This window comes from Crocodylus porosus, unplaced genomic scaffold, assembly GCF_001723895.1.
Source record: "Crocodylus porosus isolate Cpor-Errol unplaced genomic scaffold, CroPor_comp1, whole genome shotgun sequence".
Classification (NCBI taxonomy): Eukaryota; Metazoa; Chordata; order Crocodylia; family Crocodylidae; genus Crocodylus; species Crocodylus porosus.
In genome coordinates, this window is record NW_017728925.1 from 9758633 (window position 1) to 9822303 (window position 63671).

General features: G+C 54.3%; 5 protein-coding genes and 1 long non-coding RNA gene across 7 annotated transcripts; 2 read left to right on the forward strand and 4 right to left on the reverse strand.

Moving 5' to 3' along the window:
* Window position 1: 1 nt before the first annotated feature.
* TOR2A (torsin family 2 member A) lies at window positions 2–3739 on the forward strand (the record flags this gene model as incomplete). The annotated part of the gene is made up of 4 exons (XM_019541103.1): window positions 2–196; window positions 774–949; window positions 1275–1402; window positions 1993–3739. Coding segments are annotated over 4 exons (744 nt in total), but the record flags the coding sequence as incomplete, so codon positions are not given.
* A 954-nt stretch (window positions 3740–4693) lies between these two features.
* On the reverse strand, window positions 4694–10466 carry TTC16 (tetratricopeptide repeat domain 16). The gene is made up of 11 exons (XM_019540688.1): window positions 10074–10466; window positions 9643–9733; window positions 9191–9334; window positions 8710–8810; window positions 8478–8607; window positions 7905–8119; window positions 7455–7696; window positions 6367–6508; window positions 6113–6278; window positions 5283–5425; window positions 4694–4998 (listed from the first exon to the last, which is right to left on the reverse strand). Exons 1-11 carry the CDS (start codon window positions 10208–10210, stop codon window positions 4812–4814), a joined length of 1698 nt encoding a protein of 565 aa, XP_019396233.1. The 5' UTR covers window positions 10211–10466; the 3' UTR covers window positions 4694–4811.
* A 170-nt stretch (window positions 10467–10636) lies between these two features.
* Window positions 10637–16186, forward strand: PTRH1 (peptidyl-tRNA hydrolase 1 homolog). Of its 2 annotated transcripts, XM_019540690.1 has the most exons (5): window positions 10641–10818; window positions 12778–12997; window positions 13891–13990; window positions 14679–14724; window positions 15401–16186. In XM_019540690.1, the coding sequence occupies exons 1-5, from the start codon at window positions 10771–10773 to the stop codon at window positions 15635–15637; spliced, it is 651 nt and encodes a 216-aa protein (XP_019396235.1). In that variant the 5' UTR covers window positions 10641–10770; the 3' UTR covers window positions 15638–16186. The 2 variants fall into 2 exon arrangements, with proteins under 2 accessions (XP_019396236.1, XP_019396235.1); XM_019540691.1 differs by lacking the exon at window positions 13891–13990 and having other exon boundaries at window positions 10637–10818.
* Window positions 16118–23137, reverse strand: CFAP157 (cilia and flagella associated protein 157). Its single transcript, XM_019540689.1, has 9 exons — window positions 22977–23137; window positions 22526–22797; window positions 21326–21479; window positions 20518–20785; window positions 19579–19709; window positions 18592–18742; window positions 17774–17949; window positions 17086–17266; window positions 16118–16386 (listed from the first exon to the last, which is right to left on the reverse strand). The coding sequence occupies exons 1-9, from the start codon at window positions 23111–23113 to the stop codon at window positions 16306–16308; spliced, it is 1551 nt and encodes a 516-aa protein (XP_019396234.1). The 5' UTR covers window positions 23114–23137; the 3' UTR covers window positions 16118–16305.
* Window positions 23138–24780: 1643 nt separating this feature from the next.
* CERCAM (cerebral endothelial cell adhesion molecule) lies at window positions 24781–39947 on the reverse strand. Its single transcript, XM_019540692.1, has 13 exons — window positions 39658–39947; window positions 36138–36248; window positions 35108–35225; window positions 34412–34546; window positions 33172–33376; window positions 32679–32798; window positions 32372–32448; window positions 31617–31723; window positions 30837–30969; window positions 30211–30338; window positions 29293–29496; window positions 27361–27607; window positions 24781–25520 (listed from the first exon to the last, which is right to left on the reverse strand). Exons 1-12 carry the CDS (start codon window positions 39894–39896, stop codon window positions 27370–27372), a joined length of 1815 nt encoding a protein of 604 aa, XP_019396237.1. The 5' UTR covers window positions 39897–39947; the 3' UTR covers window positions 24781–25520; window positions 27361–27369.
* Window positions 39948–40883: 936 nt separating this feature from the next.
* On the reverse strand, window positions 40884–53642 carry LOC109314157. The gene is made up of 3 exons (XR_002102229.1): window positions 52321–53642; window positions 43272–43476; window positions 40884–41006 (listed from the first exon to the last, which is right to left on the reverse strand). It is a non-coding gene; the product is annotated as an uncharacterized LOC109314157 (long non-coding RNA).
* Window positions 53643–63671: the final 10029 nt, after the last annotated feature.

Consider the following 63671-nt stretch of genomic DNA (forward strand, 5'->3'; position numbering starts at 1 on the left):
CCGCTTCGCGCGGGACCCGGCGCCCGCCAAGCCGCTCGTGCTGTCGCTGCACGGGGGCAGCGGCACCGGCAAGACCCTGCTCACCGCCGCGCTGCTCCGCGCCCTCTTCGCCGACGGCGCCCGCAGCGCCTACGTGCACCGCTTCGCGCCCGCGCTGCACTTCCCGCACGGCCCCGAGCGCCTGCCGCGACACCAGGTACCTCCGCTTGTCGCCCCTAAAGCACGGCCCGTCTCGCGTGTGCGCGGGACCCTGCATCTAGTGTCGCCTCCCGCTCCTGGGTGAGGAGAACCCGGGCCCCCCCAGCCGCCTCCCGGTGAGCTGCTGGCCTCTCCCCTCCGGAGTTGGGGGAGACTTTGGCAGCCCCGTTGTCTCCACACAGCTCCCTCCTGGAGAAGCGCTTCAGAGAGAACATACGTTAAACTGGAGAACGGTGTAAACCGTGGCACGGCCCCCAGCCCTGGCTTTCGCAGTCTTGTCACCCCCCAACCCCTCCAGAGCTGAAAGGGCAGCTCCCTGCCACTCCACGAAGGACAAGAGGGCGGTGGGATAGGTTTGCTGCTGGAGTCGGAGTATTAAACCTCTCCTGATTTTCAGTTTGGTGCACCCTTGGTGTCTCTTCCCTAAATGGTTTGTAATGAGATGATTAAAGCTTCTGACATTGTAGACCCAAGCTGCGGAATCCGGGTATACTTTGCTCTGTGGTAACTCAAGCTCCACCACAAGCCCTTGGCACTCACAGGCCTTTTTTAAAAAAGAAAAAAATCTTCCACAGGAAAATCTAAGGAACTGGATCCAGGGGAACTTGACAAGCTGCGGGCGCTCAGTGTTCCTCTTCGACGAGATGGATAAGATGTACCCGGGGCTCATCGACGTGATCAAGCCGTTCCTGGGGCCCTCATGGGTTGTGTTTGGAACCAACTACCGCAAAGCCATCTTCATTTTCATCAGGTAGGAGAGCCCAGTCTGACCAGGCGAGGGAGAATTTGAATGCTGTGCCATTGCTCCGGTGACATGAGGGCACCTTCCTCCCTGTCTGAATGATGCAGCCCAAGGTTTTACCTCCTGTCAGGCCTGAGCTCACCTGAGTAACCCAAGGTGCAAGGTCTAATGGGGCTTTGCTTTTGCCACTGTCTGGTAACTTCTCACACGCTAGGCAGGCTGCTCCCAGATGCTGTCACTCACAGCATGGCCTCTGCAGTGCCGCACCGCTCCGGGGATTATGGGAATCTCTCTCTTAACTTCTTGCCTTGCTCTTCTGGCTGCTGTCACTCAGCAATGCAGGAGAGGAGCAGATCAATCAGATGGCGCTGGAACTGTGGCGTGCCCGCAAGGACCCAGAGGAGATCAACCTGCCGGAGCTGGAATCTGCCATTTCCAAAGCCGTGTTTGAAAATCCAGAGAGTGAGTTAGCTTTTCAGTGCACGCTGGCACCAGCGGGGGGGCGCTAGACCACATCTTGAGTCATCTGATCTTTGGCTTCTGAGATGTGTGGGCCTGGTAGAAATTATCAGGGAGATGGAAATGAGAGCTGAGTAGGCCAGTCTGGCACATGGAAGGAGCGCTCTACTGAGAGCCAGCAGCTCCCTTGGAAGAAGTTCAGCAGGAGGCAGGCAGTGCCCAGGAGAAGTTTAATTGAGAGCCTGATCCTGAGAGGCACTGAGCACCTGAAGCTCACTGTGGTTGCACTGCTTGGTGCTTGTCCCTCAGGACTGGGCCTCAGAGAGGTGGGAAGGAGGAGGAGCCTGAAGTGTCAGCGCTTGGGATGGGAACTGCAGGACTTGGAGAGCATGGAGTTGTTCTGGGGAAAGATGTGGCTCTGCTTCCTCTTAAGCTGAATCCAGAACAGATGCATCTGTCTGTAGTCAGGGCACCACAGGCATGTAGAAATTCCTCCGGGTTGGTGGGGGCCTCTCCTTGCCCATAGGGCAGCACTCCATGGGCAGAGATGCTCTTGGGTCAGAGCCCTTTGGCCTCTCCCTCTTCCCCTGCAGATGGGTTCTGGAAGTCCGAAATCATCCAGGAGCAACTCATTGATGTCTTCGTGCCTTTCTTCCCACTGAGGCGGCACCACGTGAAGCAGTGCGTGGTGAACGAGCTGGCCCAGCTGGGCTTGGAGGAATCACCGGCAGTGGTGCAGGAAGTGTCCGACAGCATCTCCTACTTCCCCAAGGAAGAGCAGGTCTTCTCATCCACTGGCTGCAAAACTGTGGCCTCGCGCATCAACTTCTTCCTCTAATGCAAGGCCTATCCTGCCAAGGGAGTGTGCAGCAGCTCCAGGTCATTGGCTGGCAGGAAGTCTGTTTGCCCCTTGGCTCCAACTCCCCGGAGGTAACCTGGAGCAGCTTCTGGGCCCAGTAACATGAGGATGGGCCCAGAGAGCAGACAGCACAACTGATGCAAGCACTACCAGCTGTGCGCATCCCTCTTCCAGCAGCCCCGCAGAGCCAGATGTGGGGCGCAAAAGGCAAGTGACTTGACCTACAGCACTTTATCAGCTGATTCTTTGCCCTGGAAGGCAATGACAGACTGGCCAGGCATGCTCATGATGTACTCAAAGGGATGCGCTGCAAGAACTAGGAAGGAGCTTCCATGGCTGCCACCTTTCTTCCACAGCTAGGATCAGGCAGCCTGCCCTCCCAGTCAATCCTAGCCCAGCTGTGCTGGGCTGCAGGGAAAGGAGTCCTGCCCTCCTGTGGTTTTTAATGGGATTTTTAACCCTTATTTTAACCTGAGCCTCAGTCGTGATTCCCTGGACAGTGGGCGCTGGTGTCAAAACCCTGTAGCGCTGCTCTTGTGCACGTCAGGTCTCCGTCATATCTTCGGTTTCTAGAGCACATGTTTGAGCTGGGTGTTCTCAGGTTCTCTCTCACTGTGAACGCACTGCTGGGTCTCAGTCACAGTCTCCTCAGCTGTACCAGGTAGGGGCCACAGAGGGAAGAACATGCGACTTGGGGAGTGTCCCCTCCCAGGACATAGAATCTCTCTGTGCAGGCACTGGGCCGGTAGCCACCCTGGGAAGCATCAAGGGCTGTACAGGCAAGTGTCTCCCCCTCGCAGAGCAGCAGTTCCTACCTCTCAGACAGAGCGAGCATCCACTCCTGGTTATAAAGTCCCCCCAGGAACGTTACTGTGCTTCAGTCCATGACTAGGGCGAGTCTTTACCCCGTCCCCTCCACGTTGTGCAGAGCTGATGAACTTACTGCACATCCAGGCAAGCAGGGTCTCTGGTATCCAGGCCCCTGCCGGCTGCCTGCTGGCCCTGGCAGAGCTGCAGCCACTCAGCGTAGCAGTGCCAGTGCTGCCAGGCATGGAAGGGACAGCAAACAGTAGCTCCCTTCTCAGCACTGCCCAGGACAGTGCCACTGACCCTTACCTGATGCCCACTGGCCTTTGCTCCCCACTGGGAAGTGGTAAACTGGACTTCAGAAAAAGGGGAAACTGCTCAGGCTAGGAGCTGGGGCTGACAGGTCTGTGGGTGGGTGAATGTGCAAGGTGGGAGTTGAGTGCCAGGCCTGCACCCATAGACCCAAGGTGTCTTCAACATTGTAGTGCAGCAGCACTCCAGTTTCACTGGTATTTGGCTCCCTTGAGCAGAGGCAGGAGCCAGCACTGTGAGCCTCTAATGGGATCCCACCCAAGCTGCAGTTGGACCAAGATCCTGGTTTACAGTTACACATTCTGCCTCTTCCAGAAATGTTCGCTGGTCTTCATTTAAAATAAATCTTGTCAAGAAACTGGCCTGGCTTCACTGTCACTCCTTTAGACTGGAGCTGGCAGGGCAGACAGGAAATATTAAGCAGCCATGTAATGGGCTGGAACAGCTGCCTGCCACGGCAGAATGAGGTTGGACAGGAGCAGGGAGAGATGCCCAGTGTCTGCTTGGATAACAGGAAAGGGGTTTGGGAGGCCAACAGATTCCAGTGAGAGGGGCATCGCTGTTCTACTTGACCACAACCATCCGGGGTAGGACCTAGTAAAGCCACAGCTGCCCCCTCTGCCACTTGCATCCTTTTGTTTAAAATCCACGAAACTGCCTGGACAGCGCTCAGGGGATAGGAGAGAGCAGGGCAGGCAGGTTGCAGCAGCATGGCCCTCCCTTCCCCCTGCAATCAGAAGGCCCCAGCAGAACTTCCTCCTGCGGGGGGGAGCACTTTGCTGCTGTCACTTCTCTCCAGCTCAGCCTTGCAGTTCAAGGTGAAACTAACAGGCTCCTTGTTAAGCATGTTGCCCCTTCCTTTTCTTGGTGTAGGCTTTAGCAGCATCTTCCCCCACCCCTGTCAACCCATAAAGCCAGGCAAGGTGCTGGGCTGGGGTGGACAGGCAGGTGCAGCTGCGCATGGAGGAGCTGATGCTGGTGCCCTCAGACTTGCTCCCAGTGCAAGCACAGGACTAAAATCAAGTTGCCTACTGAAGGCAGGCCCCTCAAGTGGGGCATGGGCCAGGGTGCACTTCGGCCCCTTCCAGGTCCGTGAACTGGATGCTGGCCCCCATGGGCAGGGCACTTTGTCCACGCTCACCTCTGGCAGGGGAGCAGGGCCCGTTTCCCAGGGCAGTGCTTTGCAGACAGTGATGCCTAGAGAAGGGGCTTGGCTGAGGCGAGTCCCAGCCTCCTGAGCAGACTGGACCTGCACCCAGCACAGGGAAGTGTCCTTTCCATTTCCCTGAGATACATAAAGAGACAGGAGCCACCTCTTAGTCACACAGTCTATTCTGTGCAGGGGTAGGCTGAGTACCCCTCTGCTGGCTGCGGCCCCTGGGTTGCTGTATGCCATGAGACCTTGGCACTCACTTCCTGCTTCTCCCCCTTCCCTTACCAAGTGGGGGCACTTACTCTGCTCGCGCTGCTTCCAGAAGCAAACCTCATCCTGTACAACTCATGCTCGGTTGTACAGGAGCTGAGGCTGTTCTCTGCATGCCACAGGATGCTACCAGGCTGCTCTGCCACTTCGCTCCCAGTGCTTGGTTCTTTCAGCTCATCCTCCAGGTCTACCAGGGAACTGAGAGAGGACACACAAAGCCAGTTACTCACTGCAGAGCCCTGGCAAATGGAATGCATGGATGCCCCCACACAGTGAGGGGAAGGCAACAGCCCCACTGTGTCACTGGGACCTTAGCACCTTCCCTCCAGGACTAGACATCTGCTCGTAGTGAGATTGAGGGGTTTCTGCCCTCAACTCCCAGGTTCTCCAGCCCCAATACTGTCAACAGCCATCAGCAGCAATTCCAGCAGCCCCCACACCATGCCCAGTCCCCCAGTGCCCGCCCACTGCCTGCTTCATACCAGGGGGCCTTAGCAGGGTCCTGGTCCGCTGGGCAGGCCTGAAGCTTTGCCTCCAACAGGGCTCTGGCAAGGTCCCCGACCTTACTGCTCAAGATGCTCTGGACAGACTTTCCTGGGAAGAGGCTGGTGATAAGAAGCATGGCCTGCAGCAGGGAAAGAGCAGAGGTGAATGGCACAACAGCAGGCACTGACGGGCACAGCTCTGCCTCTCCCATGCTCAAGGCAGACCTCAGGATACAGCCAGGCTGCTCCCAGCGTGGCCGCCCTTGCTGTGGGGACTGGAAGGAACTGCTCAGGCCCAATGACATCCCACTCAAGTGCAGAGTCTGTTTCTCATTTACTCCATCAAGATCTGTCAGGGAAAAGGAACCTGCCCTCCCTGCAGAGCATGGTCAGCTGGGTTGGAGTGACACTGATGGGGACTGAGGCGGTGGGTGAGGGGTCTCACCCTTCCACTCTGGGCTGGGTTCATTTTCCCAACAGCCACCCCTTGCCACAGGGGCCCCAGCAGACAAAGCTGCCCATAGCAGGACAGGGCTTTGCAGCTTTACATTCAGTAGCAGAAAACCTCTTTCACCAGTGTTTATTTCAACAAACTGCTGCAAGGCTACAGTCCTAGTTACAAGTATTGTGGTAATGCCTGAGGGACCCTGAGCACAGCAAAGAACCCCCCACCCCTCTACATGCTGTACAAACATGGAAGAGAAAGACAGCCCAGCCCCACTTAGCACCTAAATGGAAGAATGCAGAGAAGGGGCAAGTCAGGTGCAAACATCTCCCCTGCCTGGCCATGACTGCCCCAGCCAGCAGGCTTAGGCTTAGGGTGGTACCTCCTCATCTGCAGGGTCCAACAACAGTGCCATGGCAACATCCTCCTTGGCACCCATCACCTCCTGCAGGCCCAAGCGGCTCTTGGCCCGGTGCAGAAAGTACTGCGGCAGACGAGGGTCACAGTCAATGGCATTGGAGAAGTACGACTCGGCCTGCTGGTACCGCCTGTGGGGCAGAGTTGGCTTTGCAGAGCCACTACACTGCAGGGATGGGGGCGGGGAGGGGAAGAGAAGGTGAAGCCACAGCTACACACCTCCTCCTGAGTTCCCGCATCCCCAGCTTGTCCAACAGCATGGAAATGCGGCGCTGCAGGCTCACGTCCCATGGGCTCAGCTCCAGTGCCTGCTGGTAGTCAGCCAAGGCATAGGAGAGCTCCCCCAGCTGGAAGAGGCAGTCTGCAGAGGAGCAGGACAGCTTCTGAGCAAAGGACAGGGTGGTGTCCAAGCATCTTGGCTCCGTCTAGTTCCTGCAGAGGCTGAGAGAGGCTGAGGACTGCTGCTGCCCAGCTGCTCAGTCTGGGGAGCTCCAAACCAATAGGAAACACATTAAGGCCATACTGGATCACACCTCCCAGCCCAACCCACTGGACAAATGTGTGCTTCAGCCAGCTCTGGCAGCTGGCCAGCAGCACCCAGCATGGCTGAGCAGGCTGAGAGGATGGGATGAAACCAGCCGCAGAGGGTTCAGGGAGGCAAAACACAGCTTCCAACCAGGAATGAGCCTGGATGACCCCACAACAGGGCTGAACAGGCTTGGGGTTATCCCCAGCCGCATGGTGTTAACCCGAGTCCGTCAGCAATGGGTCATTCGCAGCTGCCACTACTTCGCAGTTATGGAGCCCTTCCTGCTTCCGAAGCACCTCACAAACACTGCCTCGTCTTCCTGGCCCCTCTACCAGGGCCATCACGTTTAAAGCCAAAGACACGGGCATAGGGGAGCAAAGCAATGGACTGACTACATCACCCTTGGGGAAGCAGTGACAAGGGCAGGGACGGAACCCAGAAGTCCTGACTCCCAGTCCCTGCAGAAGCCTGCACCGCCCCTCCCTTACACAGAACCTAGAGGGAAAAGCTGTCTGCCACCCACATGAACATCCAGCTAACAAGGGCCTCCAAGATCGTTTCCCTGGACTGCTCTGCTCCAGGCCACCTCCACACCACCTCCTGTGTGTACACCATGCCCAAACTGTATCATTGCACCACTCTGCCCAGGCCTGACCACACTCTCCCACCCCAAAGGGATGTTTCCAGGTTGCAGCACATTTCGAAATGAGCCGAGCTGCCTCTGAGGCCCTCCCACAGCCCAGGCCAGCCCAACCCAGCCCAGGAGCAGCCCTGTTACCTCCTCTGTTGACATAGAGCCCCTTTTCATTCTTATCTGCCTTCAGAGCCTTGTTCAGAAGCAGCAGTGCCTCTTCAAAACAGCCCCTGGTGTAGCAGTGAACTGCAAAGTCATTGTAGGTGAGCAGGAGCTGGTGCTGCACCTCCAGGCTGGCTGCTCCCCCCACCTCAACCAGTTCCACAGCCCTTATGTAATCATCAATGGCCGCATTGAAATCCTTGAGCCTTCTATAGAGAGTCCCTCTGGCACAAGAGTCCCACGGCGTGGAAGGAAGGAGAGACAGACAGACAAGGGCAGGGAGGGGCATTAGAGCCAAACAGCAGGGGGCCAACAGTCAGGCTCCCTCTGCCTTCCATGGGTCCCATATCCCCGATGCCACAGGGGACCCAACTCAGCTGTCTCAAACTGCCCTGGCTATCTAGCAGCAGCAAGCAGTAATGGGAGCTCTACCTGAATGTGTAGTACTCAGCCTCCAGGGGGCTGTTCTCCAGGGCAAAGTTGATTTTGAGGATGGCTTCCCTCAGATCCCCCATTAGGGCCTTATTCACAGCTTCAGCCTTGGCTTTCTGGCCTCGCTTCAATAGCTTCTGCATTAGCGCCTGAGCTCCCTCATGCTGTGGCTCCAGAGCCATGGCCTTCTGGATGTCCTGGTAGCACAGAGGAACCTGGAACACAGGGGACCAAGCTGCACTGAGGACTCATGTGGGCAGGGGCTCTCATGCATCCTTCAGTCTCATACCACTAACCACCTCTATGCCCTCGCCCAAAGCTCCAAGTTGTCTGATTAAACATGGAGCAGCAGAGCTCTTGCATATCCTTAGAAGCCAGTCCTTCAAACAGCCTTGTGTGGACACCGATGCCCCCACCACTGAGGCAGCCATCAATTCACCCAGCAAAGGGTTAATTTCAAAGCATGGCTCCATCCCCAGTCAGTAGAGCCATGGCTGGGCCACATGCTCAGAGCCTTTCTTCCACAAGGTCCTGCACACAGCACGGCCTAGACAGCCAAGATGCCTCCCCCACCTTGTTGAAGTGGTCATACAGCCTGGCTCTCAAGGTGTACAGGTCCGGGTTCTTGGGGTCTCGATCCAGGTCTCTGTTAACCAGGTGCAGACAATCAGAGAATCTATTCAGGGCACCAAGGCAAGCAATACTACAGCGAGAAAGAGAGGATAGGACTAGGAACCCATGGAAGAAGGCAGTCACTACCACAGCAGAAGATCACCTCTGCTCCCCCCTCCCACCCTGGCCTTACCATTTCCTGTGATACATCACATTGTTGGGCTGCAGCTCTGAGGCTTGAGTGAAGGACTCCAACGCATCCCAATAGACCTGCTGGTCAAACAGACACTGACCCTACAGGTGCAAAACAAACAGCTCAGAATCGGTCTGACCCTAGGCACCTGTACATTGCTCCCAGTTCCTGAGGGCAGGATCATGGCTGCCTGCACCTCTCCAGGCTAAAGGAGAGACACAGCTCATCCCTGGCAGAGGCACAAGCTCCACTGGCTTTCTTGTGCTGCAGATGACTAGGTTTCAACAGGTCACGGCAGATATCCAGGCAAGGTCTGTGGCTGAAGGGATATGAGCAACTGGCTCTCCTTAAAAAACAGGATTGCCTTGTCTTGCACTTCAAGGGGCATCTCCAGCTGTCCCCCAGGGCCACAAGAGCCCCTGTCCCCATGGAAGCACGGAAAGCATCAGGCCTGCCAAAAGGAGGCTCCTGGGTCTCTCACCTGCAGGCAGAGGATGAAGGCCATGCGGTCGAGGTACTCTTCCTTCAGCAAGGATAAGGAAAGAGCCTTCCGGAGGTTCAGCACCGTGGACTGGAAGTCGCAGAGCTGGAGAAAAGCTTCTGCTCTCTGCACGTAGAACTCCACCTACGAGCGTGGCCAGACAGCCGCCCTGAGCCTCCTGTAGAGCGCAGGAGCCCTCCATTTCACCAAGGGACAGGCCTCCTCCTTGATCCACTGACCCTTTACCTGGGCAGGTAAGGTCAGCCCCAAAACCCCAGCAGATCTGAATGAGGGCTGACATTCACCCCCTGCTCTGCCCTCTGTTAGACCACCTCAGAGCACCGCAGGCTTTGGCCTGAAGTGCCCCGTGGCCCCTGCCTCATCAGAAGCTCGCACCTTCACATGAATACTCCTGTTCTGCGTTCCCCCTGGCAAGGCCCTGCAGGCCTTACCTGCTGGGGGTCCAGGTTAATGGCTTTGGAGTAGGAGATGACAGCTTTCTCCCACTCGCCCTGGGAGAAGAACAGCATGCCTTGGCAAGAGCTGCAAAGAGAAGATGTGTCACCTGGGGCCAAAGCATATTCCTCCCAAGAGCTTGGACTGGGTTTCCCCACACAGGCCTGGGAGATGACACCCGCTTCCCCTGCCCAGGTCACTCCAATGATTAACTCGGTAGCTTGCTGCCCTCCCCCAAGCTCAGGGCTCTCACACCCCAGGGAGGGGAACAGGCAGGGTCATGATGACACAGCCTGGTTGCCACCAACATCCAGATGCACGGGGAGGGGAGAAGAGCCTCAAAGAGAAGAGCCTCAGGCATCCGGCACGAGGCAGGGAAGCCATCGCCCTGTGCCTGGGGAGGCAGGAGGGGCCAGGGGACACTCACTGCTCCCGCGCCCTGTCCCGCAGAATGGCTGCGCCCGGCTGTGCCTCACAGGGGGGCTCCACGTCCGGCAGTGCCTGGCCGAGCCCCAGGATGTGGAGCGGGAAGCTCTCGGGGGCGCCTGCCAGCGCCTCCTCCATAGGGCCGACCACGAGGGGCGGTCACTGCTAGTGCCCCGGACCCCGGCTCCTAAAGCCCCCAGTGCCCTCTGACTCTCGACCTCACTTGGTATCCTCTGACCCCGGGGCCTCAGCCCCTGTTTCCTCTGCACCCCCCACCCCGGTGCCAAGGCCTCCTGGTGTCTCCGCGCCGGAGGCGGCTCCCGCCTGACTGCATCGCGTTGCTAAGCGATAAGAGGTCGCAGGGATCGGGTTTCCCCGCCATCTTTGATGTGGGCATGGCCGGCGAACAAGCAGGTAACGACCAGCCACAGGTGCGTGAGGGGCGCAACCAAGACGGAGACGGGGACCCTAAAACTGCAAGCTTCAATGAGGGAACACTTCTGCCCACATAAAAAACGGCGGTCGCCCGGCCTCACCACCGCCCCTCATGCCCGCAACCAAAATGGCGGCGGCACCGTCGGGCGCCTGCCCTGCCATTGGCTGCAGGGCTGTGACGCACGAGCCGCCCCCGCCGGGGGTTTGTGCCCTGATTCGGACGTGCCGGGGCGGGGTAGGTGCGGAGCCGGCGGCGCCGCGCCATGAGCCAGCCCTGCGCCGTGCTACGCGCCGCCGCCAGCAGGGTCCTGGTAGGGTCGCCACCGGGACCGCTTCCGGGGCCATGGCGGGGAGGGAATCCCTTCCGGGTCGGGCCAAGAGAGGCAGCAGGTGGCGCGGGAGCTGCCGGCCGCGAGGAAGGGGTTGGGCGTAGGGCGGGGCCCGCAGGGGGCGCGGGCTTCGAGGAGGGATCACCCACCTCCAGCACATCTGCAGTCCAAACTCCTCATAAAGCAACCGTCAGCGCTGAGGAAACAAGACATCGCCCCCAAACCTGCCTCAGGGAAGACCAGCGGGGCAGGGCAGCCAGTGTCCTGCTGCTATAAAAGGTTGTTTATACACGCTGTGAAGCACGGCCCGCAAACACGGGGCTCAGGCCCGCTGCATTCGAGTTACCCTTGTACCTCTGCACTGCCTGAACCTTTCCTTAGCCATGGGATACGTCATGTTCCTCCTGCCACGCACAGGATGACACCACGCTTGGCCTTCCGACTGTGCGCCGCAACCTTCGTCTCTAAACTCATCGAATGCAGCAGTTGCAACCATCTTGTCGAGTCCCTCTCCCATTTCCAGCCTAGACAGGATTGTAAGGGGCTACATGGTCATTGAGTCCAGCGCCCTGCCCCTGCAGTCGGCTGCGTAAGAGAGGCTAAGTCCGTGGGATCAACGAGAACGTCCATCCGCCCCATTCAACACCAGCTGCAAAGCTGAGCTCCACTGATGACCTCTTCCCAGACGGGGCCCAGGACAGGTGTTCCATCCTCATCTTCCTTATAATCTTGCCCTTGTTCTCTTCTGCCTCTACGTCTCCCCAGTTATTTCAGCTACAGACAGACAATCGGTGTAGACAACTTGCAGATCTGCCTTTGTCTCTGATGCACCTAATAAGAATGGAGGGTCTCCTTTGCTGGGATGTCTCCAAAACAAACCTGACAGTAATAAGGCTAGTGATGGGCTGAACTGACCATTATTATCTCATTGTTTCCTTGCCTCCCCTGTCTGTCTTGGATCCTGTCGTCTCTTGTCCTACTTTTAGGTTGTAAGGTGGCTGAGGCACAGCCCTTTTATACCCTACTGGTACAGCGCTGAGCACAGCTAGGCCCTGATCCCATCTAGGACTCCTGAGGTGATGTAATACTCTACCATGCTGCCCTGTAAAAGCTCTGCTGAATCCACATATTGTGAATCACAGCAGGAACACTCCCCCTCTTCTATGCTGATTGGCATTATTTCTTGCTCTGCCACTTGCAGACAGGCTCTTTCTAATGGATGTTGTAGCCCTCACGTGTGGCTGAGGAATCCTGGGACAGACGTGGTTCTGAGTCATCCTGTGGCTTCTGAGTCATGGAGACAAGAGGTGCGGCCAGAACAAATAGAAGGCGGGGCACTGAAAAAAGCCCAGACACAGAGAAACAACCCCTGTCCCTAACACATGGCCCCCTAGCATAAGCGAACTGGACGTGTCACATTGCCAGGCCCCATGGGTTTCCTATCCTAGGAAGTAAAAGGAGCGGAGATGAGAGGAAGGCAAGTTTGCTCATCACAGCCCAGCAGGGCCGGGCCCCAGCTTCAGTGTGATCCAGTGGCTTGAATAGAATCGTAGAATCAATGAGTCGGAAGGGACCTAGACAGATCATCGAGTCCGACCCCCTGCCATGGGCAAGAAGGAGCACTGGGGGTGGGAGGGGTCACAGGACCCCAGCCAGGTGCTTATCCAGTCTCCTCTTGAAGATCTCCAGGGAAGGTGAGAGCACCACCTCTCTGGGAAGCCTATTCCAGGCTCTGGCCACCCTTACCATGAAGTAGTTCTTCCTAATATCCAACCTAAACCTATCCTCCCTCAGCTTGTGGCCATTGTTCCTGGTGACTCCAAGGGGAGCCCTGGTGAACAGACTTTCCCCAAGTCCCTGCTGGTGGCCCCTGATAAGGTTGTAAGGGTGGTAGGCAATGCCAGGAGTCCCAGGAACAGCTGCCATTTATCCTGTTTGCAGGTGGCTGGTCTGGGAAATCATGGGCTGCAAGGGACCCGCCACAATGTGGGAATGGCTGTGCTCACTCAGCTGGCACAGAAGCTCCACGTCACTGACCAGTGGCAAGCAGACAGACGGTGCTGTGCAGACGTAGCCATTGCCAACCTGGAGGAGCTGGACTTGGTGCTGTTGAAACCACGGAGACTCATGAATGTTAATGGATTCAGTATAGCCACTGCTGGTGAGTGGCTTGATGATTTCTCTGGGTGGGTGGCAGGAGGGGTCCACAGCCGTGGTCTTCAGGAGAACTTCAGGCTTCCCCTCTCACCTGCTTGGCAACAGGGACTCACTTACTGCCCCAAACAGCAAATCCTAAGTACCTGCCCTGGGTTTGACAGAGCAAGCCTAGCCCGGGGCAGTTCAAACACTTCCTCTTACATGGACAAGGCGGCTACTCAGGACTTCCTTGCTGCCCCGGCCCCTGGGGCAGAGTGACAATAGAAACAGAGCCTAGGTCTTCCTGATGCAAAAGCTCAATGCTCTGTGAGCTAAAGGAGAATCCTTGCTATTAGTACAATATAGGGTCTGTGACACAGAGTGGATTCAGCCCAATCAGAGACAGTGCACACATCAGCCAGCCCTTCTCATCTCCAGAAGCCACTGCAGATCACAGCGTTCTCGTACCACCTTGGGAGGTAGGTGAGGTCAGCTGAGTATGCCCCATGTGGGTTCTTGTGACAGGCTTTTGGGAAGGAGGATTCAAAGGCTCTGCACAGACACCAAAGATCTCAGCATGATTCTTGGAAGTAAGCAGGTTTCTCTGGTGTCCCAAGCAGCTCCCATCTTCCCCTGCTGCACCCAGTCATGCTTCAGTGGCACTGGCTGTCAGGTACTTGGGGCCTGGACATACTAGGCTCACTGTGCAGCTGTATCCTGTGGTCCAAACGCCAGGCAGCGCTAACATGAGCCTGTACACTCCAGCTGCCAGCATTTCTGCCAGTGCATTCCTGAGGCCAACAGGTCTCAAACCCCTGATAAACCCGTCCTACTGTCTGCCCCTTGCTGCATCTCTGCCAATGCTTGTGGCATCCTCAGGGAGAGGTATTTCCCCTCACTCTTTGTTTCTGTTTCAAGCTGAGACATACAACGTGGACATCAAAGACATCTACCTGGTTCATGATGACGTGGACAAGCCACTGGGGAAGATAGCAATGAAGCTGGGAGGCAGCGCAAGGTACAAAGAGGAAGCCCTGGCACAGTACAGTGATTGAAGATGGGCATTGGGGGCTGGGAAAGCGCCTTCCCCCTGGCTGGGCAGGTGAGAAAGGGACAGGGACAGAACTTTTGAGCTGCCACTGTTTAAGCAGAACTTACAGCCCCATCGGACACAGGCTTGCCTGCCGCCTCCAGCCAAACTGCTGGTTAATTGGAGACATCATGACGGCCTGGCACGAGCGAGTGACATTATGTCCTGCATCTGTGCAGTGGATCAAACCGAAAGATCCGTTAGTTCCCTCCCAGTTCCTTGCTCTAGGAGTAGCTCTGTCAGCAACTCCTTGTGTGCTGGGGACTATGTCTCTGGGTGGACTGAAAATAGCTGCTCTCTGGCAGCCAGCATCTTGCTCAAATGGAGTGACTGCTGGGCAAGACAGCCAGCTGCCCCTGTGCCCCACACACACCCACTGAGTCAGAACGGTGTGCAAAACATTTGGCACCAGGTATGTGCCCAGAGGGGAGGGTGCAGCACCAGGTTCACTAACCTGGTTCAGAGTCACCACTTAGTGAAACCAGGGTACTTTGTGCAGACGAGCCCAGGTCTAGGAGCAGGGTTCAGTTGTTCCCTTGGTGCCTCAGGCCTCGCTTGCAGTGCCATGTGGGTTCTCACCTTCCGCTGACCCTGCTTAATCTCTTACTGTCCTTAGGGGGCACAACGGAGTCCGCTCCTGCATCAGTGCCCTGCACTCAGATGTAAGTACACCTCTCCCTGCAAGACCTCACTTACACCTCCCAGCCGTGGCCCCTGGAGACAGGCCTCAGCCGCACCTCACTTCATGCCTTCCCTCTCCTCTCCATCCCTGCCCTGCCCCAGACTAGCAGCAGTCTCCCCTCCTTGTTTCTGCATCACCCATGAGCTGGGGAACATGGAGGCAATTAGCTAAGTGGAACCAGCTGGCCTGGCCAGGAGCCCAGGGCACTGGCTCAGCTGTACTGTAGAACCAGGCTCCTTCCAAGCGTATGTTTGTTGGAGCACAGCCTGGATCCAGCCACATCACAGGGTAATGGAGTGAGACGGGGTCCCCACCCTCCTTCTCTTGCTGATCTGTTGGGGCCCCCCTCTAGTGAAGCCCCCAAGATCCCCTTCCAATCCACAGAGCTGCTCGCCACTCCCAGAGTCCCCTTCTTTTGCTGGGCCCTGGCTCATAAGGCCCCTGACACTGAAGTTTTGGCCTAACATCAGACAAGCCTCCAGCATCTGTTTCTGCTTTGGGTCAGGAGCACGTGCTCCAGGCTCTGCCGGGTACATGGTGCTCCACTAGCTGCCACACTGTACAGTGGGAACAGCTCAGCCAAAGGCCCCGGTCCCAGCATGGGGGAGCGAGGAGCAGCCCCATCACCCTGCTCACAGATCTCGTCTCCCCCACAGCGCATGGTCCGGCTCCGGGTGGGCATCGGCCGCCCCGTGGGAGAAGCTATGGTGGATCACTTTGTTCTGGGCAGGTTCACCAGTGCTGAGCAAGAGGTCCTGCCACAGGTCCTGGAGCAGGCAGTCAGCCTGCTGTTGGAGCACATCCTGCAGGGCAGCAGGGGCACCACGGCAGCCCTGGCACCAGACAGGGGCCAGGGCTCTGCCACTCCCAGTGACAAGGGCGACCAGGGTTGAGCCTTTGATCACTAGGGCATTTTCATGAACATGGTGACAACAGAAAGCAGTGGTTCTGGGCTCTTTAAGGGGTTACTAGGCACCATGGCTTGCACGGGCTTGGGCAGTATCCTGGAACTAAGCAGAGAGCACTGACCCTACAAGCAGGGCTGTGTATAGCACTGTTCCAGTAACAGGATGTGGGGCGAGGACCATCAGGCAGGAGCTCTCCTTGCACACCCGAGTCAGCACTGGGCTCTTCTACCTGCACAGGCAGCTCTTACAGGGAGCCAGACTTTCCCTCTGTGCAGGGAGCAAGATCCCTTGACCCCAGCCAGGCTCTGTGCCTGACCCCAGCTGACGGTTCATGGGGCACCTGCCTCCTCACCCTGCTTAGGGCTGGCATGGCCTAGCTGCCCCTTTCCCTCTGCACAGAGCACATTACAGGCCCCCTGTTGAGCCAAGTGGGCCTCAGCTGCTCACATTTATCCTTCACTCTCATTCAACTGTTGACAGCATTTTCATAGAACAGTTTTGCACCAATTGGAAAATAAACCCATGAGCCCTCTACCCCCCCCATGTTTGTCCTCAATCCTGCTCCTTTGCTCAGGCCACCCTGCAGAATAGCAGTTGGCTGGCAGGAAAAGCGTCCGTCCCCGCAGGCTTCCTGTAGGCCCCAGCCTCGGCCGTCAGAAGGGTTTAACCACTACCTTGGGCAGCGTGGTTGGCTGCTTCCCCTGTGTCTCCTCTGGCCAGGAAGTCACAAGTTGCTGTGGAAAAAAAGTGAGAGCAGTTTAGACACAGCCCCCCTCTGCTGCCTCCCAGCAGGGGCAGGACAGGGCTCTTTGGGCCTGTAATGTACTTCCCCCCCACCCCCAGGCTCCTTAGCTCCAAGCTGAAGGGATCTGTTTGGATCAGGAGAGGGGATGGGTCAGTCTAGGGCGAGGGTTCTCAAACTGTGCGACTTAAAAGGGGGTCGCAAACTTCTCCAGCACTTCACGCTGCTTCCACATGCTGTGGATCCTTCCACTGGTGCTTCCATTTTCACCACTGCCTGCTTGTCAGTTCCCCCCCACCCCTGTCAAAATCGGCCACTGGGGACCCCGCTGCCCTCCTGCTAATCGACTAGCCAACAGGGACCCCACCCACTCAATCAGCCACTGGGGGACCCCCCACTCCTGCTCCTTGAATGGCTGCCTGCTCCTCGATCGGCTGCCAGAGGTACACTAACCAAAAAAGGTTGAAAACCCCTGGTTTTAATCAATAGCTTTAATTATGGGGTGGGTGTGTAAACATATATATTATTTTATGGGGTCACAGTATCACAAAGTTTGAGAACCCCTGGTCTAGGGGCTGTGTAGAGCCTGCCCAGCCCTCCCTCAAGACTCCGCTTCTAACCTCTGAGCAGAACCTTGCCTGGTCTCAGCCCTGCCCAGGCCCATACACTGCTGCCCTGAAGCTGGCCTCACCTCTGGGCTGCTGCTGTAGGCACGGAGGGTCCTGAAGTAGGTAGTCTCAGGCAGCAGGCCTAGCTGGCTCATGTTGGGCATGCTGTGGCACAGCTGCGGCACATGCCCCTGCCACATAATCGAGTGGTGAGACAGCACACGGGAAGCCTTCACATGGAGGGCTGAGGGCAGCTGGCTGGACCTGAGGAGGGAGAGGGGCTGGGTTACACCACGTGATAGGGGGGAAGGGAATGGCGGGGCAAGGCCTGCAAAGACATGATGGCCAAGGACCTGCTTTGGGAGGGAGCACAGGAGGATGGCAGGCCCTGGCGGGAGCCAGGAGATAACCTAAGGGCAGACAGGAAGCACCGGGTCAGGAATTGGGAAGCAAAGTGAGCCGGAGCCAACGCAAGCCAGGAAGACTCTCCTGGCTGCCCTGTGTCCCTGGTAAGAATGTGCGGCTGGGGTGGGGAGCTGCTGGCTGAGAGTTGTCTTCACATGCAGGGCAGAAAGAAGACAAAAAGAGCAGATGCTCTGCCTCCCTGCTCCACCTTGCAAGGCCATGACAGCTCCTGGTCCATGGACCTCCCCCTCCAGGGCACTGGACCTGGGAGCAACATGGAGTTGGCATGGACAAGGAAGAGAGCTTCTTCCTGCATTGCCCCTGCAGCCCAGCCCTCTTGGCACAGGCCCCCCCGACCCCAAATACCGCTCCAAGTGAAGCTCCCTGCTGGCCATTCTCAGTGGTGGGAACTCCTGCTCCGGGAGCCTCTGCTCCCCCTGAGCCACCTGCTGCACCAGGGCCAGCAGACTCTGCAGCTTCTCCTTGCGCCGCAGCTGGAATATGACATCAAACTCGCCTTCCTCCTCGTCAACTGGCTTCTCCTGTAGGCCACACAGATGGGGGAGGTTGATGGAGTTGCGGGGGGAACCAGCACAGAAGCACCTCACCTGTGGGCTACGGCGGCTCACCTCCCCAGAGGCCAAGGAAGCACCCGGCTCAGTCCTACCACTGCAGCACCTGTGAGCACCCCAGAGCTCCCCAGTGCCCTCTGTGGGAGACCAGGACCTTGGATGCTCCACGGCTCCCCAGTTCTCTGCGGAATTTGTGGGACAGCGAGCTGGCTCCATGGGGTCTGGGCCAGGCTCAGACACTTCCTGGCCCTATGCTGTTCTTCACCACAGGAGGGTTTTGCCCTTCAGAGCCTTAGTTTGGAACATGCTCTAAGCCCCTCTGAGCACACCAACCAAGCCCCAGACCCTGGGAGGATAGAGCGACATCATCTAGCCCTACAGGTGAAGAAGTGGAGGCACAGAGTGGAGCAGCAGCTTGCCTGGGGCCACACTGGGAGGCACTGGGAAAGCTGGGACAAAGCCAGGAGTGCCTGTGCCCAGCCCCTGTAGACACCACTGCCCCCTGCTTGTTCCCACATCTCTGACCTTGATGCGCCTGGTACAGGGAACACTGGGCTCTCCCTCCCTTCATGCCTGGCATCCTCATAAGCCTGGGGGCAGTGGGAGCCTCACCAGCAGCAGCTCTTTCAGGACATGCACCACCCGAGCCAGGACCCTTTTTGCCTTCTTCCTCTGCTTCTGCTCCTCTTCCAGGAGCCTGGCCTGACTCTGCCCTTCTGCCACCCTCCTCCTTGCCTCCTCTTCCAGCTCCTGCAACCTCTCTCTGGGGTGGAGACAAGAAGAGAATGCCAAGGTCTCAGGATGCTGATGCCTGCTTGGCCTGGAGTGTAGGTGCCCTGGTACCCATATGTCTAAGCTGGTTCACAGAGAAGATGCTGCAGGTGAAGCCTCTGGGAAGCAGGTTCTGCCTAGGCCAGCTTTGCCAGCTGGTGACCCATATGGTGGCTGCCAGCTTCCCCTTTCCACGCTAACTTGCAGTGCTGGGACACAGGGAGGAAGCAGCAGCCAGGTAATTACTGGGAGGGGTTCCCCAGTGTCCTGTAAATGCAGCAATGGGTTGCAGGGCCCAGCTGTGTGGTGGGCAGAGCCTCTGCTAGGCAGTGTGCTCTCAGCATCTGGTCGGCCAGAGCACTAGTCAGCACCACCCTGGCTCTAGCCATCTGGCCTGCCTAGCGCACATAGTGGCAAGGGCTTGCCAAGTCTGAGACTGGGCTGGCGCAGTTGTGGGGGATATCAAGGTCCTGGCTGGCTGCAGTCAGTCAGAACAGAAAGACCCCATTCTTTCCCTTCAAAGTGCTGGAATTTCCAACTCCCAGCCAGCCCCAGGCCAGGAAGTAAGAGGCAGCAACACAGTGCCCCTGCAGCCAGGTCTAAAGGAATAGCAGCGCTTTCTGAAGCCCCAGCACCAAGTCCTGTTGCACCTGGGGCTTTGTGAGGATCTTCCACGAGCATGGCCTGACCTTGCTCGGCCTGCCAGACCTGGAGGGTTATGAAACAAGGGCTCTTCCACTCGCCTGCATGGCCCAGGAGCAGTGCTGGAATAAGACCCGTCTCTGGGCCCTAATGCCTTGTCATCACCACTATTGGTGATGCCAGTACCTCAGTGCCTGAGTCTCCCCCCGCAGCTCCTTGTGGGCCACCTCCAGGTGGCACATGGCCTCCCTCTGCTTTGTGTACTCATTCAGCAGCAGCTTCTGCTCTTTGCATCTCCGGATGAGCATCCAAATCATCTGGAAGGAGCAAAGGGTAGAAGGGGGGGAGTATCAGAGGACAGGAAAGATGCGATCAGCTTTAGCCCACACACCTCAGCCCCTCCCCAAGCTTTCCTGGCCCATGCACAGTAGGGCTGTGCAAAACAGCACCGTTCCATTTTGCCTTCAGTTTTGATGGTTCAAAGGAATAGCGTTCTATTTCGAATTTCATTTTGATTCGAAACAGCTAGGCTGACTCTCTGCCCCCATGCCTGATCCCAGCGTGTGTGGTGGGGGGGAGTGAGCCCAGCTGGGCTGACTCCACCCCACCCCCATGCCTGTTCACCCCATCAGATCGCAGCGCTGGGGAGGGGAGCTGAGCCAAGGCTCAGTTTCCTTCCTCTGCACTGTTATCAGCTTCCGGCACAGGAGACAGGGAGAGCCAGGGCTGCGCTCCCGGCTGGTGCTCCCCTGTCTCTCACTGCTGGTATCGAAACGTTTCAAAACATTTTGACCAGCCTCGTTTTGTTTTGAGGCTGTTTCAAAGCCCTTCATTTCGATTCAATCTCATGGTTTCAAGCTCGAAATTAGTCAAAACAATGTTGAATCGAAAGAACCGGCGAAATTTTGCACAGCCCTAATGCTCAGCACCCTACAGCCAAGCAGTGAGCCTCTGCACCCACTGGCCAGGTTCACACCATGGTCTACCCAGGCCCCAGCACCCTGATAGTGCCCTGGAAAGCCCTCATATGGCCACTAGGTGCAGCACCCAGACCTGGCTTCAGCTGTCTGGGTCAGTGTCCCCTGTGCTGACCACCCCAAGACAGCAGAGGAGGGGGGCTCTGACCTTCTGGTGGCTGAGGCTGTTCTTGGCCATCTCCTTCTCATTGTGCTCCAGCATCTCCAGCTGCTTCTGCATCTCAACCTGAGCCTCCTTCAGCTGCTCATTCTCCTGGAGGAGGTCATAGCTGCGATCAGACAGCTTGGTCAGCTGGACACTGATGGCCACATTCTCCCGGATGGCGCGTTTGGTGGTCTCAGCCATCTGACTGTGGGACACCTTGCGAAACTCGGATGCCACCACATTGACGCGCTGCACCATCTCCTTCTTCAGCCTACAGCGTAAGAGGCACATACATGTGTGTGCAGGGAAGGGCATCACCCCCAGCAGGGGCCCACTGCCCTCACCAGCACCTCAGCCCCAAAAAAACAACCTACATGGCGGCTCCCACATGCTTCCTTTCACTGCCTGGGAAAGTATGCACAGCACCCGTGAGAGACCCTGGATGGGGGAGCGTGCACTCCATCCCAGGTGCTCCGGGGGAAAACTGCCCATGTCCTACCCACCCACTCAAACAAGTTCAACCACCTGTGTACAGGGACAGCTCTACTAGATGCCCATCACCACACAGCTGGAAACCCGCCACCTGCCAGCCCCCTGCCTCTCTCCATCCACACTGGTATTAGTCTCCCTCTCTGATTGCAGATTGGGGACCGAGGCTTGGGCAGGGCAAGTGAACTGCCTGCCAGTGGTGAGGCCAGGAGTAGAAGCCTCAGGTCGCCAGTCTAGGCTGTAACCACTGGCCCACACTCCTGCTTTCACTCTCATGGCTGCCTGCAGTGGGGAACTGTGGGTCAGGCTCTGCTGGGCTGACCTGTCCCTGTCCAGCACCATCTTTCTCTCCAGGTTGTAAGTGTACTCCTTGTGACCTTCCTCCTGCTTCTGCAGCTGCTCTTCCAGGGTCGCAAACTTGGCCATGAGCTCGTCCTTCTGGACCCTGAACTCCTCCAATGCGGCCAGCTTCCCACCTGCCAAAGAAATCACTAAGGGCCCCACCAGGTTTGCCTGGGCTTTCTGCCCCTAGAGAGAGGAGAGAGCAAGCCAGGAGCTTCAGCAAGCACAGGAGTCCCCTCCCGGGGTTCTCCCCAGCACCCGAGCAGTGCTGCTTGGCGGTCCAGTGGATTATGGAGCCAGCTGCCTTTCAAGCCAGGACTTAAGGATGTCTGCACGCCCCGGCCTGGGGCTGCAGCAATACAGGGACGCTTGCCCTCATACTGCTCCAGCAGCACCTGCTGTGGGTTCAGCACCAACAAACTCCAGCACTGTCAGCCCAGCTTTCACCAGAGTTGGAGCACAGACACGCACCCACCCCTGCAGCAGCAGCGAGGCTCCACCTGTCCACAGCACAGAGAGCTTCTCCCTCTGCCCCGCAACCCCACCAGTAACTACAGCTGGTCACAACAGTTTCCTTCATCAAGGGAGAGCTGGGTTCTCTGCTAATGAGCATTTGCCTGGAAGGCACCAGCTCTTCCAGAAACACTGAGACTTCACAGGAGAAAACAAAATCTCTCAGGCCCAGGCCAAACCAACATCGCTTCACAGCAGACTTTGGCTGAAAGGTTACAAAATGCTTCCAAGCTTTCGACTGGAAAAAAAAAGATAATAAAACCTGATGCTTTCAGCTGACGACATCAAGGCAGCAATAAAGGAATCAGGTTCATCCACGTTTTCCAACGGAGGAAAAAGAGATCCCCACCCACTGCAGGCGTAGCACATTTTAAATGCCTCAGTAGCCCAAACAGCCTGAACTGTGCAACCCCCAAAATGTCCATCCCCCAATACCTGCAACTGAAATCTGGCTCCAGCCCTGGGTCGCCCAAGCTGTCTCCCGGGCTACACCTTATGTCGCTCCTCGGTGGGGTTTAAATTTCAGTAGGAACTCAACGCTCCTGCACAGACCCTGGCAGGCAGCCAAGGGCCCTGGGTTTGAGGAGCAGTGGTGGTGGAGTCTGGTCCGGTCGGACCGCGGGGGCGAGCTGTGCAGGGGAAGGGGCGACCAGGGCTATGACCTTACTGAGCAGCATGTTCTCGGAGGTGAGCTGGTCCTTGGTCTCCTGGAACTCGTGCCGCACCTGGGCCAGCTGGGCTTCGAAAGCATCTTTCTCGGCATCCTTGGCCTGCTGGAGGCCCAGCAGCTGGTTGTGGAGCTCGGCAATCTCGTCCGCGCGCTGGTTCAGGGTCCTCTTGAGGAAGGCCACGATCTCCTTGTTGTCGGTGGCCATCTGCTGGTTCTCCATCCGCAGCAAGTCCTCGCCGGCCTGCAGCTCGTCCCATCGCTGCTGGTACCTGCCCGGGGAGGCAGCGCCGCCCTGATGTCAGACATCCCGTGCTGGGTCACCCCATCCTCCTGCTGCCCGGGCCTGCCGCCCCCAGCCCAGGCCAGCGGGACACCCACCGGCTCGCCCCAGCCCCAGCCCCAGCCGGAACCGCAGGGGAAGCCCCGGGTGCAGCCGCCCGCCCCGCACCGGGCCAGGCGCTCCTCCAGGTCCCGGATCTGCAGCAGGTAGAAGTCGCGGCCGGGCTCGGGCTCGGGCTGAGCCGCCTCCGCGCCCGCCCTGGCGCCGCCGCCCCGGCCCTTCTTCTTGGCGGCCGTCGGGGCCATCGCGGCACGGCCGGAGCCCGCGCGCGCTTTAAGAGCCGCGTTGCCAGGGAGCGCGTTCTGTACATAGCAACGGGCGGCGGAGCGTCTTAAAGGGCCAGGCGCCGCTGCGAACGCCCCTAGAGAGGTGCCCTGGACTTTGCTGCCCCCATCGCTCAGCTGCACGGCAGAGCCTGCGGCACCTCCTAGGCCCCTGAAAGCACCGGGCACCTGGTCTGCGGCAGTGGGGGGGGGCACACACTGCCCAGCCCTGTCCCTGGCACAGCCCAAGCCAGCTGTCACCTGCTCCCAGTCTCGTGGTGGGGAGAGCAGGGCCATACCTGCACGCCAGAAGCCTCCTCTAAGAAGGGCCGTGCAGAGCCCCGTGCTCCGCAGGACTGGGGTCACTGCAGAGGCGTTGCCCCCTCCAAGCCACCTTGGTGAACAGCTGGGACAGGGGAAGGTGGGCTAGTTAAAGCATCTGCTTCCCACCAGGGGAGCTGGCAGGGGTGTCGCAAGGATAAATACATGGCAAAGACAGAGTGCGCAGACACTGTGTAAGGTCCTAGTGCAGCCTGTGGGCTTAGGGCAACTCTGCAGGTGCATAGGCCAAGGGCACGCGCCTCGGATAAGAGATGGGGGCAGCACCGTTCAGACTTCAGATCCTGAGCTGTCTTCTGGGCACTGGGACGGGTGCTGCTAATATATCACGGGGTCAGTGAAGAAGCCTGCCCTGACAGTCTGCCCAGAGGGCAGGATTCTAGGCTCTGCCAGCAGAGGTGAGCTTGGGCTTATTTGGGCTGGCAGAAAGTCAATCTCCCCCCTTTCCTATGGTAGCAAGTGATGTCAAGAGATAATTTCTGAAAAGCTTTTCTGAAGTCAGGGGTCATAGCATGAGAAAAAACAGGGCTGGAAGGGGCGCAGGAGATCATGTCCTAGTCCAGCCCCTGCTCAAGCCAAGACCATCCCTGTCTAAATCCTCCCCACCAAATGTCTGTCTAGCCTGCTCTTAAAAACCTCCAGGGCTGGGGATCCCACAGCCTCCTTGGCCATCTGTCCCAACGCTGTTCCAGCTGCCTGCTCTTTGAGTCCTGTGTCTCCATTTACACCTGGGCAAAGTGGCAGTGAAATGTTGCTCAGTTAGACTGCTGCTTGTGCTTAACCTCTCCAAAGCCCTCGACAGACATGACACTAAATAACCCTCCTACTTCCCCACCTCTCGGGGGGTATCACCCTGCTACACAGATGGGGTGGCTGAAGTACACAGGGTGACATGACTTGCTGTTGTCACCCAGCCAGCCAGTGGCAGAGCTGGGACCCACCTACCTTTCAACCCTATTTGATCAACCAGGCCACACTTCATTTTCTAACACCGCTCAGTGCTGGAAATCCCAGTATCCTGGGTAAATGAAGAGAGGAAACCAGGCAGCTCTTTCCCTAGTGCAACAGTTATCCCAGAATAAAGCACTTTATGCCAGGATACACTGCACCCACATTAGGGTGGTTTTACCGGGTTAACATCAGTACAGTTAAGAGCACAGCCCAGCCTCCCCTGCCAGTCTTGTTTGTGCTGCTCTAAGCCTGGAGGTGTGGGGAAGTGCTGCTATTTCTGGCCAGAGCTGGAGTAGGTAGATGCATAACACACTAGAGAACACCAGGGACCAAGACAATGGCAACAAGACTCTGGCGAACAAGCTTAAATAGAGTCGGCTTTAATCCTCCTCCTGGTTCACTCACGTCCATCAAGAACGAGTGCAGGTGACAGATGAGCCTGGCAGAGCATCGTCCAAGGACAGCATAACCCTGAGCTACAGTCAGCTGAGACAGCTTCTGCCCTTCTGGCTTGTGCTCCATCCTCTTTGGAAATCTGTGCCCTCATAGGCATTTCCTTGGCACCCATCTCCTTAGCATCTCATCTCCTTTCCACCAAGCACCTATGATGACAGCTGTATCTGTCCAGGGTGAAGAGAAGGAGATGATTCTGCTGGAGCAGGAGAAGGACCTGATCACATACACCAATGTCCAAACAAGCACTACAAGAATAATACTACACAGCAGCTCTGATGGATGCCTGCAGCCAGGCAGCCTCCTGGGCATGGTTGGGCCCTACACAATTCAGACCCGCCCTGCTCATCCAGGCAGACTCCACAAGGAGGTAGGGAGTGAGAAGTAGTAGCCTGCAAAGGACTAGTCCAAAAGTATCACTGCTCAGCAGAGAGATCTCGCAGGCATCTGGAGAGCCCAGCATGGTCCTTGGTGCAAAGTCTTGCTGCAGCATGTCCCTGTGAATGGAGGCGATGCACCGAGGCCCATACCCGCTTTCGGTTGGTGACTGCAGCTGCACCTCTCAGCTGGGAACCAGTGGAGTCTGCTGCTGGGCAGAGTGGCCCACAATGCTCCCTTTGTCAGGCTCAAGGAACAGGAAGCCTCCCTGGGAAAGAAAGCGAGAGCCCTGTGTTATTGATGCAGGCAGGGGTAATCACTGCCTGCAAGGGACAGACAGCCCAGCTCCTGTTGCTAGTGCAGTGACACTCAACACTCGCTGGCCCGTGTCCCACAGGAAGCCGATTCCCCTTGTGCCCCTGCCAGATGGTTGGACGGTGGCTCTCCCTCCTGCTACCTCTGCAGATGCTGCTGACTAAATGAAGAGGGTGTTGTGACTGGCCCTGGGGACTGAGCTACCTTCTCCTCCCAAAAAGGTCCATCCAGTGCAGGCTGAGGCCTGGTGCTGGGACTGGCACAGAGGAGACTGGCTGTGATAGTGGAGAGGGGCTCTGTAATCCTAAATACATGGTCACCACCTGCAGCTGTTTTAAGCCAACCATTATTAAGAAGAAGGTGGGAGTGAAGGAAACAAGCTGCCTTCTCTCTGAGCTCTTCCCCCCAGAGGCAGCACATCCAGGCCAGAGGCTCCACCGTCCTGCACGTCATTTGGCTCACTGGAGATGCAGACCGGGTCACTTAACACATGTGGGTGTGAAACATTATCCCTTCTGTTTCTCTGGTGCCCTTCAACCCCAAGGCTCTCAGTCCAGACCCAGGAACTTGCGGCCACCTCTGGGGAGGAGTGTGCTGGCCAGCTCACAGCAGGCCCAGGAGAAAAGAGGGGACCTGCTGGCTTGTTAAAACCCCAACCCGCCTGCCTGACCTGCCAAATGTGCCCTGCCAAAATAAAGCCAGGCTATTTTTTTCTTGTTTTCAACTCCTGCCCTGTTGCTTTGCTGCCAGTCCGGGCCCTCGGTGCTAAGCTCCTGCCTAGAGACTTGTTTTCTTGCCAGCGCAAAAAATCCCAGACAGCAGGACTGTTTTGGAGCCTCTGAGAGAGGATTAACTCTAGCAATGCTGGGCCGGAGCAGAGAGAGCAGAGGCTGTTCCCAGGGCGGCTCCTCCTCCCAGCATCAAGTGCTGATTTCACACTCATAACACAGCACAGGGCATGTGGCGCAGCCCCCGCCATCTTAGCAGTGGGAAGAGCAGCCTGAGGCAGAAGGGTCCTTTGAGATGGAGGGGCTTTGCAGGCAACTGCTACTGAACCCTCTGTGCGCCAGAGGAAATAGCATCCCTGTTGTGCAGTCGGGAAAATCAAGGCACATAGCGTTAGTGTAACTTCCCCAAGTCCATGCAGCATAACAACAGCCACCAGGAACAGATCCCCCAGTCTGGATGCTCAGTCCCCTCCACCCCTACACACAGGGTGTATAAAACTCTTGATAATGTGACCGTTCCAGGGTTTGCCCCTGAGCCTGCACACACCCTTTCCCACAGCTGCAGCCAAAGGCAGCTTCTTGCTGCTTTACCTGTCCCATTGCTGGGGGTGACAAGGCATCAGAAACAAGGAGACAGGGCCCAGGCTCACCCTCTGGGTGCTCCTACACCTTTCTCTTCCTGCTGACAGCCTGACACAGCTACTGTCCCAAACAGATTGCAAAGGCCATGTAGTCAGGGACTTGGGGGCCCAAGTTACTCATCTCCCACCGAGTTCCTGCCTGCTTGTGGGATTTCCATCTGAACAAATAGGGGTGGCCATCCTGATCTAACCCAATGGAAGGGGTCGGGGCGTGAGGCTACACAAGGTGCCCTAAGATCCACGGGGAGGCAGGGACAGGAGGGAAAAGGTTTTAAAGGGAGATTCAGACATGTCACTACACCGGATTTCAGGACAACGCTGAAACCGGCATCAAAGGCAGCCGGGCCCATGCTGCATGGACCCACAGCACGTGTGTCCACATGTTCAAACCTGTGCTCCACAGCTGCTGCTGGACCACGCTTACCAGGCAATGTCAGAGCTCATCTCTGGCAGCTGAGCGGAACGAGTGGCCGGCATGGCCTCGGGAGTGCTTCAGTGTCTTCTGCGAGCCGCTCCAGTCCGTCTTCCGGGAGTCGTCGTCCCAGATGGTGGAGGTCTCCGTGTCGCTGAGCCACTGGGCATCCCCAGTGTAGTGAGTGGGCTGCACCAGCAGGGGATGCACTGAGTACACCACCAGGTCTCGCCTGGCAAAATGCTTCTTGTAATCCTGGCTGTACAAGGCAGAGTGGAAAAAATACCATTCTCAGTGGAACGCCGGGGGACTGGGGGTGTGCAGCATGGGGGGCAGCAGGACCCACCAATGCCGCGCACCACCTAGGGGGATGCTCAGACAAGGGGTGCCCCGGACCCAGTGCAGGGATGGAGCCAGTTTGTTTCCCGCTGGAGGCCTGAAGCCAAGAGCTCCAGGAGAGAAGGCGGGTCCAGGGGAGCGTGGAGGTGAGAGGAACGTGCCCGCAGCTCTGATGAAACGTCTCAGACCACAGCCAACGCGCTTTGCTTGGCTCAGGCAACATGTTTTTCCAAGTCCAGGCAAGAGGAGAGCCAGGCGTTTCCCAGGCTCCTCGTTAGAGTGCGGCAAACAAGGATTCCCACGATGAGCTCACCCGGCAGGCTGCTGGCACTCAGCGCAGAGCAGGAGGTGACACTGTGCAGGCAGCATCCAGCCTCCTCCTCCATGGGCTCCTCTGCTGGGAGCACCCAGGACCCTGCCCTGTCTCAGCACTCCAGCTCTCAGCACCCCTGACTGCCCAGAGCAGGGAGTGACTCTGGAGACTGTTCTCCACACCCAGGTCACCCCTATCGCATCTGTCTCCTGTGACCCAGACCATTGGCCCAGGGCCAAGGGGGTTGTGCTGAGGCTACTGAAGCTAGCATGGCACCTGGAGGGGCTCCTGGCTCACACCTTCCCATCAGTCTGTCTATCCATCTTCCCCTTCCACCCCTCCCTTTACTCTCTGCATCCCACCTCGCCTTCAGCCTTTCCCATTCCCTTCCACAGCCTCCTGCCACCTGATGGGGCTCTGGGAAGTCTACACTGGGGAAAAGGCCCTGCCAGCCACACAGCTGCAGGCCTGGGGCTGGAAAGCATGTGGGGCTGCAGAAGATGCAAATCACATGCACAGCCTGGGGTGGCTGGGAAAGCTCAGCTGCCTGGGCAGAGAAACAGTGGCTAATCTCTGTGGTTGGATCCTGCAGGGCACCCACAGCTCATCTCCCTGCAACAGGCAAGTCAACAGCCTCAACCTCACACCATGTGTGTGCAAAGGGGATCAGCACTGTCCTGGCTAGGCATAATGCACACAGACCCAGCCTCTGCTCAGGAATCCCTGTTCTCCCCATCTGATCACAGCCACGGAGCAACTTATCAACTGCACCATGAGAACAACCCAGACACTAGCAACCTGATCTTGGGGAGAGAAGACCCAGCTCGGTCCATAAAGAGCGCAGGGGAGGCCAGTGCTGCTGTTGGGTATATAAATGTATATAGATGCTCCTCCCACTAAAGACAAGGCTGAGACCACCCCCCGACACTCATTCCACACCAGCACCATGCTCAGCTGGCAACAAATCTCTATTCCTTCTCTCCCCGGAGCCTGCTGATGACTATTTTCCAGAGGCCAAAGCCCAGCCGTGTCTGTGGGGGATGAGCTAATGGTAACAGATGTTTTCCTTCAGCATGTGGAAGCTGGGGGGGTGGGGGGAAATGCATGTTCCTTCACTTCCAAGGAACCAAGGTCTGAGGACCCCAGTGCAGCGAAGCAGGCAAGGGGGGAAGATTGCAGGCCCTGGGCTAGAAACCCAATCCTACCACCTTCCAGAGGGGGCTGCATGAAGCAAGGCCCCAGCTCTGGACTGTTGCGGTCCATTCCCCCCAGGGCCACGAAGCCCCTCTTACTTTGGGTGCTTGTCGTACATGATGGGCAGGAACTCATCCACGGGCAGCATTTTGCCCAGGGGATTGGCATTGATCAGCTTCTGGGCTCCCTGCTGGGAGATGATGTAGGCCAGGGTCCAATAGGAATATGACGGCACCACCAGGTTTCTCACGTCCTCCACCGGCTCCTCATCCTCAGTCTGCACCTGCTTCCTGCCCAGGTAGCTACAAAGGCAGAGAGACCCCCCCCTTCAGCAAGAGGGAAGGAGCCGGGCCCTCAGCAACCCCAGGAGACATGTGTGCAGGTGGCTTGAGGGGCTGGGAGTGGGACTCAGACTCCCTGCAAGCTGCCAGCTCCCACCCAGTGACTAGAAGTTGCTCCCACCTGATGGCCATTGAATAGCGTATGTGACATAAATGTTTTGTGCTCTCACATCACCCAACACCCCACTGAAAGCAGCACTATAAGCCCCTGCATAGGCGGGGCCAAGGACCAGCAAGCACCACTGATGCCCCTCTCAGGGGTCCTGCCCAGAGCAGCACTGGCTCCCACTGTGCTGATTACCATGGAGTGATCAGCCGCTGCCACCACAAAGACAGTGCCCAGAGCTGCTGCTCTGTACCCCATCTCCCCCCAATTAAGCTACTGTCCTGCCAGCCCTGTGTGTGGCAGCTGGGAGACCATCACTGCCCCAAGCAGCAGTGCTTACGCAGCCCTTGAATCTGCGGTGCATGTGTTACAGATGGGAGTCCTTCCACCCTGGGACACTGCGCTGGGACACTCACTGCTGGAAATGCAACAGCAGCAGACATCAGAAGGAGCCCACAGGGGAAGGGGGCCAGGGAATCAGGGCAGGAGCCCCAGTAGGGTGGTGGCTTGGGCTGGGCCCCGTGTGCAGCTCTACTCCTGCCCCTTGCTGCAAGACCAGGTCAACATACATCAGGTCCCAGTCCAGCTTTGCCCACTCCAGCTCTCCCATAAGCCTCTGCAGCCGCTCCTTGAAGTAGCCCTCAAAGCGCACGTCGTCCTCAAACACCACCGCCGTCCCCAGCCCCCGTGCCACAATCTGTGGAGAGCAGGAGCAGCTATTGATACGGTCCTGCCGTCTTGGTTCCTTACTGCCCAGCCAGGCCACAGTTGACCCCAGCATGCACCCAGGCTGGGGGCAGATTGGGGAGCCTCTTCCAGCAAGAAGCTCATGGTGCAAGAGGCCTCCCAGAAGTGACACAATGAGAAAGCTCTGCTTTCCCTTAGGGCTGGCCCTGACAGCAGACTGCTCTGGCCAGGAGCAGGTTCCCAGGTTATCAAGTGGCTCAGGCAGCAGACAAGGACTCAGCATCTGACTGCCGGCTCCAGTTCTGCCACTGAGCTGCTAGGGGACCCCAGGCCAGTTGCCTCCTTTCTCTGTGCCTCAGTTTCCCCTCCTGCCTTCTCTTGCCCATGTAGACTGTAGACCTGCCAAGGCAAGGCCTGTTCCCAGTGGTGAGCAGCATCTAGCACTAATCGAATCCAACCCAGCTCCTTCCTGCCCCATTTACCACTTTACTCAGCCCTGGGGCCATACCTCCTTCCAGATGTAGTAATGGCTGAGGAAGCAGCCAACCTCCCCCTTTGTGAGCGTCCTGCCAGAGAACGGATCGTAGTATCCTGGGAGCAGGTCCACACCCAGCTTCTTAATGTCACTGCTGTTCAGGGCACTGGAGGAAAGAGACAAAGCAGGGAGCAGGCTGGAGGGGACAATATCACTGCAGCCTGGGAATCCCTCCTCCCCAACACTGAGCCTATATCTTCCACCTGCCCTTGCCCTAGTCAAGTCCCAGTATTTCTGCCTCCAGCACAGCCCTGTGCAGTAACCTCTAGGACCCATATGGGTTCTTTGGAACCTGGAATATCCCCCAGATGCCCTAAAAGCCCGCCACAAGATGAGCCAGGTCTGGTGGATGTGGAGCTCTCCACATAGCACAATCCACAGCAACAGGCAGAGCGTTGGGGGCTGTGTGGGGGTGTGAGGCTGGGCACTACACCAGGCCCTAGGTATAGCATCAGCATCAGCTGCTGACTGTTCTCACTGCCACTGCTCCTTGTCAGTCACCAGACCCTTGCTAATGAGAATAGATGATGCTGTGCCACCTTTCTGCTGTGCCTCTCATTTCCCTGCTGAATCTATTAATGAGCCCCCACCTCATTACTTCATCAAGGGGGATGAGATCCAGGAACAGAAACCAGTGTGTAGTCAGGGGCCCAGACTAGCTGCCCACCCCCTCAGCTCAGGGATGGCTCTGCTCCCACCCCAGCTAGGGCAAGACCTGCAGTGTTCACATGGGGCAAACAACAGAGCAGTCACCTCCCATCCACAGCCTCCACCACCAGTGGCTCCACTTCCAGCTCCAGCAGGGCACTCAGCATCCGCTGGCGCCGATCCGGCCGTCGTGCCAAGTTGATCAGGAAAATCTACAAAAGAACCAGATGTTGCAGAACCTGGGGCCCAGGGGCAGGGAGAACGTGCATCCTCAGCTCACTAGCAGGGGCAGCATGGCACCACAAGAGGTCCTGCCCTATGGGAATCTACCAGACACCAAGGGGGCAAACCATTGTGACTGAAGGGAATGGGTTCAGTTGGGATGCAGTGGGCACACTCAGCTCCACCCAGCTGGGCGCAGAGCAGGAAGGCAGCCCTAGCCCCATGACTATGAACACACTGCAAAAAGGGCCTGAGTCCTCCACTGGGAGGATGATTGGATGCATCCTCCAAGACAGCAGCCCGAAGGGTGGTGGTCCCATCTCATGGGATAGGTCAGCATTTCTGCTGACCACTACTCCATGTCTACAATCTAGCCAATTCTGTACTGGTTAAAGCATGCTGCTTCTGTGGCCACAGGCTGCCATGCAGAGGGTGTCCTCCTCTCAACAGAGGCCACAGGGACAGAACAATTCACCAGGGGTGGGGGCACCTCGCATCACCCCTTAGTGTCTCCTCCAGTCAGCCCAGTACTGAGAGACTCCAGAAGCCACAGGGAGGTGGAGCGACGCCAGCAGCTGCATGGAGAAGAGAATCGTAAAGAAAAACACACTTTCTCTCCCTGCATCCCAGAAACATACCTCATCAAAGCCCATTTTACTGAGGAGCTTGGGCCTGGTGTAAATATGATCGGAGCGGGACATTGGGGGACCATCCACTGCAAGAGACAGAGCACAGGGCTGAACTGCCATGAACATCATGCCCAGTTGACCTACATACAATGAGCACCCTCACCCACTGCTTCCTCAGAGACCAGAGCTGGGGAGCCATTTGTCTGGGTGAGCTGCACCTGCTCACATCCAGATGCCAGGTGAGGAATCCCAGGTGGAAGACCTGCATGACCCCCTGCATTCCCCATGCAGCAGGGCTCGTTCCTGGTGCTCTTACCCATGGCTTCCTGGATGAGGTGCACAAAGTTGATGCGTTCATCCTCCAGCGTCTGATGAGACTTCACTGGGACATTGATGTAGCCAAACCGCTCCTGGTTGCACACATACGCCTCAATGTCTGCAAGGCAGCAGGAGACAGGAGGTAACCTTAGGGCTGCGCAGCTCCAGCACCTGCACCTGATTCCTACCCAAAAGCTCCCTACACCCACCTTCCCTCCCTCCCTAGTGCCCAGGATCTCACTACTTCTCCAAGCTCCCCTTCCTATCCTCTACCCATGACCCCACCTTGGGCAGAGGGGCCATTTGAGAAAGTGAGGCAGGTGGAGGTTCCTTGAGGAACCTTTTATCTCGCGTTCATCCAGCATAACAAAGGGGCCAACCTGAGTTGTGTGGCAAACTGTGAAGCAAGATACACCCAGAGCGAACACAGGTGGCTGCTGCGCCCTAGCCCTTTCCCTCTCCAGCTGTCTGCCCTGTTCTCCAGGGCTCACCCGCTGCCTGGCAGGAGTAGGCAAAGACGATGATGTCATCGAAGGCCCAGGTGTAGTTGGGATGGGGTGGGTGGAAGGCAAGCTTGGCGGTGCCGTCTTTCCGCAGGTCGATCAGGAAGGCGGCGTACACCATGGGCACGGCAAAGCAGCCCAGGCGCTGGCGGTTCTTGGTGGGGAAGTAGTCCGCTGTCCTGCGGTAGTAACCCTGTGGAGCACATGCCATCCCGTAACTCCCACTGACCGGACTACGAGGGGTGCCAGGACAGAGCAAGCAGGACCTGCCATCCTCCACAGTAGCCTGCTATCCCCTGCACACCCAGCACTGAGGCTGCTCTCTGCAACGCCCCTCCAGGCAGAAAGCAACTGGTGCACAGCCCATGGCATTGTGGTCTAGCAGAGAGAGCAGTTCTCCCAGGGCTCTGTGCCTTTCTAAGTCTTCCTGGCCCTACCTTGCCCCCTCTGACACCCAAGATGTGAAGCACTCAGAGGAGACTCTCCTGCCTACTTGAGCCCAGCACATGGTCTACCATACAGGCAAGCACCAGCTGGGCCCAAGAAGGAAGGAAGGGTGTCTTCCCTGTCCCTCACTGGGCTCCAGGGCCTGTAGCAGACCGGGAGCCATACAGCAGAGACAGGCTGTGTTCGATTCCACTGAGCAATTTTAGGAGATAGGAGAGCCAGAGGTGAATCGGCAGCTGCCTGATAATACACTCTGGAAATTCTAGGATGAGAAGCAGCCTGGAGCTGACTTACTGACTTGGCTATGAGCCCCTGGGCTTGGTAGCCCCTTGGGGCAAAAGGGGCTCCCAACAGGGCCGAGGAAGTGCTTGCAGAGGGGCGCCGCACACCACCCTCTCGAAGAAGCCATCAGCCTCAGACCAAGCACCTAAGCACCACCTTGACAGGTGTGATGGATCCACAGCTGTGGCCCGACCCTGCCTTTCCTCTTCAGGCAAGTAATCTGTGACCTCAGAGGAAGCTTGGTGTGAGGAAAGACAGAGCACAGACTGAGCCAGCACCTCAGGATTTGGCCCTTGGGTCAGAGACATCTCTTGGCTGTGATGAAGGGAGAGGAAACCTTCCCCCCTGCCCATCCCAGCTCCACCTAGAACCACAGGACTGTGACATCCCTTGGGGGACATCAGCCTCTTGGGCATGAGCCACAGCAGCAGCTGGGCTGAGTGACAGGACACGGCCCGCCCCGGCACAGGGGGTGCCCCGGCCTGCTCCAGCAGCTCACCTGAGGGGTTATCCCACACCAGAAGTTGGAGTAGTAGGTCTGGGAGTCCAGCATCGGTGCAATCACCGATTTGTTTTGGGCAATCAAGAACTTCAGGGTCTGGTTGTTTGTCAGGACACTGTCAGTATCTGCAAACTAGGGGTGGAAATACAGCTGGCTTAGAAGAAGCGGCGCACTGAAAGCTGGCCCTGTGTCCACCAGCCCCACGACAATGCCCCACAGATAGAAAACACCTCGGCAGGGGCTGGTTCCCTACAGCCTCCAGCAGGAAGTGCTCCCACACTGTGATGCCCTGCTATGGCAGTCACAGCTCCAGGCCACCCTAGGCATCTTCAGTGTTTTTCTGCATCCTTCACAACTACCCTTCACCCCGGGAGTGAAACACATGGAGTTATCCAGGCTGCACTCGCAGACGTGCTGACATGGGCTAGCAGAGCACAAGGGGAATGAGGTGATCTCTGGAGACCCAAGCCCAAACCATAAAGCCTGAGCTAGGAGGAAGAAGACAAACTCTATTATTAAGTCCTTTAAATGGTGGGGGGTGCAGCCTGAGACTCAGCTGCTGACAGGCATGTTGCCCTGGCCCAGAAGGACAAACCAGGAGGACTTCCCCATTTCTAGCTTCCCAAACTGGCCTGGCTCCCCAGGGCTGGCTGCCAGGGAGGGTCCCGCTTGGCTCAGTTTCCAAGCTCTTACCAGAATGTAGTCAGCCCATTGCTCCCGCGCAAAGCTCAGAGCCTCCTGTTTCAGCTTCATGAGGTTTTCGTAGCGCTCATTTGTCCAGTGCTTGGGGCCCAGTTCATTGGGGTATGAGCTGCAGCAGGCAAACAAAGAGATACTAGCCTGCCTCGGGCTACAAACATACACACTAGATGAAGAAGCCTGCCTGAGAGCTGTGTTAGCTTAGCCTGGGGCAAGGTAGTTTGGCCTGGACCCAAAGCCCACATTAAAGCTGGGCTTGCTTAGCTTTGAGGAAGCCGGGGGTGGGCCCATCCAGGTCACACTCCCCACGGTCAGCCCAACCTGTGCTGCCACACTCTGCTCACTGCCCCTGTGTGCAGGGTGGACCAGTGCTGCCTGAACAGTCTCTTGCGGGATGGGAGAAACATGACACTGCCTCAGTGACGTTGGCTTGGGACCGGACCGGGAGCAGCCAGCTACCCCAGCACACATTCCAAGCCAGGACGCTGGAGAGAAACAGACCCTCCCTGTCTGCATCTGTGTGCAGGGCCCCTCGCTCCATCTGTGCATGCAGGTCTCTCGCCCTGGGGGAGCTCTCTGTGCAGTCAGCTTAGGCAGCTGCACACGCCTGCTTCCTTGTGCCACCAAACAGCTTGTGATCCTGGGAAGGTGCTAGAAGAGAACCATGCCCAGCTCACCTGGTATAAAACTTCTGTGCACCCTGGCCAGCACTGGGTCAGAAGCACTGCAGGGTGGAAGGGGCTGACACATGCATTTCTGCACAAGGAGTGCCATGCCCCAAACCCACAGCTCAAAGCACAAAGGTACATGGAAGGAAATTGCAGTGGGGAGGTCTGGAGCAGAGCACCGGGAGGGGGCCAGGGATTCTTGGGTTTTGTTCCAGCTCTGACCGACTCCCTCACAGCTTTGGATGAATCACTGGCCAACTCCATGCCTCAGTTTCCCTGTCCTTGAGACAGACCACAAAAGATGCTCTGCTAGAAACCATCACTGATGCAAGGCCTCTGGCAGCCTTGTGCCTCACCTGGGCTCCTCCACTGCCCTCCACTTGACATGGCGGTAGTGCTTCTCCATGGCCACCAGCCACTCCCTCAGGATCTCCGTCGTGTTGTCAATGTTGTGATCTGTCACACACCTGAGAAACCAGAATGCAGAGATGTTGGCTCTTTTCCTTTTCCACATCACCCCCCAGCAGCTCACGTCTCTCAGTCCCTTGTCCAAACCCAGCAATGGGGCTCCCAGTCCTATGAAACTGGAACGAAGCAGCAGTAGTAGTCACCAAAGAGCGCTCCCTCCCCTCCCACCTTCTAAAGCCTGCATCTCCGGACAGCAGTGGCAAGGTGCTGTATGATCAAGGATGCCAAGTAGGGTGCAGGGCCAAATGAACAAAACTGAACGTGGGTGTCTCACGCAAGCATGATGGGGTGAGGGATGAGGATGGAGCCCTTGACAGTATATAGTACCAGCCGAGATCAGACCAAAGGGCAGGTAAGGCCATGTCCAGTTCCTGAAGGCAGGCAGTGCCACATGCTTTATGGAAAAGGTAATTAGCCACCAGTCCACAGGGGAAGCTTTCTCCTGCCCCCCATCCAAGTGTGGTTGGTTTCTGCCCTGCACCATATGGGTTTAAATCACGTGCTGTCTTAAGCCATCTAATGTAACTGTGCATATTCTCATGAAGAGGCAAATAAAGTGTTCGTGCTCAGAGAGGGACATCATCCTGGGACTGACTGAGACCCCCACCCAGCATGCATGTGCAGCAGTAGCCTGGAAATCATTAGGCAGTAAGGACAAGGTACGGGAAGAAGACTCTGTGGCCCAGAAGGCCCCCTCTGCTCCCATGTTGCTAGGAGGAGCTGCCTTCAGGGCACTGCCAAACCTGTCTGCCTGTCCTGCAGTCTGTGGACAATGCCCTGCTGAGAAATGCTGCCCTGGCTGAGGAACTGGTTCTCAGCTCTGCCTTATTATAAGCACATCAGGGGCCCTTGTCCAAAACTACTCAGTGGGGGCAGGGGGGAAGCAGTCAACACAGCTGGATTCTCATGCCCGCCCCAGGGACACGTCATTTAAGCTCTGAGTCCCTTTACTCCCCCACCTGTAAAATGAGGATTATACCCTCTCTGTAAAAGGCCTTTACAAGTCAAAAGTAACACACTTGTTTGCGTGCTGTCAAACACCGTCATAACGGGCCAAGTGTACCGCCAGTGTAACTGTACTGATGTCAAGGATAAATTTAGGACAAAATGTTTATACCCAGGCACAGAAGAGCTAAACAACCTTCCAAACTTTGCCCACAGCTAAGGCAGGATGCTGCCACTTCAGAAGACAAGCACAAACCTCTCACGTGGCTCTGGTCCTGGGCTATACACATACGTGCCAAGCCAAGAGGCTGACAGCAGCAGGCAGAGGCAGTGGGAACTAGCTGGAAATCAAACATGTAATTTTAAACAATCAAGGTTCTGCTGCCAGGAGGGGGATTGCACAGAGATTGCTTCTGCCCAATTGCAGCCCTGCTGGCTGGGTTACAGAGGTCGCGAGCTGACCTCACTGTGCCAGGACAGCCACCAGGCTTATTTGTCTTCAGACCTGATTCTTCCTAACATGGCATTAGCCGATCACACGCTTTCACTTTTCTGTCCCTATCTGTCTGCTTTCTCCCCACCAGAACCCGCCCACTTCCATCCGCTTGCATGTGGTCTGGAGAGACACGTAAGCACATGTGTGTATGGTCTCTGCAAATCCACACTGGACCGTCCGGCCTGCAGGGCGTCACCAGATCCCAACACACGCAGAGGGACAAGCACGGACCCTCTGAACCATGCAGCCCTGGGTGACAGCAAACACTGCAACACTGAGCTAGAAGAAGGGATGCTACACCCAGCTGGCTGCAGATTGCTGTTCCAGTCCCAGACAGAACTGGCCGATGCACAGACTACCTCCAGTCTCCTTTCCCTCATTTGTTCTGTGCCTCCCCCTGGTGCCAGGCCCACAACCGTGTTGGCTGGAAAAAGCTCAGCAGGGCACCCTGTTTCAGCTGAAAATGGTGCACACAGCTTCTGCTATGTAATACCACTCAGCAGAGGTTAGGGCTGCAAAGGCAGGGTTTGGTATTGGAGGGGAGCCAGCACTGCACAGCAGCCAGGTACCCACTCTCTTCACCCTCTCCTCATCCGTGCATCTCTCATCTCTCGCTTCCGGGATCCAAATAAAAGTACCTGTCTCCCCCAGTTCCAGGAGTGATCCAGCATCCAGCACCCCAAGATCCCAGCCCCCAATCCACCAGCAAAGCCATGGGAGCTCACAGAACTGCCACACACATGCCTGGCCCCGGGAGATGAACGGGGACCTCACATTGATAATGCTTTCAGTGGGAACATATCAAAAAGACCCCCAGCAGTGCTGCCGTTAAAGAATGTCACATCAGATGGAAAGAGTAGTTTGGCTGAATCAGCAAAGCTGGGCTATGTATGACCCCATTCTCTGCTGTGGCCCCTGATGGGACAGGGGCTGAAGCAGTTCCCCAAGGGGCACAGTGTGCCTGAACTACAACTGGAGCACCTCCTGCTTGGTCAGGCTGGATCAAAGCTAACTGAGAGCTCCCCCCAGCCCATGCTTCCACCCCACTCCCCACAGCACCCACTGCTGCGAGAGGCTGAGACTAGATGGGCAGGGAGACCCAACGCAGCCAATTCCTCCACACCATGTTCTGCAGTGAGTACTGCTATGAGAGGCGCCCTCCCTCCTTCCCTCCGTCGTTCTGTGCCACGACGCGGGGGATCCCGGAAGCGGAGACACAAATTCCATGAGAAATGTTGAGTATCTGAACCAGAAAACTGTAAGAGGTGAGCAGGCAGCCAGTGCAACGCACACAGCAGCCTGGACTGCTGGCTCCCACCTAGGCTCGAGATCTCCAGCCAGGCATGTCAGCTGCAAACAGACGCACAGATGGCAAAAAAATCAGATGCTCTTTAAAAGCATTACGCCACGGGGGTAATGTTTCCTACAAGCTCAGGCGAGAGGCTGTAAAATGTGTCTGCAGTGGCAGTGAGGAGCAGATGGAACAGGAATCCCGGCTCCAGGCACCAGCATCTCACTGGACCCCAGAGGGGCTCTGCCAGGGCGCTGAGCCCTTGGGAGGTAGGGGCCGGGAGGAGAACGGCCGTGTGCTGGGTGGGACAAACCCCTTCAGATGAGGGGAAAAATGTCCTTTTGAAGACTTAGGGCTGCCCTCTGCTCTGCTGTGCCTCCTGTCCACAGTGCTTGGAACTTAGTGGGGGGCTCAGGGGTCTTTTCCCACCCTGGCAGCCACCTACCCCACCTTCCTACAGAGAGGGGACAGGAAAGAGAGAGCTGCTGTTAGGGAGCGGGAAAACCACCCTCTCCGCTTTGTTGCACCCATCCTGCAAGAGCATGTTCCCTGTCCCCTATGCCTACACCCAGCTCCACCCCGTGTGTGTTTGCTGCCCTGCCTCGCCCTGGCATCCCCCCAGGTCCCTCTGCACTAATGCCCCTCCGCAAGGGCCAGGAGTGGGAGCCATCCTTACCAGATGGAGATGCGCCCCTTGGGGTAGTCCAAGCGCTCCAGAGCCCCCAGGTAATGGGGCAACGAGTGCTCCGAGTTGCGGGCCAGGATGGCGATCACCACGGTGGGCAGCTCCTGCTGCTGTCCAGCTGGGCTCCCGCTGGCCCCCTCCTCCCTGGGGGATCCCCCCAGCCCAAAGGCCAAGCCCCCCAGCAGCAGGGGCAGGGCGCAGCGGAGCAGAGCGGCTGCTGCGAGGCTCATGTCGGGAGGGCGCGGCTCCAGGAGAGGGCAGCAGCCAGGGATCAGGGATGGGAGCTGGGAGTGGGGCGGGGAAGGGGGCGGAGGAGGGGGCGGAGGAGCGGGGGGCTGGCCTGGGAAGCTGGACAGAGAAGGAGGGGGATGCCTTGTGAGGGGGAAGGAGAAGCTGGTGCCTTTGGGGCTGGGCTTTGCAGCCCAACCCCTGAGCCCCTCTGGCCCAGTGGGGCAGGGGATCAGTTTCTCTCCCCAGAGACCAAGGAGGGCCAGCCAGGCAGGTGGGTTCTGCAAGCTGCACAGAGTCCAGGAGGAGAGGAGCTGAGACCCAGCCATCTCGTCTCACCTTGAGGGCATCTGAAATCACAGCCTGCAGCCTCTCTGGGCTTGGCAAGTCCCTGTGCTGGGACTACCATGGCACAGGGGGCGGACAGCTTTGTGCTACCTCTGTGCTTTCTTCCAGCGTTGGGACTGCAGAGCGAGCCAGGCATCCAGCACAGCCCGCACACTGAGATCTGCCATGGCCCTCGTAGTCACTTCTGTCCCAAATGATCCACTCACCTCCCAAAACACTTGACGGTGCCCCCTGCACCAGGAGGTGCCACAGGGCTGGTCTCCTGACCCTTTCTCCATGTCCAGTGTATGTCCAACATGGGGCTTTCAAAGTGCCTTTATGTTATGGCTGCTTTACTCCAGCAAAGTCACTATTAAGGGGCCACAGTGCCCTGGGCTTTGAGCCCATATGATACAGCAGCAGCTTCAGCCAGTAAATCCTAGCACTGGAACATTTAAAAGTAGATCAGACAAAGCCCTCTGGAAATGCATTCCCACCTCCCCTGAAACAGCTCTTCATTGCCTGGGAGAGGGACAGGACCAAACTTTCCATCTGTACCCAGCACTGTACCTAGATTTCTGGTGGCCCTGGGTGAACTTTTAGCATTGCCCCCCCCCTTTGCCAGAGATGATAATAATAGTAACAATAAAAATCACCATTTTCAGGCCCACATTGTGTTCAAGCACTGGGTGGCCGCCCGGTTCACCCATGCCTGTGTCTGGCCCTGTCTGTACCATCTGTGAGCTGGAATCCAGAGAGACTGCCTGCAGCAGAGGCCAGAGCTCCTGGAAAGCAAGAGGAGTGGAATGGGCGTTTCCCTCCTTTTTTGCAAATATATATACCTAAAAATAAATACACACATACCCCCCTATATATATCTTAATAAATATATGAGTCAAATACACACACATACGCGCGCGCGTGCGCGTGCTGTTCCGGTTCGCATTGCAGTCCATAAAACACATACAATTTAGCCATCATAATTTTTGGTTTTTAATTTGTGTCTCAGGCCAGATTAGTTCCTAATTCTATCAGCTGAGCAGAGCTCAATCATTCAAGTCTGTGAGTGCTACCACTGACAAGTATCCTATTTCCCAGGCTCTTCAGTCTGGGACTTCACATATTCCCAAATCCATGGCAGGAATCCTATCTGCAAGCCCCAAGCCTGCAGGCCTTAGAGTTCATATGCCCAGAGCCAACTCCAGAGAGGGGCAGGGCCCCCTTACCACTGCACGGGGCTGTGGTACCCCCACAAAGAGGAGCAGGCATCTCCGTGCTTCTTCCATGGCCCAGGGCTGAGCCGCCAGCTCCAGGCAGGCCCCACGGGAAGGGCCTTGGTCACTCTGTCCAGCTCTGTGGGGCCGCTCCAAAGCATAGGGCCCGAGGTGGTCACCCTGTTTCACCACACCCAAGGGACAGCTCTGCATATGCCCACTAATTTTGCTTGCCTCTAGCCAAAAAAAGCCAAAAGAGCAAGCTAGAGGGAAAGCCCAAGAGCAATCCTCCATCATCATAAACTGTGTAGCCAAGATGCTCGCATTTGGAGGTATTTGTAGACTTTTGCAAGAATCAATCTGCCCATGCTGCAAGGGACAGGCCTCCACCCTCTAACTACACCAAGTCATTCAAGGCCGAGAAAGGTATCTCCCTTTCCACGCAAGTAAAACTACCCGGGCCCAAACCCACCTCAAAGTACCTCCCCTGCTTGATAACCATCATCATTTTTTTATTATTTTTTATTATTATTATTTTTAAGGAAAAATTGTTATGCCCCAGGTCCAATTAGCCAGGTCAGCCAGATCAGTTCTAAATCCTTTGAATCATTCAAGAACCTTATGTGGTTCTACCTCCGGCAAGTATCCTCCACCCCAAAGTTTTCAGCCTGGGGCTTCAGCTACTTCCAAATCTTTCAGCAAGTATCCTATGTACAGGCCCAAGCCCTTGGGGTTTGGATGCCCCTGAGTTTTTGCTTGCCCTCAGCCACAGAAGCAAGCTAAGGGATAACCATCATCATTTTATTCCACTTGCAAGTGTGGCAGAATTTCACCCTTGTCTAGTGCAAGCAGGTGACACAGACAGCCCCTGGCCTCCCTGCCCCTCAGAGCTGGGTGAGTAGCAAAGGCAGCAATCCAGATGTACTTCTCAGCTTCTTGAAGGCTCAAGACAAGTGTAGTGGCTTCTAACTGGTAGGGGAAATACCACGTATCTGTGTCCAAGAAGGCAGTTTTCCTAAAGTGCATCACAGGAGAACTGCTCTTCTGGCGTAGTTCAGGACCCACTGAGGTGCAGCGGCTTTATGCCTGGTTTGTGGAAATGGGAGGCTTGCTCTGAGGGCCGTATGGCTGAGGACAAGCAAAACTCGGGGGCATCTGAACCCCAAGCCTCTGGGCTTGGGCCTGCAAGCAGGATGCCTGCCAAAGATTTTGGAGACATCTGAAGCCTCAGATGCGGGTGGAAGATGTTTGCTGGTAGTACGCCACTTATGGTTCTGGACACTTGGATTTGGCATTAGTTTTGGCTAATTTAGCCGTGGATACAAATTAAAAAAAAAAAAAATTCTGAGAACACACTGATTCTGCCACCTTTGCATGCGTGTCCCTTTCTCCGCCACCAGCCGTGCATGCAAAACTGTGCGGCGACCACGCCAGGCCTGTCCCTGAGCCGTTTCACCACAAAATCGTATTTGCTTCTTAACACAAACAAAATTCCTCTTCGGCCAAAGCAACTCATCCAATCAGGGAACAGGACCAATCCCAGCTGACTCCGCTAACCAATCGTGCAACTGGAAGGGATGCCTGTGGCACACCGTTTCCAAAAGATTCCCCGGGTTTAGTGCGCTTGGCAAACAACAGTTTTGTAAACGTCATGCTTTGCTCCCAGACAATTTTCGAGTGGGGAAAAAAGGGCCAAATCTGTCAGAAGGAGAGCTTTTCATAACAAGCAATTCAGCTAAGTCTACCTAGAACCCATTGCCAGGGTTTGGCTGGGACCTGCGAGGAATATGGTGAACTCCATTACATTAGAGTATAGCTTAGGTTAGCGTAGCATACCTGCCTGCTGATTACTGACTGGTTCAAGAGCACCAGCTACTCTGATAAACCAGGCAGATGCCTTCCATCCTTGCTCAGGACAGCTGCTGTGAAAACTGCCCAGATGCCATCTTTGTTTTGCCCCCTGTGACGTCTTAAAAGATAGAAGCAGAAACCAGCAGAGGGAAAACCTTCATAACAACATCAGGCAGAGAATGCACAGAACCTGGAAGAGGAAATAAAGCAGAGTTGGCAAGGGAGCAGCGTTTGTGTCTTTCAGTGAAACCCCGCTCTTTTTGTAGCAACAAGAAAACCACATTTATCTCAGGATCTCAAGGCAAAATAAAACACGATGCTAAGCATGTGTTAGACAAGCGACATCTATCCCACGCCTCAGGTTTGTAAGTACAGCAGGAACTTGGAAACTTTAGCACTGTGGCATAGACTCCCACCACTTGAGCTAAAGAAATAAAGCTGCTAACCAACAGCAGGAGAAGGCTGCTATACTCTAGTGGCCCAGCTACTACTGAAGACCACTAGAGTAGAGCAGCTTTCTACTGCTATCGGTTAGCAGAATTATTTCTTTTGCTCAAGTGATAGGGGTCTGTGCCACAGTGCTACATAGGGTGCCTATACACATGCTCCAATGCGTTCTAATTAGAACACTCTAGCATTGCTGCAGCATCATGGGTCCCTGTACATTGTGGCATCATCACATGTACACATGACGAAAATTTCCCTGTGTGTGGCTTAATGGTGTCACACACTACACGTGCATGAGTTTTCTGGGTTTTAAATAAGTTTGCTTTGTTGTAAACTAAACTACATCCCAATGTACTTTAGTTTGCAACGCTGCAACTTGGAACACTGCAGCCATTAGTCAGCCTGCCCCCCAGCTGTGGGAGAGGCAGGCAGGCTCTGCAGAAAAAAGGGATCAGGCCTTCAGCAGGTAACTGTGGCCGCCAGGACAATAACATATATACTGTGACAGAAAAATAAAACACGTTGTTTAAATTAAAAACTCACCATTTCAATTTAGGGGGCATAGAATGCAACCCTAAGGACTAAAACCCCATCATGTGTATAAGCATCCCATGTGTATAAGCCCCTGTGGGTTTAAAAATGGCTGCCAGGGAGCTTTAACTAAAACTGGTCGAATGAGCTTTAGTTAAAGCAACCTGAGGGCATTTTTAAATGTGCGGGGGCTTAGTACATGTGACACTGTGGTATTTTAATTAAAGCAGCTTTCTGGGAACTGCTCCAATTAAAACCACCCCCCTCCCCCAAGCATGTGTATGGGCACCCATAGTGTTAAATGTGGAAAAAGCACTTCTCTTCTCAACAAAGTGAATGTCATTGTATGCTCCACTCCCTTCTCCTGACCTAAATGTGTAGGGCTAGAAAGAATTTAGGAAAGGGTTATATGGATTGTTCAGAGAGCACCAGATCCCAGGTCCACCTAAAACACATCCTGGGTACCTCCAGGGACTGTGGGATCAGGAACTCAATGAGTTTAATCTATCACCACAGATATCTTAATATCCAACTTCTCTTATGCGAATGGAGCTTTCTGAATGTCCCGAAACTCATACACTTATCCAAAGGACCAGAGCAAGTCCTATAATCTGGAAACATGAAATGAAAACATACTGAATGAAGAACTAAGAGGAGGGAACACAGCTCAACACAGCACATGGTCAGCCCGCGACCCTCGAGCCTGGCTGCTGCAGGGTGTCATGGAGGCAAATACAACAGCAGGGTTTGCCAGAGATCTATTCTTCATAAGAGGCTTACTCCTTCCCTGCTAATAGGTCCTCCCAAAATTTGGTGCAAGGAATTAACAGGCTGAAGTTGCTCCCTTTCCTGGCTAAATTAAAGGTCTCTGGGTCAGTAAGTATGGGCTCTCTGCTCACTGGCTTATATCCTTGGATTTCACCTCATCGTGCCTCAGTTTTCCCATCTTTAACTAGGGGGTAGAAACTGTTGTCTCCAGGATAAGTCATGAGTGTGAGATTATAAAGGTCTGCCAAACACCTTGGGAGAGATGGGTGGAAGGAGGAACAGGAAAGAAAGAATTATGCGCTGTTAATCAGCATGTTGTTAGCAACTCCCTGGTTCAGTCCATGTCAATGAAGTGTGGAAGTTGACTCCTTTTCTTGTGCTGTTTTATAACTTATAAACGTGGCCTGCATGGGACTGAGAAGGCTGACAATGGGGATTTAGCCATGTCTGAGCTGTGCTCAGAGCAGCTTCCAGAATGACTGTAGCACTGCATGCCTGCTGGCTTTAGAAACAGTGCCAATTGTCAGCACAAAAACCCTGTCCTTCATCTCCCATCTCACAGCCAAGAGCTCATCAGACATGTCTTGTACTATAAAGAGGACTGGGTCCAAACCGAGCTGGTGGCCCCTGGCAGAGGTGAAGGCATGGACTCCTCCTTTGTCCCACCCACCCCCTGAATGACTCGCACCCATTTAGCCACGGGCAAGGCCAGATAATTGGGTTTTTCAGCCCTTAAAGGGGTCATGTATTAAACCCGCTCCTTGAGGGCCCTACGAGGAGCCCCTCAAGTGCCCAGCTCCTGAAGGCTTGGTTGTAGGACTGACCCTCCAGAAGCAGCTCTTTTCCCCTTTTTCCAGGGAGTCTTTCTCTCTACTGCAGCAATCTGTTGCCATCTAGTGTTAGCAGAGCACAGCTGCTCACACTCAAGAGGCACACAGGTTTTGCCCTAGCCAAGTCCGCGGACTGGATTACTTGTCTACAGGTCATTACTGAGGACCGAGGCACCTGCTGAGGTGGTTTGGGGGGAGTGCATGAGCTCAGCCATGCCGCGTCAGGAAGCTCTTCTAGCCTGCAGCCTTTCCAAGGCTGCATGGAGCTAGGGGGATCTCAGTGTGTCATCATCTCATCACAAAGCAGCCCAAAGACACAGCCAAGAGCCCTCGGCATAGGAGCAATTAAATTAGCTTTAAATTTGAGCAGCTTCAGAGGGAACTAGGCTTCATTAGCCTGGAGAAAAGAAGACTGAGGGGGGATTGAATAGCAGACTTCAGTTCCCTGAAGGGGGGTTCAAAAGGGGATGGAGCTGGACTGTTCCCAGTGGTGGCAGATAATAGAACAAGGAGCGACGGTCTCACATTGCAGCAAGGGAAGTTGAGGTTAGATATAGGAAAATCTCTCCCATGAGGAAGGTAGTAAAATACTGGAACAGGTTACCCGGAGAGGTTGTGGAGTCTCCATCCTTAGAGGTTTTTAAGACCTGGGTAGATAAAGCCTTGGGTGAGATGATCTAGGTGGGGCTGGTCCTGCCTTGAGCAGGGTGTTGGACTAGATGTGACCTCCTGAGGTCCCTTCCAGCCCTAATTATCTATGATTCTAATACCCCATAGCCCAAAGCAGGCCTGAGCTGAAGGACACATAATTAATGGTTATAGCTACTTATTAATCCAGAGACAGGCAATTATTTCAGGCAGAGGGCTGCTTAATGAGTTTTGGCAAGCCATCGAGGGCCGCATGACAGGCAGCCAGGGGCAGATAAACATTAATTTTCTACATTTTTTTAGGGGCCCCACAGGACGGATAGAATGGCCTGGCAGGCCGCATCCACCCCACGGGCTGCATTTTGCCCACCCCTGTATTAATGCTTCATACTTCCACAGCCCTCAGGCAGCTCAAAATGAAGCTGGGACCTGCCCCTGCACCCACCCACACATTGCTACAAAGCAGAGAATTACCGAGTTACTAACTCTGCTTTACAGATGGGGACGCTGAGGCACAGAGAGGGGAACAACTTGCTCAAATCACACAATGAATCTTTGGTAGCATCAGGAACAGAATCTGGGTCCTGGCTCCTCCGACCTTGTCTGGACCACTGGACACCACCCCTCCTCCACTGGCCCGTTCACCTGCTGGGCAAGTGGGATGTGGAAGCGTGGCACAAACACACACTCTCCCCTCTCCTGTTGAGAAAGTCTTGCTACCTTGGTGAATCCCAGAAATAGAAGTACCTGGATAGAGAAAACAGCCAGGCAGCTGGTGGGTGGGAGTCATGTACCTGCCAACAACCATCCCTATCACGACAGACCATGCCTAATACTGACTCTGTCTCCTAATTCAGTATACTTGAGAGGCTCTGGACAGATTAAATCATTTTTTCACTTTGAGGTGGGGGATTTATCACTCGGGAGAACACGTTAGCCGATATGTTATGACCATTTAATGAGTCCACTCCCATCCTGCAATAAGTGAAGCTAAACTGCAATCACTTTCCCTGAATAAAACGGGTAATCACTTCCCCTTAATAAAATTGGTAGTAAAATTATCACAGTTTGGCCTCAGATTACATTTAGATAAAGCAGACAAATGAACCAGTTACAATGGATTCGAGTAAACCAAGGTTTAAAGCAGATTGTTTCATTTCTCCTCACACTGAAATACACACTTACCACACCTTCATCCCCAGAACATCAAAGTACCTCCTGACACGCTTCAGATGGGTAAGTGCTGCTGTCCTGTTGTTAAGAGGGGGAATCAAACCTTTAAGAAATGAAAGACTCTCTCAAAATCACACAAGAAAGCTGAAGGCTCCAATCCACTGACATCTTGTTTACAGCCTGTAACACAAAACCTGCCTCGGTCTTTATACAGCAGCCCAGCTGGCAGCTTTCCAGTGCCAACCAGTTTAGCATCTGAGAAGGTGGTACAGTAGAAGAGCATGATGCTTTGCAGATGCTACACTTCCAGCTACAAAAAGAGTATTGGCTTTACAGTTTGCAAAGTTATAGGAGGAATGCCCATCATTCCTTCACCTTAAAGTGAATCCATCTGCCTGGACATGGAGCACAGTTAAGGTGACAGAAGTCACGGGCTAATAATTTATATAGCATTAGCCAAATCTTTAGCAAAAAGATTGTCCTTTGCTATCGTCTACCAGCAGGTGTCACTACTGTCTGCACAATTATCTAAAAAAGACTGCAGGAAGAAGGGAAAGGACAGAAGCAGGGAAGAAGGAAGACACTGTGGCTCAGCAGGGCCACACTCCCATTCCAGATCTGAGAACAGACATTCATGATGGACTGGGAAGGGTAAATGCCACTGGCAACAGCTTCAGCAGACACAGCTAGAGGGAAGCTCCTAGGCCTGCATGTCCCCTTCCTGCCAGCTACAAGCTGTAACCAACCCTCCGAGGTATCTCTTCAGAAATCCCAGCCCTCTCTCTGCCTACCGCCCGGTTGCTAATAACTGGCAACCCAACCCCACCTTGCAGCTTAGAACCCCAATAGCTTTACAAAGACAGGTGGGGCATGGTCCCAATTTGGCAGATGGAAACTGGGACACAACTAAGTGAAGTGGTTCATCAGGGGTCACACAGCAATGGGCAGAGCTGGGGAAAACAACCTGGAAATCCCTCAGCTGCATCCCATCCAGCAGAGCCAGCATCTGCAGTGTCATAAAGTCAGCATCCACAGCATAAACATTCAGGATTTGTTGTAACTAAATATCCAGAGGGTGGAACTTGACCATGTGCACACGCGCGTGTGCATGCACACCCACACACACGCACACATGTCCCCACTGTTACAGCTTAAAAATTGGTCAAATCTGGCAGATCTTCCTGGAGACAGTAAAATTTCAACTCCCTCCTTCAAAGTATTAGGTCGTGAAATCGCTTGATTAAAAGTTGCCAGGGGTGTTTACATGGATAAAACAATGTATTACTCCCTGAATTTGTCAGGCAATAATAATGGTTTTGCCTGAAAATTTCCTGACATGTTTCAACTAGAAGCAGACACCTGGCCTGGAAAATTTCCACCCGAACAGGTAAAATTTAGCGCTAAGCTACTGAAAGTCAGGTGTTCCACGGAGAAGTGCAAGGCAGCCCTAATGCCAGGCGGTGCTGCAAGCCCCAGCTAGGAATCCCCATGGCCGTTCCCTCCAAGTGTAAGTCACCTACATGTACTTTCAGCCAGAACCCATAGATGGTGCCGGTGCCCCAGACTTAGCTCTGGAGCCAGACTGGATGCAAGCCAGAGTTATCACATCAGGGACATCTTCAGCTGGAACAGCCAGTCAGATGACCCAGCCCAGGTTTCCACCGCAAGTGGGAGTCTTCCTATGCTTCCCAGCTGCACACCGAAGCAAAGCAGAAAGGTTGTGCTGAAAGGCACGCGAGCTTTCCTGCTTATACCTGGAGAGCCCAGTTCCTTGCTCTCACACCGATACCCAGAGCCCTGCTGCCCCCTCCCTGCCCTGGGCTTCCCTCCTTTCCCTTCACTGTTCTTCTCACTCTACATCCTGAAACCAATTTCCCATCTCCTTCCTCCCTCAGGAAGGACAGCGTTTCTTCTTTGGCAATCCCTTGCAGTCAAGGATGATCGGCTTCCACAATTGCCTTATCTGTAGGTCCAAAGATGGCTGACAAGGTTGATCTGGCCTTCATCTCACCGCAGACCTCCTCCACACACCAGCCCAGGCCCAGAAACCCTGTCACTTGCATTCAGCAGCATGACACTGGCAGAAATGGGCACCTGTGATCCGCTCTAGTAGCTTAGACGGATTGGAAAGCCAAGCCTTAATACTGAATCCTCTTTGGCTGTCACTTGTGCTGGCATCACAGGGCTAGTAGCAGGCAGCGCTGAGCCCACCGCACTGGATCCACAGGAGAGCGGAGAGATCAGAGTCATTCAAAATGTGAGCATCACACAGAGCAGTGGGGCAAAGCCCTGGATTCAGGACTAACCCCTAAAAACCAAAGAGAAAGGCTGTACCATCCCCTGTTCTCTCATGGGGCTGGCTGTATATTTGCCAACAACACTTTTTTCAAACAAAACGGCTTTTGGACCAAACAGCAACTACTAGTTTTCTTTTGAACATTCACATTTTCTCTCTTTTAAAATTCTCCCTTTACTAAAACATGAGGCGTGCAGAGTTCATGTTTTGGGGTGGGGGCGGGGGTAGGAAAGGGCTGCACAATTTATTTCTTTTACATTTTTGCCAACATTTTTCACAAGAGAATGCAGTCCTTCCCAAGCAGTGCTAGTCTGCAGCCCTGTCAGCTAGCTCCCACCCAGGCTAAGGAACCAGTTCTTGAGCTGAGTGTCCTTTCCTAGGCTAACAAGAATGCCACCTTCCTATCCAGGCTCACAAGCAACTCAGCTGGTTGATACAGGAACAGTATCAGCAGGTACCAAGGCTGGTAGGAGAACTGACCTGCAAATGGAGCTATACATGTTTCAGAGTAGTTTGAAAACTCTGCCCTTCCACACACCTTATATCTCCCTGTTACTGAGAATGGGTGTAGCTGGAGCTGGCCATACTCTCTGCCACCTGTTCTCAGTCACCACCACTGAGCAGGCCAACCAGTACATTCCTCACCAAATGAACGAGCTGTGCATGCACAAAAGTGCTGCAGATAAAGCACTGGTAGCAGGAGCTAGACTGCAAGAGGTACCATAGTATCTTCCCCATGTAGAACTACTAGAGGCACACCATCAGAGCAGGCAGCACGCTTGTTAATATTCCACCCTTGCCTTTCCAGATGCTGCATTAATGCACCTTAATCCTAGCCAAAATTGCCCCTGTAATTCTATCCTTATGATCCCCCAGAGCTCTGCCCTCACCCCTCACTCTTGACCTGCAATAATCCTGCTGTTTCAGCCCTGAACTCTCCCCCACAGATGCTGCTGATGCTGCCAAATTGTGCATTGGTTCCATCACGTACATAAACTGGTAGTAGCAGCTGTGTGTTTGAACACAGACACCTATAATACAGCCATGCCTGTTTCCCATGCCACTCATATGCCCAATGTAGACAGCTATATAACTCACCTCTTCCACGGACAGGCATATCACAACTAGGTGCGCCACAAACCTCTCCTGTACACGCACACATACACGCTTATTCATCCTGCCCAGCACCCCAAACCTACCGGCAAATACACTCATGAATGTCATATGTACACCCAGTCCACCCAGAAATATCTCATACTTAGGGAAATCCAGACCAGCCATGTACATGCCTTGCTCATAAACAGAACCCAGGGCTCAGCAAATTTTATATGTACCACCCACACCTTCCTGCCTTGGGCATGTAATGCACTGTCCACAATGCACGTTGCCATTGGAGCTCTCAGTTCATTTCAATCCAGACAGGACATGTAAGCGTTCTGCATCGCTCCCTGTCTGTTCCTCTTGACAACACTTCATTTAATTTGGTCCAATCCACACCCTCTACAGCAAATCCATCCATTCTCAGAGTTAGCTGACAAGAACTGAGTTCAGCTGCCCAATAAGAAGGGAACAAAGTTTGACAGAATTCAGCTTCTTTCACCCCAAAGTACCCTAGTATTTGTTACAGAGCAACAGAGCACTGTGAGATCAGGAGTGGACACAGATAAGACGCACTCTCATGTGACTTTCCCTGTTTAATACCATTACTCTTTATCGTGAATGTAAGGCAGGAAAGGGCTTGCAGTGGCCGCCCCTGGAGCTTGCTGATGGTCTTCCACACACAGTTGCAACATGATCATCCATGCAGGCTGCCCACCCACCCACTGCCCTCCCAAAGTCTCTCAGTCTTGCATCCAGTCCTTAGCCACTCTGCCAACAAAGTCAATATCATTCAACATTTACACAGGCCTGGAGGTCTATACTGCTCCTTACAAACATGGAATCAGAGAAGCCGGCTGGCAAGAAAAGCTGACAGCAGAATGTCGCTGAGAATGGGGAAGTGCTGTGCGAGTCGGAAATAGGCTGAGATCTACCAAACCCATGCCTTCAAATTCTAGCAGTCAGTTACAAATAACCTTGGGCAGACCTGAATCTTTGATGTACAGCACTCTGGATCTGCTCATCCTCACTGCCACATGTACACGCACACATACATGGCTTTGTTACGTACCCTTGGTGAGGAAGACAATTCAATCAAGTATATGGGAGAGGCACAAAGCTGGACTACTGGAAAGGGAAATTCAGCTCACCCATACTATACCTACCCATGTGGTAATCTGTAATGCAAAAAAAGCACTGGGTGGAGAGTCCGAAAGTATCCCAGACACTGGACGATCCTTACCAGACACTAACGTGAAGCCTCAGAGGTGGGGATGGATCAGCCGGTAAAGAAACTCTTCACTATGGGATGCTATTCCAAGCCGCACTCTGGCACACACACCTTCTTCACCATCCAGGATGGAAGCTGGTGGCATGGACAGAAAGGAGGGTCATGGAGACATCTTGTTGTTTTCCTTGCACAAAACTTTCTCTCTCCAGGGAAGCTGTGCAAAGAAGGTAGCCCGCATGCTCTTCAGTGAATATTCCTGACTCTTCCTGAGAAACTTGTGCCCATCCCAGCTGCTTTCTTCCAAATCCATCTGTTTTATAGATTAGAAGGCTAAAGCCAACGGTGCTCCTCAGAACTGAGTTTTTGTTCCAATTTTCTGCTAAATCTATTCCTTTTTGCTAGGAGTTGCTACCTTTTGCATCTGTTTTGTTCTTCAATAAGCGAGTCTCCTGGGCATTTAAGAATAATGGTGTAATCTGGATATTTTAAGTGCATCCCCCACCACCCCGGAGGAGGACTTGGCAAGATGGAGTGGTCCCCAGTTACAAGTACAAGCATTTGAATCCTAAGAGTTCTGAGAACTGGTGGTTTCCTCCCGCCAACTCTGGAGGGGAAGGTAGACCTGCATACATGATACTAATGAACAGGAACTATAGATGTGTTACAGGACAGTACATGGCAGCTGGTTTGGCAGGGGAGAGGAGGGGTAATGTTGTTGGCTGCTGTGATTAGTTAGGCAGATTGTGCTGGTGTGAGTTCACATATTGAAAGTCATTTTGGGACATCCATGTTCGGTCTGGACAGATATCCTTGGCCACATCAGATGCAAGCCCTATCTGTAGAGACTGCACTGATGTCCTAGTGCAGATGTGTACATGCACAGAAGGCTGTAGCAGAGCATCAGCCAATCCAGAGGTAAGTGGAGGGTAATTCCTGTTTGGCTGGAGGCTTTCCTGGCCCACCAACAACTCCTAGATGATGAGTTACTTTGTGATGCTGGAACAACAAAGAGTTGCCCACGTCGTTGCTCCTCAGATACAAGCAGATATGCCACGTTCGTCCCTTCAAGTTGAATATGGCCACCACAGGGCTCAGGGTGAAAGCCATCTGGAAAAAAGATGGGCTAGTGGCTTAGGTGCAGGACTCCTGGGTTCTATGTCCAGCTACGAGTTGCTGTGTGCCCTCAGACAAGGTGTTTAATAACCCCGTTATTCAATTTCCTCGTCTGTCAGATAGTGGTAATCTCACCCCTGGCTCCCAGGGGGATTTGGAGACTTAGCCCATGTTTGACGTGCACTGAGGTCCTCTGTCTGAAGGTGGTGTAGCCAGGTAGGACAGGCCTGTAACAGACACACAAGGGTGTTACAAAGGTGCCTGATGGAGCAGAGAAGACTAAAGCCAACATGAAAAGACACCTACTTACAGAAGGAGCAGCTCTGTAAGAGCTATGTGCCAAGTCATATGTGCTACCTCACTGGCCTCTCTTGGCTGGCCATCCAGTTCAGGAGACCAAACTCAAAATGTCCTGACACAGGCAGTGTGAGTGAGCAGCTCTAAAAGCAGCCATAAACACAGAGCATAAATGGGCTGCCTAGACAGCTTGAGAGAAAGATACTTGCTCTTTGCCCATAGCTGTTGAGGTAGCAGACACACCGGAGGCATATGGGCAGCATTGCGGGGTAGAAAGGTTCAGCTGTCATGCCTCAGCTAAGGCCACGAGAAGAAAGAAAATAGGCTTTGTTGTAGTCATGGGCCCCTGAGCTACAAGGCAGGGGCCTGCTTTCCTTCTACATCTGTAAGGCACCACATGTTCCTGTGGCACCATGTAAACACTAGTGGTGGAAGTGACTACAGCTGGGGCCCTTTTCTCTGTAAGAAGGAAAATCCAGCCCAGGCACTGGAGGTGTGGGTACAGGGTCTGGCACAGGACATGGCTCAAATGGAAGTCCTGAGAAAACAAAGGGCAGGACTAGGAAAAGGGCAGTCACCTGGAGAAGCAAAGGATTCAGCTGAACCAGAAACCAGACTCAGCTTGGAGAAGATAAGGGAGGACACGGAGTGCCCCAGACTGATTCCTAGATCCACACAATCTGGATCAGCTTTGGTTCAGCCTCTAACCATTCGGACACTTACTTGAGCTGTGCGGCCCAGAGCCCAGATCGATAATGGTCAATGCGCAGACAACGGAGATCCAGAAAGTGTTGCAAAGTGTGCCTCTGAGCTCCCCTGATCCTGGGCCAGTAGTGCACTGGCATATCTTACTGCAGTCTAAAGGCTGCCAATGGCATTAAGAGGCTTATATAACAGTGAGGAACAAGAAGGCAGAAGATGTCACTAACACCTCCCTTCCTTCATCCCCGTCCCCTAGAGCAGTCACAAATGTGAGAAGCAGAAGTTTTAGCCCAAATCACAAACAGGGAGAGGGTCCCCAAGCAGGGCCAAACAGAAATGGCCTTGACACACCCAAAAGCCCAATTCTACCTCCATGGGATATAAGCAATTACCCTTTACTTCAAGCAGGAGCTGTTTGTGTCCCATGGCCAGACTGTCAAGCACCCCCAGTGCAGAGCCCACAGGGGCTTTATTCTTTTGCCAGAGGACATAAAAAACTCCCATTGAAAGACCATGAACCCTGTCTGTGCTCAGCATGGCCTTGGCATGGAGCGGCACGGAGCTGCTTTTGGTCAACCAATGAGTTACAAAGTAGAAGGCAAAAAAGATGGCCCCCTCTTTGAAAAGTGACCCTTCCCAGGAACATAAAAGGATTGTTCCCAAAACAAAGGGATTGTTCCCAGTACAAAGGGAGTCATGAGTCTAACGTAAAGAAAGGGGAATGTAGGCTGCAAATCAGGAGAAGCTTCCTGGAAAATGAGGTCTGTTCACCTATGAAACTGTCAAGCACAGAATGTGGGGGAGCCCCCACCGCATACGACAGGCGAATCCTCTGTACATCCTCTACAGGGGACAATCCTGCGCTGCCTGAGGGGATGTGGCCTGGGGGAGGCTGATGATGAGCTCTGATGCCTCTGATTCTGTAATTCTCCCAGATCTAGAGAACAAGACCCAAGGTGATGAGCTCCCAGGGACTCTCCATCTCAGGCTTCAGAGACCAGCTCCTGACAGTGGAGGCTCAGTACGGGCAGGGCAGGGATCCTTATGTCTTTTTGGGGAGAAAGAGAGAGAGACTTTTTTCTTTTTCTTGTAATAAATCTCCCACTTTCCTAAGGATAAAAATCAAGGGACTTTGTTAGCCTGGAACTAAACCCTGAGCATCAGAGGTCTTTGCCCTGGTGAGGTGGGAACTCCCTCTCGGATTCAGTGACCCATACTCTCACAATCCTCCACACCCCCCTCCTCTTGCTCCCTTCTCTCCCACCCACCAGGACTTTCGGTCAGTTCCAGTCCAAACCCGGGCAGCTGTGACTGAAAACAAAGCTATTTCACACACAATAACCTTCTGTCCATTCCCAGATGCTGACCGCTGCGGTGGACAGCGGCTGGGGCTGGAGCCATTGACGGTCCGTGCCAGGCCCCTGCTGGCAGGAGACAATGTTGGCAGTGATGGAGAGTAGGTATTTCAAAAGGTTTTGTTTTCAGATGACCCGCAGAGCCAGTGTGACCCTTCACCCCCACCCCCACCCACCCATGCTCCACCATCCCAATAGCAACTGGCCACATTCCTGACCTTGGGGGGGAAAAGTTTAAAAACTCTTAGTGAGGAAACAATAACAGTGTCATGGAATTGATTTAGGAGGGACTCTTTCCATCACAAAGGAGAGACAAAAGGGCTTGGAGCTGGGAAAGGGGCTCCGGCTCTCGGCTCTCAGCTCGGGAAAGGAGCAGAATTATTGCGTTACAGGAGCCATCTTCTAGGGTAGGGGGGCAGATCCCACCTGTTGCACCTCCTATCTGCCTCCCCACCCCACATGCACTCCCTGGCACTGCCAGCATGGGCTACATTTTAATGTAATGCCAACCTCCACACTCACTCACCTTTAAGAGATATCAAGGCAGTTTCTTTTCCACTGCGGGCATGTCTTGTGCAGCTCATTCTGCAGGGTAGGGAAGAGAATAAGCCAGGCCTGCTGTGCAAAAGCCAGGCAGCTATAGCAGTGGGAGATTTCAGAGACCTGGTCCAGGCTCTCTTCATTTTTACTGCCATGGGACCTGGAGAAGCAAGGCTCTGGAGATCACCAGAATCCCTACACCCCAGGCTAGCCTGAGCAGAGAGCACCCAGCAGGTCATTTCAAAGATCCCTTTTTGGTAAAAAAAAATCTCTTAGGAGGGAGGGTTTTCCCACATGGGAAAATATGGCATTTACAAATCCCCTTTGTGTTTTTTTTGGGGTCAAACCATGCAAGAGCAACAGCTCAGCCACTAGTGGACTTATGGGACCTTGCTTCCCCTAGACAGGCCAGAGATGAGGCCCCTTCTCGCCCTGCTCTGATGGGCACTTACTCGCCCAGCACGTTTCCCAGCACCGGGGGGAATCTGTGGGAAGTGTTGTGCACAATAAAGCTGTTGAGGGAGTTGATTGTGAATATTCTGCCTCAGAAGTCAATGTAAGAGACTTTCTGTGGGGCTGCTGGGGGTCTCAGGGCTTCTGTAGCCCAATACCAACTCACTGCAGCCCAAGTTCAGCTTCTCCTCTCAGTGTCACTGTATCTCTCCCAGTGGGCAGCCTGGGAGGGCTCGTCCCCTGGGGTCACTCTCATTTTTGGGAGATTTGGAAAATGGAGAAACAATGTGGAGCCCCAGCAACACAACTGAAGAGAACAGCAGCAGAATAGGGACTGAAAGGCCCTGTGAAGGTGCTTCCGCACACATTTGGGGGATGAGCCCATCACCCTGTATCCTAACTTTGCATGGGCACGAAGGACCTGTGCACCGCACAACTGCTACAGTGATAATGCAAGGCAGTGAGGAGTGGGGTGAGACTTGCGTACCTTCACCCACTGCAAAGCCCCAGTGCACGGGGGCTCCCTGCATGCTGCCACGCAGCAAGGACTGGAGGGCACAGATCCATTGAGACCCTTCTCCTCAGCCCAAAGAGGGGCTGATGGAGACAAGACTCTAGTGCTAAGGATAGAGCAGTGTTGGTGGATCAGCTTCTCTGCTTCTTTGTAGTCTACAGGTAGGAGAAGCATATGTCTGCTCCCACCCCCCAAGAAGCCTCTGGTGCCCAAGCACTCAGGCTAGACACCAGGGAAGGATCGGTAGCTTAATTAAACCCCAGCTATATTCTTTTCTTCTACATTTATCTCAAGAAACAGGGCCAGACTGTGGCCAGGACACTGAGAGAGGCCTTCGCTTGTAGGACTCTCCCCACTTTAAGCCATGAGGGGTCCTTTGGGTCCCAGGGTCTCCAGATGCCTAGATCCAGCAGTGAGGAGAAGGCTGCTGGAGCAGAAGGGATGAGCTCTGAGCAGGCAGGCTGTGGGGCAGAGGGAAACAAGGAGAGAAATGCTCTTCCTCAGAGTGTTTACATGGATTAAGTCATTGCTGGAAACAGGGAGAGGATCCAAAAGGACAGGGAGTTCTCTGATCTCTGCAGAACTGGCTGTGGGGTGGGAGGGAAGAAAAATGGTGGCCCCTGCCAGACGAGGGGACTGACCTGGGAGGACTTTAGGAGGAAAAGCGCAGAGAACACCAAGGGGGAGACAAAGTGTGCAGCAGGAAGTCTGTGGTAAGGACTATGTGATGCTTGGGAGGGTGGGGAGAGAAAGAGCCCTATAGTTAGGGCCAAGATATCGCTGTTTCTAATGAGACACTAAAAGCATCTCCTTCTTCCCATGTCATTTTTAACCTCATCTGTCAGGAGTCAGTGCTCCAATGGGCTGCTCGGAGAAAGAGCTGCAGGGCAACAAGAGATGCCTGGAGCCCCATTGAGCTCCCTTTCCCTCTTGACCCTGAAAAGGAGAGACTAGGCCCAGCAACTCATACGGACACTTCCCTCTGGCTAGTCCACCAGCTCCGCACAGGCAGCATCACATGGTGCCCATTGCTCAGCTGAGAATGTGACGTGGCGGCTAGGGGTGGATGGAGGGGAAAGGCAGAGCTACTTTGTTTCCATCACCAATTTTCTTGAAATTTCATGAACTCAGGGCTAACACCCTGGCCTCCCACTCCCCATTGGCCCCATATGAGTCAAGTCCATGGACTAGGCCCCATGACAAGGGCATGTGCACCCTTCCCAGCACTGTTCAAATCTCCCCTGGCGAGAGATCCCCCATAGTCCTGTAGGCCACCAGAAAACCAACCTGCTGCCTGACTTTGGCATTTGCCAGACCAACACTGTCCGCAAAGCAGCCCCTGTCCTGCCAGTGAAGCCAGGCAGCTTTCCCCTTGGTGCAGGAGCTTCGTGCAGGAGCTGAGGCAACAAGGTGCAGTGGCGATTTCACCTCCCACCTACGGGAAAACGACACTTTCCATTTGCTGGAAGTCAACAGCATGTCCTGAAGGTCAGGGGAGAAAATCAGACAAAAGGAAGCTTCCAAACCTGTGTCTGGACCAAATACTCACTCCCAGAGGAATCAAGGGGCAGCAGCAGTAGTGCTGCAGGACAGACAACTTAGTCAAGGGGCCCACAAAAAGCTTCAGGGAGAATCAGAGCCCTCAAAAGGATACCCCTCAAAACACACAGACATACATCTGCCTTCAACAGAACAAATAGCTCCATAGATTTCCTCTGGTGCACTTCCTTCACTTACAGAACCACCCTTGCAAGAGGCAGGTGCTAAAAGCAGGTGATCTTCTTTCCTGGTGGGACCCCTTGCAGTCATAAAGGACTGACCCCTCTTTCCCCCTATTCTGTTCCTCAGTTGCTGGGTTTTTAAAGGATAAACTGCCACTTGCTTCCTTCTGGGACCAGAGAGAGTCCACACACTGGAGGAGAATGAGTGACTCATCCGTGGGCTCCAATCAAAGGGGCTTTGTGTGATCCTTAACCCTTTGGCATGCTGAGAAGGCATCAGCTCCCAGCACCACCAGCCACACACCAGCACTGGGATTCGGGAAATGGGCCATTATAATTAGCTAGATAAAAGAGAGAGATTGATAGAAGGACAGACAGACGCAGAGGTTTTAGCTGAGAGACATATAAATAAAGTAGACATAATTTCAGCCAAGCAGCGTTAGGGGTGGTATGTCGTTAAATATTTCACACAGCTGAGAAGTGGTTTAACACTTGAATCCAGAACCCAGTGCCCCCTTGTCCTCTCCCCCGACTCCCTCCAAAGACATCCCAGGGTATCCCCTAGTCTTAAGCCCTCTGAGTTACACCAGGGATAAGTTTAGGCTTCTGTAACAATTACAAATCTAGGAGAAAGCATAAAAAAAATGTCCAACTTACGGAGATTTTTCTTTAGAGCTCAGAACCTGCGTCTCCAGCCACGTGGACTGCATTTGCGTGCTGCGGGGTTCTGGGATTGAATTAAAGGATTTTTTACAGGAGAAATATTTTTCTCCCTTCTCAGGATGGATCGTCAGAGAAAAAAAGCTGGAAACAAGTTCACTGACTTTTTTTTCCCTTGTCCTATTTTTTTTCCTGGCACTCTCTGGGAGGAAAGCAGCTGGCAAGGTGATTTTTTTGGAAGGGGAGTTGCTTGTGAAAGAAGCATTCACTGCTCTAAGAGCCTGGGAAAACGTAGGATTTTATCTGATCTCCAAAACAGTCAGATCAGAGCTCAGAGGGGAAGGCAAAAAAGGCAGACTAAGAAAGTGAAAGGATGCTCTGCTTACTCAACAGATCAGGGATGTTATTCTGATATGAAACCAGGAGACGAAGATCAGGTGGAGAGGAGAGTTTCAGCACGTTCTGCCTTGCGTGTACTCAGAAATAAAGCCAATGACATCATGTTTTTCTCCAGGATGAAATTTCTTTTGCAGACGACTTCCTCTACAGCCTGGAAGTACCACGGCTCTCAAAACAGAGGGACAAAATCCCTCTGAAGGAGAAGCGCTCTGACCCAGCAGGAAAAGAGAAGGTTTTTTTGCTAAAATGTACTGTGGATTGTATTTCTCAAAGCACCGTTTCTGTTATGCAAGCATGGAAAGAGCGCCTTCTCCAAGCAGCCGAGAGGAAGGAGGAGTAGCTATAAATCAAATATCTGAATCTGCTATTTTGCAGTTTGAAGGCGCAGATCACAGGCTTTAGAGCAAACCAGCTGAAGTGAAAAGTTCTCGAGCACATTTTTCCACCTTGAAAATCTGTGAAGTTTGAATTCAGCCATTCAGTTCCCCCACCCCCCACGCCACTGTCCAGCCCCCGACAGCCTGTGAGGTTGTAGAACCTGGGTTCGCTCCTTTTGACTCGTCCCTGTTAATTTTGTTTAAAAACTTGTCAGGTTGGTACATAAAAGAGGTGGAAAGATCAATCCAATCTTTTCAGCACTGTGGGAAAAAGTATTTCACTAATCCATATTTATTGGTGTAAGAAACTGAAGTGGTGGGGGGAATAGCCCCACTGGTCAGGAGCAAAGGACATGAGGGACAGTTTAAGGCTGCCCTTTTCATAGAGGGGTCACATGTCACCAAAATCTTTTGCTTTGTCTTTGGATTGGTTACATTTTGTTCTCTTTTTTTCAATTGAGGTTGCCAAGCAACTAGCTAAGACCAGCCAAGATATTTTCTTTATTACAAGTGGAGCAGAAAGCAGCAAGGAGGAGAGAGATAAAAAAAAAAAGAGAAGAAGAGAAGAAGTTTAGACAATTAACATTTATAGGATCACATAACTTCATTAACTCAGCCTGTATTTTGGAAAGAGAGAATCAAAAAAAAAAAGGGGGGGGGGTGGAGCACTAAGAATTAAAGGAAGTTAAAAGGAGACTTGCAGGATCTGGGCTGTAAGACAATCTCCTTGCTGCAACAATGGGTGCATCCCATTACTTTGCAACCTTCAAGAAAAAGATTACTTTAATTCCTAAAAAGGCTCCTCAGGATCCTAAAGATGGTTTAAAACCATTATAGGGTTCCTGCCACAAGCCATTAGCAGGTTGCTGAGTGGTGCTGGTGATTTTATTTCTGATTTCTAATCTGAAAAATTGTTCTCATTTATATGAAATAAAAAGAAATGCAGCTTGGAAAATTATTTAGGAGGGAAAAAATGGGAGAGTTTTCCATCTTTGAAAAATCAAACTTCGTTTTAAAGGGAGAGAACAAAGTTTTCCTCTTTATAATGCTGGCATCAGGTACTTTTAAAACCATGATGCTGCTGAAAGTGCATGGGAGCGCTTATAGACTGGGAGGGCTTAGACATCACTTTTGCCTTACTATGATATTCAGAAATGACTAACAATGTCCCACCTCAAGAAACCTTCTAGAAACCACATTTTCAGGAAACGCTGGGTGCCCATCCTCTGCAAATCACCCCCTCAACGTGATTTAAGTGTGACCCTCAAAATCACTGATCACTTCTAAAAAAAAAATCACAGCTTCTAATTTTTGCTGATCTCTAGAGCTACCAGTGATAATATCTGTCACCAAAGCAGCCCCCTCCCCCTGCACACCCAAACTCCCACTGGTGGCCACAGGAGACTAATCTCCAAGACGCAAGATTGGGGCTGTTTTGAGGCTGGCCCCCAGTACTGTTTATGAGCTCCATAAACAATAGCCAGGTTTCTGGCTTGGAAAGAAGTATTGGGAAGTCACATATAATACATATGAAATCCTTGTGGCCTGGGACATTCAGAAGCAGACCAACAAGAGAATGGGCTGGGTTCTGCGACAGGCAATTCTGACCTCACCATGGGACAGTTACTTGGTGGGTTATTTCCACCTCTAACTCCTACCAGTCTTGGGCTCCTGGGCCATGTCCTGCACTCAGCCATGTGCACATCACTGCTATGTGGTAGCAGTGATTTTATTTGAGAGGCAGTGTGGAGCCTCTGGCTGGCCTAGCCTGTGGTTGGAGTACTACAACATCACTACTGTGTTCGCTTGCTGAGGGGTTCTGCACAAACCGCTTATGTTTCTCTGCTCATTAACTGTTTGCTGCTCTCAGCTGCAGAGGTGCAGCTCCCAGACTTTGCCTGTGGACATGAATGGCATACGGTCCTCGACGTTCTGCCAATACCTGTTGGGGACAATTCTTAAAATTGGACAGCTGTTGGAAAACATAATAAAAAAAATAGGAGAAAAGCGCACAAACAGTGAACTCTTTACCAGTTGAGCAGAGTCCTTTAAGGTCAGCTCTTCCTGCCTTGGACTTTCTGTCTCCTGCTTGAGCCTTCTGTTTCATCAGCCTGTACAGGGAGTATAAAATAAAAAAAAATATTATTTTTAATCCACCACCAAAACCCTTACCTCACTCCTGGCTTTATTAGTGGACATGTGCTATACTCTCCCAGCCTCTCTCAAAATACAAGGGAGGGGAGCTATTGTAGGAGTTAGTGCTGTTGCCACCACCAGTCCAGGTTCAATGTGACAGACAAGCAAAAATCCCCACGATGTGAACTGAAAATGTATCTGACTCCTAAGCGTGCAATTCAGCCTTGAAGGAAAAGGCCAGCATCCACTCAAAAGCACAAGGGGGGTGGGGGGGACTAGAAAACGTGTAGGTAGATCTTGAAAAGAAAAGCCAGCTTTCAGTGGTGCTACTGCTCTCCAGACCTGCAGGGGTGATTTGGTCACTGCAATGTGTCTGTCCATTTTTAAGTCGTGGGCGAGTTAGTGCTTGCATGAAGTTTGCCCAGCACCTGTGTTATGGACGTGTGCGTTTCGTTTGCCCAGAGGAAGGAGAGCGGAGGTTTGGAAAGGAAGGGGGGTCAATCCCCAGCTGCGGAAAGTTGCGGGAGCAGCAGCGAGGCGGCGGGGAGGCTCTGCCCGCAGCCTGGGGGCTGCAGAGGAGGCAGGGAGCGGGGCAGCCCGGCCGCTTCGGGCCTCCAAGGTCAGTCGAGTCCTTCGCCGCCGCTCCGCTCAGTGCTGTCTTTACTGGCCGGGGTCTCCGCGCGCCCTCCCTTGCCTCCCTTTCGGCGGCTTCCGCGGAGCCGCAAACGGTGCCCTGTTCTCTTTAAAGGCAGCTATTGCAGCTGCTATGCTTAAAAGTCAATAATATTCATTAGCTGGAAACAATGAGCATTATTTATCTGTTTTCATTACAACAATCCATTTCGGGTGGAGGACGGGGAGAGGCGGCGGGCCGGTTTAACACTTTCGCTGCGGCCGGGGGCAGCTGGGAGCGGAGCGAGCCCGGAGCGCGAAGGCAGAGGGATGCTCCAGGCGTGTGCGCGGTGGGGCTGCCTCCACCTCCTTCAGACCCAGTGCCTTGACCCCCCCCCCCCACACACACACACACACACACAACGGAACAGGTGACTGCCCAGCGGCTCCCGGTGTCCCAGCACCCCGCCTGGGAACCGCCGCG

What these genes read in the sequence shown, in the direction of transcription:
- CERCAM (XM_019540692.1), bottom strand. Translation starts at nt 39,896, where the DNA reads ATGAGCCTCGCAGCAGCCGCTCTGCTCCGCTGCGCCCTGCCCCTGCTG. An exon ending in GGTGTGGGATAACCCCTCAG is followed by an intron (nt 33,377 to 34,411) that starts GTGAGCTGCTGG and finishes TGTGCTCCACAG; the next exon opens with GGTTACTACCGCAGGACAGC. An exon ending in CCTCATCCAGGAAGCCATGG is followed by an intron (nt 32,449 to 32,678) that starts GTAAGAGCACCA and finishes TGTCTCTTGCAG; the next exon opens with TGGATGGTCCCCCAATGTCC.
- CFAP157 (XM_019540689.1), bottom strand. Translation starts at nt 23,113, where the DNA reads ATGGCCCCGACGGCCGCCAAGAAGAAGGGCCGGGGCGGCGGCGCCAGG. An exon ending in ATGGTGCTGGACAGGGACAG is followed by an intron (nt 20,786 to 21,325) that starts GTCAGCCCAGCA and finishes CTTACGCTGTAG; the next exon opens with GCTGAAGAAGGAGATGGTGC. An exon ending in GGGGAGACTCAGGCACTGAG is followed by an intron (nt 18,743 to 19,578) that starts GTACTGGCATCA and finishes TCTCCACCCCAG; the next exon opens with AGAGAGGTTGCAGGAGCTGG.
- PTRH1 (XM_019540690.1), top strand. Translation starts at nt 10,771, where the DNA reads ATGAGCCAGCCCTGCGCCGTGCTACGCGCCGCCGCCAGCAGGGTCCTG. An exon ending in CCGCCGCCAGCAGGGTCCTG is followed by an intron (nt 10,819 to 12,777) that starts GTAGGGTCGCCA and finishes TCCTGTTTGCAG; the next exon opens with GTGGCTGGTCTGGGAAATCA. An exon ending in AAGCTGGGAGGCAGCGCAAG is followed by an intron (nt 13,991 to 14,678) that starts GTACAAAGAGGA and finishes TACTGTCCTTAG; the next exon opens with GGGGCACAACGGAGTCCGCT.
- TTC16 (XM_019540688.1), bottom strand. Translation starts at nt 10,210, where the DNA reads ATGGAGGAGGCGCTGGCAGGCGCCCCCGAGAGCTTCCCGCTCCACATC. An exon ending in GTGATGTATCACAGGAAATG is followed by an intron (nt 8,608 to 8,709) that starts GTAAGGCCAGGG and finishes TTCTCGCTGTAG; the next exon opens with TATTGCTTGCCTTGGTGCCC. An exon ending in ATGCGGGAACTCAGGAGGAG is followed by an intron (nt 6,279 to 6,366) that starts GTGTGTAGCTGT and finishes TCTGCCCCACAG; the next exon opens with GCGGTACCAGCAGGCCGAGT.